The sequence below is a fragment of the Kogia breviceps genome, chromosome X (genome assembly GCF_026419965.1).
Source record: "Kogia breviceps isolate mKogBre1 chromosome X, mKogBre1 haplotype 1, whole genome shotgun sequence".
Taxonomy (NCBI): Eukaryota; Metazoa; Chordata; class Mammalia; order Artiodactyla; family Physeteridae; genus Kogia; species Kogia breviceps.
Window position 1 is genome coordinate 64913833 of NC_081330.1, and position 72089 is coordinate 64985921.

Genomic DNA, 72089 nt, shown 5'->3' on the forward strand with positions numbered 1-72089 from the left:
TTCCATGCAGAAACAACAGAATACACATTTTTCTCAAGTGCTCATGGAACATTCTCCAGGATAGATCATATCTTGGGTAACAAATCTAGCCTAGGTACATTAAAGAATTGAAATCGTATCAAGTATCTTTTCCGACCACAACACTCTGAGACTATATATCAATTACAGGAAAAGACATGTTAAAAAATACAAACACATGGAGGCTAAACAATACACTACTTAAAGCGAAGTGATCACTGAAGAAATCAAGTAGGAAATGAAAAAAAAAACTTAGAAACAAATGACGATGGAAACACGACGACCGAAAACCTATGGGATGCAGCAAAAGCAGTTCTACAAGGGTAGTTTATAGCAATACAATACTACCTGAAGAAACAGGAAACATCTCAAATAAACAACCTAACTTTGCACCTAAAGCAATTAGAGAAAGAAGAACAAAAAAACCCCAAATTTAGCAGAAGAAAAGAAATCATAAAGATCAGATCAGAAATAAAGGAAAAAGAAATGAAGGAAACAATAGCAAAGGTCAATAAAACAAAAGGCTGGTTCTTTGAGAAGATAAATAAAATTGATAAACCATTAGCCAGACTGATCAAGAAAAAAAGGGAGAAGACTAAAATCAACAGAATTAGAAATGAAAAAGGCGATGTAACAACTGACACAGCAAAAATACAAGAGATTATTAGAGATTACTACAAGCAACTGTATGCCAATAAAATGGACAAACTGGAAGAAATGGACAAATTCTTAGAAATGCACTAGCTGCCAAGACTGACCCAGGAAGAAATAGAAAATATGAGCAGACCAATTCCAAGCACTGAAATTGAAACTGTGATTAAAATCTTCCAACAAACAAAAGACCAGGACCAGCTGGCTTCACCGGTGAATTCTATCAAAGTTAGAGAAGAGCTAACACCTATCCTCAAACTCTTGCAAAAGATAGCAGAGAGAGGAACACTCCCAAGCTCATTCTATGAGGCCACTATAACCCTGATACCAAAACCTGAAAAAGACATCACAAAGAAAGAAAATTACAGGCCAATAACACTGATGAACATAGAGACAAAAAACCTCAACAGAATACTAGCAAACAGAATCCAACCACACATTCAAAGGATCATACACCATGATCAAGTGGGGTTTATTCCAGAAATGCAAGCATTCTTCAATATATGTAAATTGATCAACGTGATACACCATATCAACACACTGAAGGAGAAAAACCATATGATCAACTCAATAGATGCAGAGAAAGCTTTTGACAAAATTCAACACCCATTTATGATAAAAACCCTGAAAAAAGTAGGCATAGTTCGAACTCTCCTCAACATAATAAAGGCCATATATGACAAACCCACAGCCAGCATCGTTCTCATTGGTGAAAATCTAAAATCATTTCCACTAAGATCAGGAGGAAGACAAGGTTGCCCACTCTCACCACTCTTATTCAACATAGTTTTGGAAGTTCTACCACTGCAATCAGAGAAGCAAAAGAAATAAAAGGAATCCAAATCAGAAAAGAAGTAAAGCTCTCACTGTTTACAGATGACATGATACTATACAGAGAGAATCCTAAGGATGCTAGCAGAAAACTACTAGAGCTAATCAGTGAATTTGGTAAAGTAGCAGGATACAAAATTAATGCACAGAAATCTCTGGCATTCTTATACACTAATGATGAAAAATCTGAGAGTGAAATTAAGAAAACACTCCCATTTACCACTGCAACAAAAAGAATAAAATATCTAGGAATAAACCTACATAAGAAAACAAAAGACCTGTATGCAGAAATTTATAAGACACTGATGGAATAAATTAAAGAAGATACAAATAGATGGAGAGATATACCATGTCCTTGGATGGGAAGAATCAACAATGTGAAAATGACTGTACTACACAAAGCAATCTACAGATTCAATGTAATCCCTATCAAACTACCACTGGCATTTTTTACAGAACTAGAAAAACAATCTCACAATTTGTATGGAAACACAAAAGGCCCTGAATAGCCAAAGCAATCTTGAGAACGAAAAATGGAGCTGGAGAAAGCAGGCTCCATGACTTCAGACTATACTACAAGGCTACAGTAATCCAGACAGTATGGTACTGGCACAAAACCAGAAATATAGATCAATGGAAAAGGCTAGAAAGCCCAGAGATAAACCCAGACACATATGGTCACCTTATCATTGATAAAGGAGGCAAGAATATACAGTGGAGAAAAGATAGCCTCTCCAATAAGTTGTGCTCAGAACACTGGATAGGTACATGTAAAAGTAAGAAACTAGAGCACTGCCTAACACCATACACAAAAACAAACCCCAAATTGGTTAAAGACCTAAATGTAAGGCCAGACATTATAAAACTCTTAGAGGAAAACATAGGCAGAACACTCTATGCGTAAATCACAGCAAGATCCTTTTTGACCCACCTCTTAGAGAAATAGAAATAAAAACAAAAATAAATGGGACCTGATGAAACTTAAAAGCTTTTACACAGCAAAGGATACCATAAACAAGAACAAAAGACAACCCTCCAAATGGGAGAAAATATTTGCAAATGAAGCAACTGACAGAGGATTAATATCCAAAATTTATAAGCAACTCATGCAGCTCAATAACAAAAAAAACAACCCAATCCAAAAATGGGCAGAAGACCTAAATAGACATTTCTCCAAAGAAGATATACAGATTGCCAACAAACACATGATAGAATGCTCAATATCATTAATCATTAGAGAAATGCAAATCAAAACTACAATGAGATATCTTCTCACACCAGTCAGAATGGTGATCATCAAAAACTCTAGAAACAATAAATGCTGGAGAGGGTGTGGAGAAAAGGGAACACTCTTGCACTGCTGGTGGGAATGTAAATTGATTCAGCCACTATGGAGAACAGTATGGAGGTTCCTTAAAAAACTACAAATAGAACTACCATACGACAGTGCAATCCCACTACTGGGCATATACCCTGAAAAAATCATAATTCAAAAAGAGTCATGTACCAAAATGTTCATTGCAGCTCTATTTACAATAGCCAGGACATAGAAGCAACCTAAGTGTCCATCAACAGATGAAGATAAAGAAGATGTGGCACTTATATACAATGGAATATTACTCAGCCATAAAAAGAAATGAAATTGAGTGATTTGTAGTGAGGTGGATGGACCGGTAATCTGTCATACAGAGTGAAGTAAGTCAGAAGGAGAAAAACAAATACCATATGCTAACACATATATATGGAATCTAAGAAAAAAAATGTCATGAAGAGACTAGGGGTAGGACGGGAATAAAACACAGACCTACTGGAGCATGGACTTGAGGATATGGGGAGGGGGAATGGTAAGCTGTGACGAAGTGAGAGAGTGGCATGGACATATATACACTACTGAACGTAGGGTAGATAGCTAGTGGGAAGCAGCCTCATGGCACAGGGAGATCACCTCTGTGCTTTGTGACCACCTAGAGGGGTGGGATACGGAGGGTGTGAGGGAGAGAGATGCAAGAGGGAAGAGATATGGGAACATATGTATATGTATAACTGATTCACTTTGTTGTAAAGCAGAAACTAACACACCATTGTGAAGAAATTATACTCCAATAAAGATGTCAAAAAAAAAAAAAAACTCAACAGGAAGAACATTTTAAAAAATTGAACAAAAGATCTGAACAGATACTTCACTGGAGAAGATATACATTTGGCACAGAAGCAATGAAAATATAACACCATATCATTTGGGATTTGCAAATTAAAACAGTGAGATATCGCTACACACCAAGTAGAATGGCACGATCCTAAAACACTGACAACAACAAATGATGGCCCTGATGTGAAGCTACAGGAAACGTGCATTCATTGCTCATGGGAATGCAAAATGGTACATCCACTTTGGGAGACAGATTGGCAGTTTCTTAAAAAAAAAGAGAAACATATTCTCACCAAACAATCCAGAAAACCTGCTCCTTAGTATTTAATCAAAAGTTTGTTCACTCAATGCCCTTCACACAGATATTTATAGCAGCTTTATTCATAACTGCCAAAACTTGAATGTATAAACTGTGGCACATGCAGACAATGGAATATAATTCAATGTTAAAAAAGAAATGAGCTATCAAGCCATGAAAAGACATGGAGGAAACTTAAATACATATGACTAAGTGAAAGAAGCCAATCTGAAAAGGTTACATACTGTAGGATTCTAAGTATACACCATTTTGGAAAAGGTAAAACTAGGGACAGTTAGATCAGTGGTTGCTAGAGTATAGGGGGAGGGAGGGATAAATAGGCCGAGTACAGAGGATTTTCAGGGCCACCAAGCTATTCTTTATGATACAATAATGGTGGGAACATGTCTTTTAAATTAGTCCAAATCCATAGAATGTACATCATCAAGGTTGAACTCTAATATAAACTATAACTTTGGCTGGTAATGTCAATGTAGGTTCATTGATTTTAATAAATGTATCACTCTGGTTCAGATGTTAACAGCAGGGGAGGCTGGGCATGTGTACAGGCAGCGGATATGTGGAAGTTCTCTGCACTTTCCACTCAATTTTTCAGTGAATCTAAAAATTCTCTTAAAGATTGTCTATTTTTAAAAAAGCCACAAACTTATGTTTTTACTAAGATTCAGCCATTTTTCTCTCTGTGTTGCTGTAAGCCTCTGGATAATTTCAAGAGTTCTGAAAAGGTTAATTCCAACAATCTTTGCATTCTTAATTGCTTTTATCAATAATTTAATATTTGGAAGTCCTTACTCCACCATTTTTACTGACTTCACCCTGGACATTTTTTATAAGTAAAGAAATGTTAAAAGAATTAACATGACAGGAGATGATACCATGGGCCATTAATATTTTTATGGAAGTGTCTATTAAGTGCAGCCTATGGAGGGGAAATCACATCAGGATGTACATATGTATGAGCTGGGTGAAGTGTGGAGGGGAGTGCTAGGGTACAGATTCAAATGCATAGGGTCTTGAGTCTTTGGAAGGGAGTGATAAAACCATGCTTAACAATTACCCTGAGGACATCCCCAATGGGGATGTTCAAAGTTATTTCACTTAGGCATTGGGATGGATGAAGGAAGTCACCAATGCAGAGATAGTGATATTTGAATTAGTTTTGCAAGAAGATACCCAGACATGCTCAAACAAGTGTTGTTCAGGCGATTTTGAATCTCCTTTAGAATCTACAAAGGTATCAGAAACCTACAAGAATATGATAATTAATTTCCCATAGAACTACACTTAGGGGATTTCCCTGGTTTCATTTCTCTCTCTTTTTTTTAAACAATTTTCTATAATATTAGTTGGTAATGCCTCTCAGTTCAGCCACTGTCTTATCCCTATCTCTGTGTGCCTAGAAAAAAATGATCAGTTTCAACTAAATATTTTAATTATAAAATAAGACCATTATCATATATAGCAGTTTTCAGTCTCCCTTTGAAACTGAAGAGGTGATTTTCCTCCATGACATGTATATCAAAAGTACCTACTACATTTTCATATCCTTCTTTGTGTGGATGTGGGGGAAGGGAGTCTGTAATATAGCTAAAAGAAATGTGGAGCCCATTCACAGATATATGTATACTCTACAGGAGGTCAAATTTGCTGTTTGATCACATTATTCAAATTATGTTTTAATGTTGTAATTATTTCCATGACAACTAATTGTGATTTTAGAAATGGAAATTCTGTAATAACACAGGAAATGAGAGATGAATATGGAAGCAGCTGGGAAGGACAACATGTAACATGAGCAGCAATGGGTAATATACTGTTACTCATCATCTTTTTATGCCTTTACAATTTTATTTTTAAATATGTGAAAACATGGTTAAAGTTTTAAGAAAAAATGAACAAAGTATACCTTTGAAGAAATCATGCAAGTAGATAATTTTAGATATTCCTACTAAGGACCAGACCTGATTTAGGTGGGTATGAGAGCAGATAGAACAATAGTGTGTCTCCACTTTGTTTTACTATTGGAAATAATGGTAGAGGACAAGTACAGCAATCACCAAGTCCAATAAGAAATTTTGTAATATGTATGTAATTTAATGGTATCACTGTCAGGGATCTCAAAGTAAATGAATCTCACTTCTACCATTCTCATTTCTATGTTTAATAATGTATAGGTCTTCTGCCCATTTTTGGATTGGGTTGTTCAGAGCTGCATGAGCTGCTTGTAAATTTTGGAGATTAATCCTTTGTCACTTGCTTCATTTGCAAATATTTTCTCCCATTCTGAGGGTTGTCTTTTGGTCTTGTTTATGGTTTCCTTTGCTGTGCAAAAGCTTTTAAGTTTCATTAGGTCCCATTTGTTTATTTTTGTTTTTATTTCCATTTCTCTAGGATGTGCGTCAAAAAGGGTCTTGCTGTGATTTATGTCATAGAGTGTTCTGCCTATGTTTTCTTCTAAGAGTTCAATAGTGTCTGGCCTTACATTTAGGTCTTTAACCCATTTTGAGTTTATTTTTGTGTATGGTGTTAGGGAGTGTTCTAATTTCATACTTTTACATGTACCTGTCCAGTTTTTTGAGCACCACTGATTGAAGAGGCTGTCTTTTCTCCACAGTATATTTTTGCCTCCTTTAATCAAAGATAAGGTGACCATATGTGCGTGAGGTTATCTCTGGTCTTTCTATCCTGTTCCATTGATCTATATTTCTGTTTTGGTGCCAGTACAATACTGTCTTGATGACTGTAGCTTTGTAGTATAGTCTGAAGTCAGGGAGCCTGATTCCTCCAGCTCCATTTTTCTTTCTCAAGATTGCTTTGGCTATTCGGGGTCTTTTGTGTTTCCTTACAAATTGTGAATTTTTTTGTTCTAGTTCTGTAAAAAATGCCAGTGGTAATTTGATAGGGATTGCATTGAATCTGTAGATTGCTGTGGGTAGTAGAGTCATTTTCACAATATTGATTCTGCCAATCCAAGAACATGGAACATCTCTCCATCTCTTTGAATCATCTTTAATTTCTTTCATCAGTGTCTTATAATTTTCTGTATACAGTTCTTTTGTCTCCTTCGTTAGGTTTATTCCTAGTAGTGGGATTGCTGGGTCGTATGGTAGTTCTATTTGTAGTTTTTTAAGGAACCTCCATACTGTTCTCCATAGTGGCTGAATCAATTTACATTCCCACTAGCAGTGCAAGAGGGTTCCCTTTTCTCCACACCCTCTCCAGCATTTATTGTTTCCTGATTTTTTGATGATGGCCATTCTGAACGGTGTGAGATGATATCTCATTGTAGTTTTGATTTACATTTCTCTAATGATTAATGATGTTGAGCAGTCTTTCATGTGTTTGCTGGCAATCTGTATATCTTCTTTGGAGAAATGTCTATTTAGGTCTTCTGCCCATTTTTGGATTGGGTTGTTTTTTTTGTTATTGAGCTGCATGAGTTGCTTATAAATTTTGGATATTAATCCTTTGTCAGTTGCTTCATTTGAAAATATTTTCTCCCATTTGGAGGGTTGTCTTTTGTTCTTGTTTATGGTATCCTTTGCTGTGCAAAAGCTTTTAAGTTTCAATAGGTCACATTTATTTATTTATTCATTTATTTTTTTGTTTTGTTTTGTGGTACATGGGCCTCACTGTTGTGGCCTCTCCCATTGCGGAGCACAGGCTCTGGACGCGCAGGCTCAGCGGCCAGGGCTCATGGGCCCAGCCATTCTGCGGCATGTGGGATCTTCCCAGACTGGAGCATGAGCCCGTGTCCCCTGCATCGGCAGGCGGATTCTCAACCACTGCGCCACCTGGGAAGCCTAGTTTTGTTTTTATTTTCATTTCTCTAAGAGGTGGGTCAAAAAGGATCTTGCTGTGATTTACGCATAGAGTGTTCTGCCTATGTTTTCCTCTAAGAATTTTATAGTGTCTGGCCTTACATTTAGGTCTTTAACCGATTTGGGGTTTGTTTTTGTGTATGGTGTTAGGCAGTGCTCTAGTTTCTTAATTTTACATGTACCTATCCAGTGTTCTGAGCACAACTTATTGAAGAGGCTGTCTTTTCGCCACTGTATATTCTTGCCTCCTTTATCAATGATAAGGTGACCATATGTATCTGGGTTTATCTCTGGGCTTTCTAGCCTCTTCCATTGATCTATATTTCTGTTTTTGTGCCAGTACCATACTGTCTGGATTACTGTAGCTTTGTAGTATAGTCTGAAGTCATGGAGCCTGCTTTCTCCAGCTCCATTTTTCGTTCTCAAGATTGCTTTGGCTATTCAGGGCCTTTTGTGTTTCCATACAAATTGTGAGATTGTTTTTCTAGTTCTGTAAAAAATGCCAGTGGTAGTTTGATAGGGATTACATTGAATCTGTAGATTGCTTTGTGTAGTACAGTCATTTTCACAATGTTGATTCTTCCCATTCAAGGACATGGTATATCTCTCCATCTATTTGTATCTTCTTTAATTTATTCCATCAGTGTCTTATAAATTTCTGCATACAGGTCTTTTGTTTTCTTATGTAGGTTTATTCCTAGATATTTTATTCTTTTTGTTGCAGTGGTAAATGGGAGTGTTTTCTTAATTTCACTCTCAGATTTTTCATCATTAGTGTATAAGAATGCCAGAGATTTCTGTGCATTAATTTTGTATCCTGCTACTTTACCAAATTCACTGATTAGCTCTAGTAGTTTTCTGCTAGCATCCTTAGGATTCTCTCTGTATAGTATCATGTCATCTGTAAACAGTGACAGCTTTGCTTCTTCTTTTTTGATCTGGATTCCTTTTATTTCTCCATCCAAAAATGGGCAGAAGAGATAAATAGACATTTCTCCAAAAAGACATACAGATTGCCACTAAAACATGAAAGAATGCTCAACATCATTAATCATTAGGAAATGCAAATCAAAACTGCAATGAGATATCATCTCACACCGGTGAGAATGGCCATCATCTAATAATCTAGAAACAATAAATGCTGGAGAGGGTGTGGAGAAAAGGGAACACTCTTGCACTGTTGGTGGGAATGTAAATTGATACAGCCACTATGGAGAACAATATGGAGGTTCCTTAAAAAACTACCAACAGAACTATCCTAAAACCCAGCAATCCCACTACTGGGCATATACCCCGAGACAACCATAATTCAAAAAGTGTCATGTACCAAAATGTTCATTGAAGCTCTGTTTACAATAGACAGGACATGGAAGCAACCTAAGTGTTCATCAACAGATGAATGGATAAAGAAGATGTGGCACATATATAAAATGGAATATTACTCAGCCATTAAAAGAAATGAAACTGAGTTTTATTGTAGTGAGGTGGATCGACCTGGAGTCTGTCATACAGAGTGAAGTAAGTCAGAAGGAGAAAAACAAATACCATATGCTAACACATTTATATGGAGTCTAAGAAAAGAAAATGTCATGAAGAGCCTAGTGGTACGACGGGAATAAAGACACACACTTACTAGAGCATGGACTTGTGGATATGGGGAGGGGGAAGGGTGAGCTGTGACAAAGTGAGAGAGTGGCATGGACATACATACACTACCAAAAGTAGGATGGATAGCTAGTGGCAAGCAGCCATATGGCACAGGGAGATCAGCTAAGTGGTTTGTGTTCACCTAGAGGGGTGGAATAGGGAGGGTGGGAGGGAGGGAGATGCAAGAGGGAAGAGATATGGGAACATATGTATATGTATAACTGATTCACTTTGTTGTAAAGCAGAAACTAACACACCATTGTAAAGCAATTATACTCCAAGAAAGATGTGAAAAAAACAGCATGGAACCCCCTTTCTATAGTAATTAAATTCTTTCCATCTATCCTTCCTGTTATTTGTAAAGATGCAAAGACAGATTCTAGGATTGCATTTAATAAAATAATAATGATGGTATAGTGTTATAGTGCTTGGTAAAATATATTATGTTAATATAATGGTGGCTGTTATCATCCATGATTTAACTGGCACATTTACAAGCAAAACACTGTGGGAGAAAAATAGGAATATTTTTGGCTTGCATTTGTTTTTTGCCACTGTTTGTTACCAAATTTAAAATTGGCTATTTTTTTGTGTGTATAGTATATATGCTTTCTGGTAAAGTTTGAAGTACCAGAGAAGGCACAACTTATCCTTGCATATTAAAGGATTAAAAGCTGTCTTGTGTCAGTGGGTCATTTTGTTATTTCCTTGTAATCATTTATTTTAGTTTAAGGTTTAGTCATCTGATAACCTACATTGTGTAGAGAAAATATGTGATTTTTAGCATAAGGGTATTTACTGATATCTTGCTTCGTATTTCACACAAGATACTTAATACTCTAGAGATACTAGGCTGTTGCTAAAGCTGTAGAAACTTTAAGCAAACCATATCAAGTGGAATTTCATATCTCTGATCATTTTTACCACAGTTCTTTATTCTTCTAATACATGTTGTATTCTAACCTATTTGTCACTCCAATGAGTGATCACTAAGATTATTGTTTGGATATGTGGTCAGCATACAGAGGTGAATTGAGGTACTATCTGGCTCAGCTAACTCTATGGTGCTGATGTGTGTGTGTGTGGCGGGGGAGGAGGATTCAATACAATGTCATATCTTTTGACTCATTTCCTTGAGTAATACTGCCATTTTATTCACTTCACCACTAATTATGTTCTTATCCAATGTATTGTAGGTACCGTCTATTTGAGAGGGAGGAGAGGATAAGTACATTTTACCAATGTAAACTGAAATGAAGTTTCAGAAATGAATGAATACACACTTTTATATAATTAAGCTATGCAAATGGGATTATCTGTCAGTTAATCTATTATAAATGTTAAAGTCAATTATATAGACCATAATACACTGAAGGTCAGTCCCTTCACATTATTTATAGGAATTCTGTACAAATTCCAGGGAAAAGTTCATTTCTAAGTACTTTTTTGAACACACTGCAAACAATTAATTTGGTGGTATATGAAATAATAGGCATTTACCCATTTTGCAGTTGGTATATCACTGCATGTTTCACAGTGATTTTATTTCAAAAATTCATTTAATCTAATAACAATCTCTACAGTGCTTTTTCAACAAACTGTACAAAAGCACAAGATGAAGCAAATGAAACAGGTATAAGAGCTACTAAGTAAATAATGAGATACAATTATCATGGTATAATTCATTTAAAAATAGTTTCTACCAAAAAACCCCTGCACTGTTTATATAACATTAACTTTTTGTCAACAGTAAAATACATTTTCCAAAATAGCATATACATGTCTCATTTAGAACTATATAATGAGAAATAACATGGTTAAAAAAACTAATCTGAGTTAACATTAATTGGAGATAACATATAGTCAACATGAAAGCAAAGATGCACATTTTGATGGGTTAAGAAGTCACCTAGAGAGAAGCTTCAAGATGGCGGAAGAGTAAGACGTGGAGATCAACTTCCTCACCACAAATATATCAGAAATACATCTACATGTGGAAGAACTCCTACAGAATACCTACTGAGCACTGGCAGAAGAATTCAGACCTTCCATAAAACAAGAAACTCCCCACGTACCTGGATAGGGCAAAAGAAAAAAGAAATAAACAGAGACAAAAGAATAGGGATGGGACCTGCACCTCTGGGAGGGAGCCGTGAAGGAGGAAATATTTCCACACACTAGAAGCCCCTTCACGGGTGGAGACGGCAGGTGGCAGAGGGGGGAAGCTTTGGAGCCAAGGAGGAGAATACAGCAACAGGGATGCGGAGGGCAAAGTGGAAGGATTCCCGCACAGAGGATCAGTGCCAACCAGCACCCACCAGAACGAGAGGCTTGTCAGCTCACCCGCCGGGGTGGGCTGGGGTTGGGAGCTGAGGCTCGGGCTTCAGAGGTCAGATCCCAGGGAGCAGACTGTGGTTTGTGGCATGAACACAGCCTCAAGGGGTTAGTGCACAACAGCTAGCCAGGAGGGAGTCTGGAAAAAAGTCTGGAACTGCCTGAGAGGCAATAGACTATTTTTTGCCACTTTGTTTCCTGGTGCACGAGGAGAGGGGTTAAGAGTGCCACTTAAATGAGCTCCAGAGATGGGTGTGAGGTGTGGCTATCAGAGTGGGCCCCAGGGACGGGCATGAGATGCTAAGGCTGCTGCTATAGCCACCAAGAAGCCTTTGAGCAAGCAAAGGTCAATAAACACACCTCGCCTCCCAGGAGCCTGTGCAGCCCACCACTGCTAGGGCGCCGTGATCCAGGGAGAACTCCCCCAGGAGAACACATGGCGCACCTCACGCTGGTGCAACATCACACCAGCCTCTGCTGCTGCAGGCTCGCCCTGCACTCTGTACCCCTCCCTCCCACAGACCTGAGTGAGCCAGAGCCTCCGAAGTAGCTGCTCCTTTAACCCCGCCCTGCCTGAGTGGGGAACAGACACCATCAGGGGACCTAAACACAGAGGTGGGGCCAAATTCAAAGCTAAACACCGGGAGCTGTGCAAACAAAGAAGAGAAAGGGAAATCTCTCCAAGCAGCCTCAGGAGCAGCGGATTAAATCTCCACAATCGAGAGGCGAGAAGATGGCAGAAGAGTAAGACGTGGAGATCACCTTCCTCCTCACAGATACATCAGAAATACATCAACACGTGGAACTTCTCCTATAGAACACCCACCGAACGCTGGCAGAAGACCTCAGACCTCCCAAAAGGCAAGAAACTCCCCACATACCTGGGTAGGGCAAAAGAAAAAAGAATAAACAGAGACAAAGAATAGGGACGGGACCTACACCAGTGGAAGGGAGCCATGAAGGAGGAAAGGTTTCCACACACTAGAAGCCCCTTCACAGGCAGAGACTGCGGGTGGCGGAGGGGGAAGCTCTGGAGCTGTGGAGGAGAGCGCAGCAACAGGGTACAGAGGGCAAAGTGGAGAGATTCCCGCAGAGGATCGGTGCCGACCGGCACTCACCAGCCGGAGAGGCTTGTCTGCTCACCGGCCGGGGCGGGCGGGGGCCGGGAGCTGAGGCTCATGCTTCAGTCCGATCCTAGGGAAAGGTCTGGAGTTGGCAGAGTGAAAACAGCCTGAAGGGGTTAGTGCACCACATCTATCCAGGAGGGAGTCCTGTTGAAGTCTGGAGCTGCTGAAGAGGCAAGAGACCTTTTCTTCCCTCTTTGCTTCCTGGTGCGCGAGGAGAGGGGTTTAAGCATGCTGCTTAAGGGAGCTCCAGAAACGAGCATGGAGCTGCTGAAGAGACAAGAGACTTCTTCTTGCCTCTTTGTCTCCTGGTGCGAGAGGAGAGGGGATTAAGCGCACCTCATAAAGGAGCTTCAGAAACAGGTGTGGAGCTGCTGAAGAGCCAGGAGACATTTTCTTGCTTCTTTGCTTCCTCGGGCGCGAGGAGAAGGGATTAAGGGCACCACGTAAAGGAGCTCCAGAAACGGGCGCGAGCTGCGGCTGTTGGCACGGACAGTAGAGACGGGTGTGGAACACTAGGGTTGCTGCTGCCACCACAAAGAGGCCTGTGTGCAAGCACAAGTCACACTACACACCGCCCCTTCTGGGAGCCCACGCAGCCCGCCACTACCGGGGTCCTGGGATCCAGGGACAGCTTCCACGGGAGAACGCATGGTGTGCCTCGGGCCAGTGCAGCATCACGCCAGACTCTGCCACTGCGGGCTTGCCCCGCATCTGTGCCCCTCCCTCCCCCCGGCCTGTGCCAGAGCCCCCGAATCAGCTGCTCCTTTAACCGCGTCCTGTCTGAGCGAAGGGCATATGCCCTCAGATGACCTACACGCAGAGGCGGGGCCAAGACCAAAGTTGAACCCCAGGAGCTGTGCGAACAAAGAGGAGAGGGGGAGGTCTCTCCCAGAAGCCTCAGAAGCAGTGGATTAAAGCTCCACAATCAACTTGAAGTGCCTTGCATCTGTGGAAAACCTGAATAGACAGCGAAATATCCCAAGTTGAGGATGTGGACTTTGGGAGGAAGATATACTATTATTTTCCCCTTTTTTCTTTTTGTGAGTGTGTATGTGTGTGCTGCTGTGTGAGATTTGTCTGTATCGCTTTGCTTGCACCATTTATCTTAAGGTTAGACTGACACTTTTTTTTATAGAAATTTTTCTTCTTAATAATTATTTTTTATTTTAACAACTATATTTTATCCTACTTTATTTTGTCTTCTCCCTTTCTTTCTTCCTTTCTTCCTCCCTTCCTTCCTCTCTTCCTTCCGCCCTATCTTCCTCTCCTCCTTCCTTCCTTCCTTTCTTGCTTTCTTTGTCCCTTCATTTCTTCCTTCCTTCCTTTCTTCCTTCCTACCTTCCTTTCTTGCATCCTCCCTTCCTTTCTTTCTTCCTTCCCTCCCTCCCTCCTTCCTTCCTTCCTTGTTTTCTTTCCTTTCTACTTTTTCTCCCTTTTATTTTGAGCCACGTAGATGAAAGGCTCTTGGCGTTCCAGCCAGGCATCAGAGCTGTGTCTCTGAAGTGGGAGAACCAACCTCAGGACACTGGTCCACAAGAGACCACCCAGCTCCATGCAATATCAAATGGCAAACACGTCCCAGAGATCTCCATCTCAACACCAAGACCCAGCTCGACTCAAAGACCAGCAACGAACAGTGCTGGACACCCTATGCCCAAAAAAGAGCAAGACAGGTCTACCGCCCCATCCATTAGCAGAGAGGCTGCCTAAAATCATAATAAGGCTACCAACATCCCCAAACACAACACCAGACGTGGACCTGCCCACCAGAAAGACAAGATCCAGCCTCATCCACCAGAACAGAGGCACTAGTCCCCCCAACCAGGAAACCTACTCAACCCACTGAACGAACATTAGCCACTGGGGACAACCACCAAAAAAAATGCGAACTACAAATGTGCAGCCTGCAAAAAGGAGACCCCAAACACAGTAAGATAAGCAAAATGAGAAGACAGAAAAACACAAAGCAGATGAAGGAGCAAGATAAAAACACACCAGACATAACAAATGAAGAGGAAATAGGCAGTCTACCTGAAAAAGAATTCAGAATAATGATAGTAAAGATGACTCAAAATCTTGGAAATAGAATAGACAAATTGCAAGAAACATTTAACAAGGACCTAGAAGAAATAAAGAGGAAGCAAGCAATGATGAACAATACAATAAATGAAATGAAAAATTCTCTAGATGGGATCAATAGCAGAATAACTGAGGCAGAAGGACTGAGAAGTGACCTGGAATATAAAATAGTGGAAATAACTACTGAAGAACAGAATAAAGAAAAAAGAATGAAAGGAACTGAGGACAGTCTCAGAGACCTCTGGGACAACATTAAATGTACCAACATTCGAATTATAGAAGTCCCAGAAGAAGAAGAGAAAAAGAAAGGGACTGATAAAATATTTGAAGAGATTATAGTTGAAAACTTCCCTAATATAGGAAAGGAAATAGTCAATCAAGTCCAGGAAGCACAGAGAGTCCCATACAGGATAATTCCAAGGATAAACACGCCAAGACACATAATGATCAAACTGCCAAAAATTAAGTACAAAGAAAACATATTAAAAGCAGCAAGGGATAAACAACAAATAACACACAAAGGAATCCCCATAGTGTTAACATTTGATCTTTCAGCAGAAACTCTACAAGCCCGAAGGGAGTGGCAGGACATATTTAATGTGATGAAGGAAAAAACCCACAACCAAGATTACTCTACCCAGCAAGGATCTCATTCAGATTTGATGGAGAAATTAAAACTTTACAGACAAACAAAAGCTGAGAGAGTTCAGCACCACCAAACCAGCTTTACAACAAATGCTATAGGAGCTTCTCTAGGCAAGAAACACAAAAGAAAGAAAAGACTTACAAGAACAACCCAAAACAATTAAGTAAATGGTAATAGGAACATACATATCGATAATTACCTTAAATGCAAATGGATTAAATGCTCCCACCAAAAGACACAGACTGGCTGAATGGATACAAAAACAAGACCCATATATATGCTGTCTACAAGAGACCCACTTCAAACCTAGGGACACATACAGACTGAAAGTGAGGAGATGGAAAAAGATATTCCATGAAAATGGAAATCAGATGAAAGCTGGAGTAGCAATTCTCATATCAGACAAAATAGACTTTAAAATAAAAACCATTACAAGAAACAAAGAAGGACACTACATAATGATCAAGGGATCGACCCATGAAGAAGATATAACAATTGTAAATATGTATGCACCCAACATAGGAGCACCTCAATACATAAGGCAAATACTAACAGCCATAAAAGGGGAAATCAACAGTAACACAATTATAATGGGGGACTTTAACATCCCACTTTCACCAATGGACAGATCATCCAAAATGAAAATAAATATGGAAACACAAGCTTTAAATGATACATTACACAAGATGGACTTAATTGATACTTATAGGATATTCCATCCAAAAACAACAGAATAAACATTTTTCTCAAGTGCTCATGGTACATTCTCCAGGATAGATCATATCTTGGGTCACAAATCTAGCCTTGACAAATGTAAGAAAATTGAAATCGTATCAAGTATCTTTTGTGACCACAACACTATGAGACTAGATGTCAATTACAGGAAAAGATCTGTAAAAAATACAAACACATGGAGGCTAAACAATACAGTATTTAATAACGAAGTGATCACTGAAGAAATCAAAGAGGAAATAAAAAAATACTTAGAAACAAAAGACAATGGAGACATAATGACTGAAAACCTATAGGATACAGCAAAAGCAGTTCTAAGAGGGAAGTTTACAGCAATACAATCCTACCTTAAGAAACAGGAAATATCTCGAATAAACAACCTAACTTTGCACCTGAAGCAATTAGAGAAAGAAGAACAAAATCACCCCAAATTTAGCAGATGGAAAGAAATCATACAGATCAGATCAGAAATAAATGCGAAAGAAATGAAGGAAACAATAGCAAAGATCAATAAAAATAAAACTTTGTTCTTTGAGAAAATAAACATAATTGATGAAACATTAGCCAGATACATCAAGAGAAAAGGGGAGAACACTGAAATCAATAGAATTAGAAATGAAAAAGGAGAAGTAACAACTGACACTGCAGAAATAGAAAGGATTATAAGATTACTATAAGCAAATATATGCCAATAAAATGGACAACCTGGAAGAAATGGACACATTCTTTGAAATGCACAACCTTCTGATACTGAACCAGGAAGAAATAGAAAATATGAGCAGACCAATTCCAAGCACTGAAATTGAAACTGTGATTAAAAATCTTCCAACAAACAAAAGCCCAGGACAATATGGCTTCACGGGGGAAATTCTATTAAATACTTAATGAAGAGCTAACACCTATGTTTCTCAAACTCTTCCAAAATATAGTAGAGGGAGGACACTCCCAATCTCATTTTATGGGGCCACCATCACCCTGATATCAAAACCAAACAAAGATGTCACAAAGAAAGAAAACTACAGGCCAATATCACTGATGAACATAGATGCAAAAGTCCTCAACAAAATACTAGCAAACAGAATCCAGCAGCATATTAAGAGGATCATACACCATGATCAAGTGGAATTTTTCCCAGGAATGCAAGGATTCTTCAAAATACACAAATCAGTCAATGTGATACACTATATTAACAAATTGAAGGAGAAAAACCATATGATCATCTCAATAGATACAGAGAAACTTTTGACAAAATTCAACACCCACTGATGATAAAAACCCTTCAGAAAGTAGGCATAGAGGAAACTTACCTCAACATAATACAGGCCATGTATGAAAAATACACAGCCAACATAGTCATCAATCATGAAAAACTGAAACCATTTCCACTAAGATCAGAAACAAGACAAGGTTTCCCACTCTCACCACTCTTATTCAACATAGTTTTGGAAGTTTTAGCCACAACAATCAGAGAAGCAAAAGAAATAATAGGAATCCAAATTGGAAAAGAAGTGGTAAATCTGTCACTCTTTGCAGATGACATGACATGATACATGGAGAATCCTAAAGATGCTACCAGAAAGCTACTACAGCTAATCAAAGAATTTGGTAAAGTAGCAGGATACAAAATTAATGCACAGAAATCACTTGCATTCCTATACACAAATGATGAAAAATCTGAAAATGAATTTAAGAAAACACTACCATTTATCCTTGCAACAAAAGAAAAAATACCTAGGAATAAACTAACCAAGGGAGACAAAAGACCTGTATGCAGAAAATTATGACACTGATGAAAGAAATTAAAGATGATTCAAATAGATGGTGAGATATACCCTGTTCTTGGATTGGAAGAATCTACATTGTGAAAATGAATATACACCCAAAGCATCTGCAGATTCAATTCAATCCCTATCAAATTACCAATGGCATATTTCACAGAACTAGAACAAAAATTTTCACAATTTGTATGGAAACACAGAAGATCCCGAATAGCCAAAGCAATCTTGAGAACAAAAAATGGAGCTGGAGGAATCAGGCTCTCTGACTTCAGACTATACTACAAAGCTACAGTAATCAACAGAGTATGCTACTGGCAGAAAAACAGAAATATAGATCAATGGAACAGGATAGAAAGCCCAGATATAAACCCAAGCACTTATGGTCACCTTATCTTTGATAAAGGAGGCAAGAATATACAATGGAAAAAAGACAGTCTCTTCAATAAGTGGAGGTGGTAAAACTGGAGAGCTATATGTAAAAGAATGAAATTAGAACACCCCCTAACACCATACACAAAAATAAACTCAAAATGGGTTAAAGACCTAAATGTAAGAACAGACACTATCAAACTCTTAGAGGAAAACACAGGCAGAACAGTCTATGACATAAATCACAGCAAGATCCTTTTTGACCCACCTCCTAGAGAAATGGAAATAAAAACAAAAATAAACAAATGGGTCCTAATGAAACTTAAAAGATTTTGCAAAGCAAAGAATACCATAAACAAGAATAAAAGACAACCCTCAGAATGGAAGAAAATATTTGCAAATGAAGCAACTGACAGAGGATTAATATCCAAAATTTATAAGCAACTCATGCAGCTCAATAACAAAAAAACAAACAACCCAATCCAAAAATGGGCAGAACTAAATAGACATTTCTCCAAAGAAGGTATACAGATTGCCAAGAAACACATGATAGAATGCTCAATATCATTAATCATTAGAGAAATGCAAATCAAAACTACAATGAGATATCTTCTCACACCAGTCAGAATGGCCATCATCAAAAACTCTAGAAACAATAAATGCTGGAGAGGCTGTGGAGAAAAGGGAACCCTCTTGCACTGCTTGTGGGAATGTAAATTGATACAGCCACTATGGAGAACAGTATGGAGGTTCCTTAAAAAACTACAAATAGAACTACCATACGACCCTGCAATCCCACTAGTGGGCATATACCCTGAGAAAACCATAATTCAAAAAGAGTCATGTACCAAAATATCCATTGCAGCTCTATTTACAATAGCCAGGACATGGAAGCAACCTAAGTGTCCATCAACAGATGAATGGATAAAGAAGATGTGGCACATATATAAAATGGAATATTAGTCAGCCATAAAAAGAAATGAAATTGAGTTACTTGTAGTGAGGTGGATGGAAGTAGAATCTGACATACACAGTGAAGTGAATCAGAAAGAGAAAAACAAATACCATATGCTAACACATATATATGGAATCTAAAAAAAAAAAGTTCATGAAGAACCTTGGGGCAAGACAGGAATAAAGATGCAGACCTACTGAAGAATGGACTTGAGGACATGTCGAGGGGAAGAGTCAGCTGGGACAAAGTGACAGAGTGGCATGGGCATATATACACTATCAAATGTAAAACTGATAGCTAGTGGACAGCATCCATATAGCATAGGGAGATCAGCTCGGTGATTTGTGACCACCTAGAGGGGTGGGTTAGGGAGTGTGGGAGGGAGGGATACACAAGAGGGAAGAGATATGGGAATATACGTATGTGTATAACTGATTCACTTTCTTATAAAGCAGAAACTAATACACCATTGTAAAGCAATTATATTCCAATAAAGTTTTTAAAAATGCACAATTTCACTCAGTTCTGGACATTTCAGTCATCTCTTAGACACTCCATTAATACTCTTGAAATTTTCATTTACAGAAACACAGTAAGTTCATAAGAACACTTTGCAGTAATAGATTAAAATTGGTGGTGTGAACCATAATCCTAAAAAGGTATTTAAAACATTTGTATTAAGGCTAAACTTATATTCACTGCTTTCCTAAAATGCTGAAATATTTAATGTTAAAATGTAGGTCTGTCTTGAAGTAGTGTAGGAAATCATATCAGTAATTTTCCTGGGTGCTGTGTAATTACATTTTGATGTTTCTATTTCATTTCCCACTCAGTGATTACAAGTCTTTTCACTGATATTTTCTTTAATGCTAAACAATTGGATTTGAATTAGCTGAAACCTGAAACATCTTTAAGATAAATGCTTATATATTCAATTTGTTTGCTAATCTTTCAAAGCTTTCTTTTAATTCTAAATTTATTCTTTATTGGATGAATTGTTTTACATCTAGTGAAATTATATTGCAGCACTTTTTCGTATCTAATATTTATTTTTGGTGTGGTCTATATGGGATAATTGCAGTTTTTGAATGACTTGGATCATAAAAATTTAGGTTCACTTTTCCTTGTTCAGTACTTAATGTTATGTTTCTGGTCTGAATTATCTTGGTAATTACCTAAATTCTTTGTTTTGTAGGATGAAACACTCATTTAACATCCAGAAGAATGTTAAAGATAAAGCTTTCTTCTTGCTCATGCTTTCCAACTAGAAGAAAGTTACTATTACCGATTTCACTCAATCTAAACAGGGACTAAGTGAGATGAAACAATTAGTCACAACTTGTCAAAGACAACTTTATTTTTCAATTAAATCTAGTAGCAGTGTGTGGGTTAATGTAGATTTATGTATTAAAGTACATATATGGGATTGGTTTTAAAATGGCAGAATATATTTATTTAAAGAGCAAGTAAGAGTTTGCTATATTTTAGCATGTCATTTGTAAACTGAGAACTTAAAGACAAATTGGAAAAGATAGTCACAGGACAATACTATCAAATCATGATGGATTGAAACCTGGGAAATGAAGATAATCCAACAGGTTATTTCCAATATTTATTGGAAAATGCTTAAGATTTTTGAGTGAAATACATAAAATACACTAAAATTTTTCAATAAATGTGATACTGCATTGTAATTAATGAAGGTGAATCATCTTAATAGTTTTATATTTTAACACAACATTAATTCTATAGGAATTTAAAAATTTTGTAAGTTTGTATACTTTTAAATATAATTTTATGCATTAAATCTAAATTGATATGGGTTTTTTGATTTTAAAACAGTTTAATTGGTTTGACTTAAAATTTTTACATGTACTAATTTAAATGCAACTTCTCATCTAACTTTAAAAAGTTCCCAAGAATTATACAAGAGCACATAACAGTATTTAAAATAATCTTGACTATTTCTTACTAAAAAAGTTAGTTTATAGTTTATTCCAGTCTGAACTCTGAATGATACAGTAAGCCATTTAAGTGATTTCTTCACATTTAGTTGCTTAGAATTCCAGGGTTCTTAAAGAACTGAAAAGTCTGTGTTTATCTCTAGAATCATGGCCTTTTAATCCAAGTGTTGTTAGTATATCCTAGTTAAGAGACATCTTGAAAAATCAGAGATCCTATCATTGGATTCTACACAAAGCACATATGAAAACTTTATTCTCTAGAATGGGACCATCTACCATCACAATCCTACCTGAGTCAATAATTCTGATATTTCCAGGCTCTCCTCTCACTAAGAACTAAACTTGGAACAGTGCCATTTTATCTTTTGGTAATATAAACAGTAATAAATTGCCCCTAGACTTAATTTTTTTGCATCTTATCACTGTGAGCACAGAAAGAAGTCATTTTTATAAACGAGGAAAAGTTAGAAGAAAAACTGCAGGAATTAAAAACTTGTTGGGAAATGTGCCCCCTTTTGTAAACTGTCAGGATTATAATTTGTATATCTCTTATTCAGAGGTATACTCCTTGACTAAGTAAACAGTTGCTGAATTTCATATGAGTCTATTGCAGCATATTAAATATAGTTCTCTACATTTCTAAAGCACATAACCTCCCTGCCATGGTTTCTATTTCAGTACATATATTCTTTACCTAGAAGATGATGCCTTTTATTTTAAAAATGTATTTTGGTGATTTTAAAAGTAGCAGATTTTTCACCTTAAAAACTGTTAATTTACATTTTTTACCTACTGACACTATCTGAAAGAATTTTACCTGATAATAAATCTGGAGGAATTGCAATGAGACAATAGTTATTTGGCGTTCACTGCCTGAGCAACCATTGCTTTTTGGAGGCATTTAATCCTAAGTGTACCAAAGCTACCCTAGAAAACTTACAAAACAGTTACGAAAATCATTTTTGTAAAAATCATTTTGTTCAAGGTCACTTGTAAGGCTTAAAGAACATTATTTTCAATCCTCTTTATTCAAATATTCACTAATATATGTTTGGGTTTACTATTCAATTTTATTGGGGGAAGGTGAACATTTGTAAAATATTTTTAAGCAGAAATTTTAAACCTCAATGGCTAATACTAGTTTTTATTTTAAATAAACATTTTAGAAGTGACTACTACAAATATATGGAATTCCCTTTTTAACTCTAGTTTTACTAGGTGAAGATATTACAATATCATTATTTTTTCATTTGGGATTGAAGCCACATTCTATATAGAAAAGTGTTTGTTTTAAATGTTGTCCTACGATAAAAGTAAAATTGCCAAATAAGATAGTAGTCTGAACCTCATACCACTCTCTACTGTCATTTTCATGGTGACCAAGTCTCCCCTACTGATTCTCCAGGGCTGCACCAGTGCTGAAACAGGATTCAATCTTAGGCTTCTGGGTTCTCTATTTGAGCCAAAGGACCAAGTGTGACTTGGTCATACTTTATTTATAAGGAAAATGGACTACTTATTAGAATTTTAAAGAATGGTTCAAATACTATCACCAGTCTAGAATGTATAAAATGTAAATTTTCATAAATCATCATGGAACTACTTGAGTTGGATTTAACAGGGTTAGTCAATCCATCACTTTTAACTAGGAGTCATGAGAGAGAATTTTGCCAAGAGGGCCCTCTCAAGAGGAAAGCAGCTTGGGAAAGCTGCTTATGCCTTTATAGGGGTTAACATCTTGGCCATAAAGTACTGAGAGGCATATCAATATAGTATTCTTTTTCTAGAATAGGGAGTTTGATTTGTTTTTATTTTGAAGGGTCATAAAAAGCACATGTATTGGGTTGGCCAAAAAGTTCGTTCGGGTTTTTCATACGATGGTACCAAAAACCCGAGCGAACTTTTTGGCCAACCCAATACAACAGTCATTTATAAATTTTCTATTGCTCTTTTAAGGGCTAAATCTAAACAGAAAGGGTTTCTGTTGCTGTTTCAAACACTAATACAATCCATGTAGACATAACTGTGTGAAAAATAACCTTACAGTTCCCCATATTAAAGCAAAGCAAAACAAAAAGTACAATGAGTTGAGCTTAAAGATCACCTGTTACATGTTAAATTGGTTTCCAGATAGCATATATTCAAAATAGTATATTTTGCTCAAACTCAAAAAATTCAAGGAAAACTGTTTCCTTAAGAAAGTACTTAAGAGCTGATGTTCCAACAAATTAGCTGTCTCCAATTACACATGCTGAAAATATGTTCATAAATGAAGCAGTGGATTAGCAATACAATTTCCTATACTTATTACATAAATTTTATCATTAAAACGTATAAAATAGAACCACTAAAATAATAGCAGAACTGAAAACAAAACATTAATGTATTTCTTTTATAATGGTAAAGCAAATGAATCCCAAAGCAGGTTAAAATGTTGGGTTTTATGCCTTGCCAAAATGGACTTCATAAGAATGTTTACCAAACTGTAGTCCCACATATCTCCCAATCCTGTTGTAATGTTAATTTACAGTTACTTATTAAAAAAAAATCTTCTATAAATGGAACTGCTGTATTCATATATTGATATAATTTTGAAAAGCATTACAATCTTTAAATTTCAAAAATGTTCTCAATTATACACTTTAATTTATATTTTTAAAATTAGGTGAATATTTTCAGATAATAGATCCATCAAATGAAAGGAGTTTTAATCAGATCTCAGGCGTTTTGCATATTGATATCTTTATCAATGTCTAAAACAAAAAGGTGGCTAAAGGCAAATTTTAAAATTGCTTCAATTTGGAGGTATTTTAATAGAGCCTTTTTGAGATAATATTAAAAATTGAATTTGGGGCCAGGAGCTTTCCCAATTTTTAAAAGATATTCACAACTTTTCTAGCTCTGATATTTTGTCTTTAATTTAGCTGGGCTCTCACTTAAAACAATACTTAATTCTTCTCTTCAATTTTCTTTGACTAAACTGGACATCAGTCACTATTAGATTAACTCTGAATTTAAAAGTTACAAATACTCTAGTAGTAAAACTTTGATAATAATGTGAATATTTGTGAAATGCAAGAATATTTTAGTTTTTAAAAATATGTACCAATAACTACCACCAAATATGTCCCACTGATATGAATGCTAGAAGTATATCAAAATGTTTTTCTTTTTTTGGTTTTGGTTAGGTTTCTGGAGGGAAACAAAACAAAACAAAAGTCCTGAGCCAAGACTCAGTTTTGAATTGTATAAAATAAAATAAGAAAAGACAGCATCACTTATCTCTTGTAATGGGATGACATGCTGTAGAGTTATATATCTATATTATCTATCTATCCATCTATCTATCTATCTATCTATCTATCTATCTATCTATCTATCTATCTATATATATATATATATATATATATATATATATATATAGTGTATGTGTGTGTGTGTGGTACGTGGGCTTCTCACTGTTGTGGCCTCTCCTGTTGCAGAGCACAGGCTCCAGGCTCCGGACGCGCAGGCCCAGAGGCCATGGCTCACGGGCCCAGCCGCTTCACGGCATGTGGGATCTTCCCAGACTGGGGCACGAACCCGTGTCCCCTGCATCAGCAGGCGAACCCTCAACCACTGCGCCACCAGGGAAGCCCCTAGAGTTATATTTTTAACTAACTTCTATTAGCTCCTTTAGGCCAAGAGGCTAGCACTCATTTCCTTATTAAAAAAAAAAACAAAAAACTTTTCCCTTTATTATCCTAATGAACAGAATGAGATAATACTGCTTCTCAACCCAACTTATCTAATCTTGGAGAGATACTCATACACTATTGATGATAAATATTTTTCTGCTTGAGTTGGGAGCAAGAGGACAGCCTAGCTTGATGATGGTATCGACAGAAAGAAAGCCATGATAGATACAGCTATAGCTTTCTCTTCAGTGATACCATTCCCTTCAACAAGTTTGGATTCTCTCTCTTGAGAAAAATCTTAACTTTTAAAATGCCAATTCTGAGCTTCTTTGTTATAATGGAAACACATGCTTGACATGGTAGGAGGAAGCATATAGCTTTCAGGCCATTTTCCCAGCAGGAGAATACCATAGGGGATTTGCTTTTTAGGGAAGGAGTTCAAATTCTCAAAAGGACCAAAGGAAACTAAGGAAGCACATGGGTGATAAGATGTTTCCAAATAGCTTCAAAATTCTGCTATTCAGCATAAAATGCTACTCTGGAAAATACTGAACTTTTACCCCTGACTCATCACTATCATAGTTCTTTTATTCTTAAATACTTTTCCTATATCTTTTGTAATTTTTTTGGTACTGTTAATATAGCGTAAAATCCTTCAGTTTTATGTAGAAGCACTCTCATTGATATGGGGATATATGTATATGTATACTTGATTCACTTTGTTATACAGCAGAAACTAACACACCATTGTAAAGCAATTATACTCCAATAAACATGTTAAAAAAAAGATGCACTCTCATTAACTGAAAACTAAACAGTATACTTAGGGCAGAAAGATCAATCATTTTTAGCCTATAAATTATGCAGATAGATGACTGAATTTTCTCTTTAATATAGCATGTTTAAATTATTTATTTGTCCCAAGCAAGGAAGTGAATCCATACAATGTTTTAAAGCTTCACGGTTATGATAAATAAATAGTATATATATATATATATATATATTTATATTCATATAGTGATGGCCAGTGATACTGTGGTATAAAACATTTCATAAATATTGGTTATTTGAAAATGCCATCTTTGGTGTACTTCTTTTGTCCAATACTGTAATATAGAGAAGACAGATTAAGCACAGTCTATATAAGTGACAAATTCTCAGAATATGCCTGTTGGATCATGTTGTGATGGAAAACCTTGTGACAGTCAATGAAAACTGAGATGGAAACTCATAAAAAATCAGAAGCAAGTAAAAATGGTGAAGTTATCTGATGGTCTTATCTATATTCATTCAGGACAGCTCCTCCCCCTCTGTCATCCCAGGCAATATTGGTCATGGATTATTTTCTTCATTACAGGAAGAAAATACAGTTTTAATCCCACTGGAAGATTTGCTAGCTGCATATCTGATGTAGTGAGTAGATATTCAGATACATGATGAACATATACAATTGTTGAATAAATTATAGGGTTATACAAAATCTCACATGAGGAGGCACTTGAGTGTCGTGTTAGAAACTGATCTTTGGTAAAGGCAAGATGGAAAAAAGCCTCATTTAGTAATAATGAAAATATTTTCACTTACTAACACTGAACGTCTCCACATATTAAGATGTTGGTCAAGTCGGTCATAAAAATGGTAAATGCAATAGCTAAAAACCTCTGCCTGCTTTTTGCTATTTGACATGTAGAGTCTCTTTGACAGATGATGATAGAAAACTTTCACATTCAGAGTTGGTCATTTTCATTCTTCTCAACTTGTTTGGGGGAAAATGAAGAAATCTGTATAAGTGGTCACAGAATTGGCTGTCCAGCTGGATGGTACTATTCTTCAGATCCACAAGTCAACTTATTTGATAGTTGATAAATTACTAATGGCCAGTGTTTTCCAGAATCATTTTTTCAGTGTTCCTTCAAACTATAGTAGGATTTTGTATCTAACCCAATTCAACTGAGAAACAAAATATATGCTTGCAAAGTCCAGGGTTTTAATATCTTCTGAATCTGTTGTCTTTGAAATTAGGCATTTTTGTTAGGTATTAAAAATTCATTGATGGTAATATTCACTAGCAAAAAATGAAGTGAAGGTAACAAAGGAATTGACTGAATACAAAAATGTTTGCACCGGTCTTTACTGTACATCTGGATTTTAAAATATGAGTCTGTTCTTTTATATTTTAATCAAAGATGCAGGCATCTCTAATGTATTTGTCATAGAAAATCTGAAAGTCATAAGTAGTCAGACTTGAAAATCATTTTAAGTGGTCCACAACATTTGAAAGTTGTTATATCTAATTGATAACATTTGAAAATCATTTAAAGAGGTCATTTCACAGATGATATTGTATTTACTGTGATGGTTTAAGCTATAATTGATGAAAAATAGTTGGTAACTGCATAAAAATAAAAATAGTGCTTAAACTTTATGGAATTTGGAAACTTGCTTTTAAGAGGTGTTTAATTAAAGCAAAGTTTCTACTGTGTTGTGTTTTTTTAAGCCATACCATTTGGCACATGAAAGTGTAGTGGGTGGTATGGCTGAAACAATGTAGGTGGTAGTACAGATGTTACATAATACATAGGGGACCCTCCCCCAGCAGCAAAATATGGAGCAGGCAGATAAAAGCAAGTTACCTTGTCTGTATTAGGTAGGATATTCTGTTCTCCAAGTACTTTTGAAGCCATAAGCATGATCATATTGAGGGTCTGTCTTCTTTCATGACCCATGAGGCAAACAGTGCTTTCATTCACAACTCCATGCAAGGTCATGAGGTAGTCATACTTGCTCTTTTCTTCACCTATGAAATGGTTGTGGAGGTATGATTCAATCTTCTTTCGCTGTTCTGCTACATCAGGAAAATCAATGAAGAATCTAGAACACATATAACGTTCTAGGGTCTTCATTTCTGCTTCACAAACTGGCTTAAAGTTATGAACCAGCAAGTTACTGTATTTCAGAAGGCCACCACCTCTAATTTCTTCAGGTTTTCTGGTAGATATAAGCTTGTGCTCCAAGTGTGTCATTGCTTCTTGGAAGTCTCCATACATGCTTTCAGCTACCACAACAGGATATAATTCTTTGGTTAGCTTACCACTTTTGTCACTGTAGAAATCTAACATGGGATCCAAGACAATTTGAAAGGAATCTACACTAAATTCAAATTGTCGTCTGAGTGAATTCACAAATTTTAGCTCTACATTCTTCCCAGTGTTATTTGAAAGAGAGATGAGACTCCAACGATCATGCTTATTGCAAACTTTGACCATCTTCTGCACATAAGCCTCTTTCATAATCTTTAGGGTAATCTTTTCCTTTTTTACACCTTTTGGTAAAAAGTCGAGTAGGCAACCTAGAACTACATCCTTAACAAGCTGAAATTCTTGATCACTTGGTAGTTCAATACCAAAAATAACATCCAGATCCTTATAGCTCATGTCATTGTGGCTTGCAAGTATGCAACTTGCTGTGGAACCATTCAATCGGGTATCTTTAACAATAATTCCTTGCTTTATCAGTTTATCTTTCACAACATGAATGATATCTTTTGGTTTTACCTCCAATGTGGGGAAATTCCCCCTTCCATGAATTGGAATTACTTCATCTAACACTTGATGCAGTGTTATAACTTGATCCCAAGTAAGATTGCTGAATCTGATTTCAGACATTATGAAGTCAGTAGGTCAACTAGAAAGTAAGCAAAATAATGAGAAGAAATTTAGCATCTTGAAATCAGTGTTATAGCTAAGGCATATGAAAAGTAAAATATAGACTTACCTGCAACATAAATCAAACTAATACTAAGCTGTAAATTATCAATGTATCTAATTGTGTTCAAATCTATAAGTGAAATAAAAGCCACTATGATTATATCAAAATTGTTAGATTGATTGGTGCATGTAAACAGACATTCTCAGGGATTTGTTAGAGTTGGAATTATTTTTGATGTGAAACAGTGGCCTTTCTCAATCTTTCCTCATGTAAATACTATAACAATTATATTTGTTTGGTGGTATAAATTTTGTTCATGAGATAATCAGAGCACATAATTGAGGTTAACTGTGATGAATATAAAGTGAGATCAGATAGAATGTCTGTGTGTGGTAGATCCAATTGACTGAACAGCATAATGTTTAAAAGCAATATATAGCATCTTTAATCCAAAAGCATCAGAGCATTCTATTATTAAATTTCATATATATTACTGCTCTCATTTTAAAGAATGTTACTGAAGTCCATTATTAGATTATCAATTCCTTGAATTGCTTGAGGATAAGGAGAGTACCTAATTCAACACCTTCTCTATGCTCCTGGTAGCCCCTAAAGAAATGTTGGTTAAAGGAAATAATGAATGTCATTTTAAAATAAAAAACAAATAGTATTACTAAATTTGTCTCCAAAATGAGAGCAAGAATATACAAAAGCATAAGATTCCTGATTTTAAAAAAAATGTTTTCTGCAGATGTGTAATACGACATGCTCAGAAAATTTTACAGTTGGGGAAATATCAGGAAGCTAAAATTATAGACACTATAAATATAATTAAATATAATTATACTATTATATAATTAGGTGCAATTACAGTTATTACATGGATCTTCAAATACTCTTAAGCTATTTAAGCAATAAATCTAGTAAATAAAGTTCATTATGGATGTAGCTTTGGGTGTAGGCACTCTTTCCTGAACTCCAGAAATAAAAATTATACAAAGCTTAAGACAGATTTGTATAGATAGTATTCATATTTTGCTTATCTAGAGAGCCATTAGAACAGAATCTAAATATTTAGAATTTGGTGTTGTATATTTCTATATTTCCCCAGTAGAACTAAAGCAAAGAGAATCATCTTGTTTCACATCTGTAGAACTAACTTTGACAGCCCAAGCATTTTGCAAAAGGCCAATTAAGCAATGGCAGATCTGTCAGTGAGAAGGCTAAACCTAAATCCCCATGTATATGAATTAGAGTATTTATTTTTATTATGTGATGAAATGGCCCACATAATGTGCTGTGTGTTTCATTTTAAGCCACATTAATTGCCAATGTTCATACAGTTTTATCAGCTATGTCAATATCCAAATCAATCCTTAAAGATGAATGAACTGAACTGACTACACATCAGGTTGTTGAATTTTGGTCATTCATCCGTCAAGTGAAATTATCTTTAGAGTGTCTTTAGGACAATGGAAAGAACAAAATGCTACATGAAGGATAGAATATGCAATAAGAACTGGTATGCTTATTTTCTAGTTAATTTTCCTGGAATTATCACTGAATTATTTGAAGCTAACAAAGTTTGTTATCCTCAAATTCTCTATCTGGAAAAGTAATAGCTAATAACATTGGCTGGCTTCATGTAAGACTTTAGGAAGTTCAATAATTTACCTAATAAATATTTTAGAAATATCACATATAAACTATGCAATTTTAATTGATACAGAAAAAAGTTCCCAAATTCCTTTTTAATATGTAAATTTCTTTTGCAAATGGCAATTTTCTTTTCCTTAATGGCAAACTTCCTGTGTCAATATTAGCTAAAAGTTAAAAATTCAATGACCTAGGGAATTCCCTGGTGGTCCAGTGGTTAGGACTCTATGCTCTCACTGCCAAGGGCATGGGTTCAACCACTGGTTGGGGAACTAAGATCCCACAAGCCACGTGGTGTGGCCATAAAACAAAAAAAAAATTTCAATGGCCTAATCCCAGGCCTACAATCCCCATTTAATCTATACTTCTAATCATCAATGATCTGAAAATAAAGGAGATCATTTACATTGGCATACTGACATTACTGAAGTTACCAAATTCTTTTCCACACAGAAGTCTCTAGGACCTTTATGTGCAAATAAACCATCTAAAGATATGAATAATTTAACTATCTAATTGCCAGAATGCAGGGGTCCTTTATTAAAAAGGTACCTTTCAAATCAAGAAATCAGAAGCCTTGTTTTATATGTTGAATCTTCTCATAGATATTAGAGGAAAGGAAGGGACATAATTTTGTTTCCTGGATAGAATCACAGTAAGATCTTGCAAAGATGAGAAAGAGGTCCAGTTTCTCCAAAGAAGATATACAAATGGCCAAAAGGCACATGAAAAGATGTTCAGCATCACTAATTATTAGAGAAATACAAATCAAGATTACAACAAGGTATCACCTCATACTGATCAGAACAGCCATGATGAAAAAGTCTACAAACAATAAATGCTGGAGAAGTTGCAGAGAAAAGGGAACCATCCTACACTGTTGGTGGGAATGTAAACTAGTACAACCACTATGAAGAACAGTATGGATGTTCCTTAAAAAACTAAAAATAGAACTACCATACAATTCAGCAACCCCACTCCTGGGCATATATCTGGAGAAAACCATAATTTGAAAAGATACATGCACCCTAATGTCCACTGCAACACTGTTTACAATAGCAAAGACATGGAAGCCACCTAAATGTCCATCAACAGAGGAATGGATAAAGATGTTGTACATATATACAATGGAATTTTACTCAGCCATAAAAATGAATGAAATAATGCCATTTGCAGCAACATGGATGGACCTAGAGATTATCATACTAAGTGAAGTAAGTCAGAGAGAAAGACAAATATCATATGATATCATTCGTATGTGGAATCTAATTTAAAAAACGATACAAATGAACTTATTTACAAAAGAGAAACAGACTTACAGGTATCAAAAACAAACTTATAGTTACTAAAGGGGAAATGTGGTGGAGAAGGATAAATCATGAGCTTGGAATGAACATGCACATACTACTATATATACGATAGATAACCAACAAGGACCTACTGTATAGCACAGGGAACTCTACTAAATACTGTGTAGTAACCTATATGAGAAAAGAATCTGAAAATGAATAAATATATGTATATGTGTAACTGAATCACTTTGCTGTACACCTGAAACTAATACAACATTGTAAATCAACTATACTCCAGTAAGATTAAAATAAAAAAGAAAGAGGTCCAAAGTTTAACTTCACTTTATAATAGGAAAGTGGTGTAGGAAAACTGATCATAATTGTGGAACTATCTAGTTGATGCTTAATTACCTATGTTAATGATACCCAAACTTTATGGTCTTCAAAATTATCTAGAGAGCTTTAAAAAATACACATATAGAATATTTCAGGCCTAGTATTTCTTGTTAAAAAAGGTAACAGTGAAGCCAACTTGCTAGGATGTGGGAAACAGGTCCCATATTGAGCAATATATTACTTAATTGTTCAAAATCAGGGCTTTAAAAACCAGTTAGTATTTTAACCTTTCTTTATCTACAACTACACACAATTATTTTTTTAAATCAAGCTTATTTTTCTATTGAATTAATACCTCATTAGCAACCAAAGATTTCTGAGCCACCATCTCACTGAACACCTCTACAGCTTCATGCACAGGAAATGCAAATTAGAATTTTTAAAAATAGCCTTAGGAAAATTATACAAATACATCTATGATACACACATTATTATCTATGGTAATAAATCTGTAATACACACACAAACACAGATACACATATAGACATATATGAGCACACAAAATATAATGAAATATATGTCAGAATGGAGTAAATATGTCACTTATATTGATCTGAAATCTATACACACTTCCACTAATGCTCACTTCTATTAACATGGATAATCAAGATTTGAGAGTAATGTTATGCTTCTTTGGCACATCTACTCTTCATTTTCACATAATGTACAATATCAATTAATGCTTTAAGTACAAATTTCAAATATAACATTAAAATAATGATTTATCTTTCATGTGTAGATTATGGCTCAGCATTTAACTGTCGCACTCGTATAGCAGAATCAAATACTTTATATCAAAGACAAAAAAGTAACAAAACTTGTCGGGAAATTTGATTTGATTTGATGAACCAGAAAGCATGACTAAATATAGAATTTGGATGACTATAATATTAGAAGTTTGAAAACTCCAACAAAGCCATCAATATTGCTTATGTTTCTGTCTTGGGTACAGTACAATTCTTAGTTATTGAAAGTGTATTTATTGAGCATGAGGTATATTTATTTTCATGGACTAATAACTCAAATTCAAGGCAGAAATTCTTCAATAATTTGCCACATAAGCCCATACAGAAGCACAAAATCTGAAATTCCTAATTATTCTCCAAATATGAAGATCAGCAGTAGTTCACTATTTTAACAGAGCATATAAATCTTGTTCTGACTCTCTGCCTTCTCGCAATTTACTTATCCTTAAAGCTACCACTTTTTACATCTAGCTTAACTAATATTAGTGTATCCAACTTTAATAAACACTGAATTCAAAACAAAGTGGTTTCCATTATTCAGTGGGTTAAATTCACCTGGTAATGCAAGGCAAAATGAGTGAGTTGCCAAGATTTCACAAAGGACTGTGAATAGATACTCATATAATAAAATATAATTGTTCCCCCTACCACTACTGTATGGGAAATGAAGAAGAACTTAGCCATCATTTTCATATTTGTATTAATATTAGAATGTTATTTTCAAAGAGAAAAAGACTTAAGATTTACTTTGGAAGGAATATTTTCAAGGAAGCACTACAGTTGAATTGATATGATGATTCAGTGGATGCTTCAGTGAAGATAAGAATTTTCATCTTATCACTAAATAAAGCCATGAATCAACCAGGAATGCAGGGAGAAAAAAGCAAGTAATAATAGAGTCATTTAATAATGTTATATCCAAGTAATCTGATGACTCCTGGACAGTAGTCCTACAAATTATATATATATATATATATATATATATATATATATATATATATATATATATACACACACACACACACACATACATATATCACACGCACACACACACTTAGGATACATCAGGATTACATGGAGGATCTGTAAACATAGAATTCTGGGTCCCAACTCCAGTTTTTCTTTGGGTTGGAGGTAGGGCCTGAATATTTGCATTTCTACCAACTTCCCAGGTGATGTCGATGCTGTTGGTAAGAAAACCACACTTAATAATCATTAATCTAAAAGAAACTCAGAAAGAAGGGTAAAGGAACAGTAGTCCCAATAGCAATAACCAGTCCCTCATAGAATTTGGCTATTTCTATTTAATTTAAAGCATTACATTGAATAATGTAGATAATTCTGATCAAAGTGAATGTTCTTTTAAACATCTAGACTTCCTATTTTTACTTTGTAACAGTCCAATATTAGTTTTTCAAATAAACATTAAAGGTAATAGAAAATCTTTTAAAACTTTGTATTACAATTCTAAAATATAAGTCTAACTTGTACCACTATCTATCGTAAATGATGATATATAGAAACGGACTCCTGTGCTTTAGGAACAGTTAAGACATATACACATATGCCTACAAATAGATAAACAGACAAAGCGTTTTTCATCATATATATTTTACCAGTCCAAAGAAGTATTATTTGCTGACTGGAAAAAGGTGTTGGATATTTTATCTAGTATACTGTATTTGGAATGTTAATGTCTGTGAGAAATGGTAAGAAATTACAATGTAGTATTTAATTAAGCAATGGTTCACTCACAAACAGCCATTATCCCTTTAAAAATACAGATACCTATTTCAGAAAAAAGTAGTATTTTTGTATATCAAGAAGAAAACATTATGATTAAAAATGATATTACTTTGATGTTTCCATGTGGTATTCAATAAGATGGTAGAATACCCTAGCCAACATTCATAGTATAATGCACTAAATTAAAAGAAAATCTATGAGACAAGCATTAATCACCTCACAGAAATGTCTCACATTATTTTCACCCTGTCTAAAGAAAAGAGTGAAGTATTACATTAACCTAAGAGAAAACCCTTATTGATATCCGACTCATTCAAATCTGAGAGAAAATTTAATAAAATACTGACTGGGATAACAATGAACCTATAAGCCATCATGGTCAATACTTTGTGTCTGGCTCTGTGATTTTAAAAATGTAAGATGTCTACTGTTTTGTACTTTTGCCTTTCACAAATATAGTGACGTCAATCGAGTTGTTGGCTACTCAAACCATATTCTTTTGATTTAATAATTGCTGGGGAGTACAGGAGTAATTGTATAAGGAATAAAGTATTGCAATAGCTATGTATAAATAAATAAAATAAACCTTTTAACCAAAGTATCTTATTTCAGGTTTGATGTTTTAAAAAAATTCCCGACTTAAAAAAAAAGAATTCCCAGCAGAAAACATTTTTTCTTTCTTGTTTGTGGTGTTAACCCAAAGCACATCATACCAGTCAGAGATAATAAAAGCAGTGAAAGGCAAAGTAAGTGAGTTGCTTCAAATGGGATAAAAGTGATCTCTGTAACAATAGAGAGCTCCAGTGATTTCGTTGCCTGATTACAGAGAATGCAAATTAAAAGTGGAAGTCTATTTTTAATAGTCATAATATCAATAGGACTGAGATTTAAAATTAATATACTTTTAACTCACTTTCCCTTGAAAGATGAGTATTTTTCAGTTATCACTACATACCAACAATTTATCTATATATCTCAGCTATCTTGAGTCCATAGTACTTATGCATATTTCCTTTTCTGAATGCCTACTACATCTACCTATATAATCTTAAGGCAATGCTTAGAATGGCCACCAAATCCAAACAGATATCCCTTCACAGAGACAGAGATAACTCTATAGAATAATTCAGATTACAGGCACTCTTCAGAGACATTGAGGGTTTGGTTCCAGACCACCACAATAGAGTGAATATCGGGAATTCCCTGGTGGTCCAGTGGTTAGGACTCCGTGCTCTCACTGCCAAGGGCCTGGGTTCAATCCCTGGTCGGGGAACTAAGATCCCAAAAGCTGAGTGGTGTGGCCAAAAAAAAAAAAAAAAGGCGGGGGGTCGTGAAGAAGCCACTCCTCCTTCACACTGAGGTCTTAGTGTTAGAACAGAGACAACCATCGGGGAGAAATAAATAAAGATTTCAAGTCAAATGAGAAGCTAGGTCTGTTTTATTAAAATAAATAGATAAATAAATAAATAAATAAAGTGAATATTGCAATAAAGTGAGTCACATAATTTTTTGGTTTCCCAGTGCATGTAAAATTTGTGTTTACACTAGTCTGTAGTATATTAAGGTGTACAAGAGCATTGTCTAAAAAAATGTACATACATTAAGTTAAAATACTTTATTGCTAAACAATGCTAACCATCACCTGAGCCTACAGTGAATCATAATCTTTTTGCTGGTGGGGGATTTTGCCTCAGTGTTGATGGCTGCTGACTGAAAAGAGTGGTGACTGCTGAAAGTTGGAGTGCTTGTGGCAATTTCTTAAGACAGTGAAGTTTGCCACATCAATTGATTCTTCCTTTCATGAATGATTTCTCTGTAGCATGCAATGTTGATAGCATTTTACCCACTGCAGAACTTCGTTCAAAATTGGAGTCAATCCTCTGAAACCCGGCTACTGCTTTATCAACCAAGTTTACGTAATATTCTAAATCCTTTGTTGTCATTTCAACAACCTTCACAGTATCTTCCTCAGGAGTAGATTCCATCTCAAGAAATCACGTTCTTTGTTTTATCATGAGATTGCAGCAATTCAATCACATCTCTAGAATCCACTTCTAATTCAAATTATCTTGCTATTTCCATCACATCTGAAGTTACTTCCTTCACTGAAATACTGAATCCCTCAAAGTCATCCAGGAGGGGGGATTATTCCAAACTCCTGTTAAATATTAATATTGTGACCTTTTCCCATGAATCACTAATGTCTTTAATAGCATCTAGAATGGTGAGTCCTTTCCACAAGGTTTTCTATTTAATTTGACCAGATCCATCAGAGGAACCACTATCTATGGCAGCTACATCCTTACAAAATGTATTTCTTAAATAACAAGACATGAAAGTCAAAATAAGTTCATGGGCTGCAGAAAGGATGTTGTGTTAACAGGCATGAAAATAACATTAATCTTGTACATCTCCATCAGAGCTCTTTGGTGACCAGGTGCATTGTAAATGAGTAGTAATATTTTGAAAAGTAACTTTTTTTCTGAATGGTAGGTCTAAACAGTGGTCTTAAGATATTCAGTAAACCATGTTGTAAACAGATGTGCTGTCATCCAGGCTTTGTTGTTCCATTTACAGAGTGCAAGCAGATAGATTTAGCATAATTTTAAGGGTCCAAGGATTTTCAGAATGGTAAATGAGCATTGGCTTCAACTTAAAGTCACCATCTGCATTAGCCCCTAACAAGAGAGTCACCTTGTCCCTTGAACCTTTGAAGCCAGGCACTGACTTCTCTCTAGCTACCCTAGATGGCATCTTCTTCCATTAGAAAGCCTGTTTCATCTACATTGAAAATCTGTTGTTTAATGTATTCAAACCACTAAAACTTTCTCCATATCAGCAATAAGGCTGTTTTGCTTTCTTATCATTCACTGGGGCAGCATTTTACATTTCAATAACTTTCCCTTTGCATTCACAAATTGGTTGTTTAGTGTAAGAAGCCTAGCTTTCAACCTGTCTGGGCTTTCTACCTGCCTTCCTCACTAAGCTTACTCATTTCTAGCTTTTGATTTAAAGTCAGAGATGTGTGACTCTTTTATTTGAACAGTTAGAGGCTATTGTAGGGTTATTAATTGGCCTAATTTCAATATTGTTGTGTCTCAGGGAATAGGAAGGCCCGAGGACAGGGAGAGATATGGGGAAAAGGCGGATCTGTAGAGCAGTCAGAACACATGCAACATTTATCAATTAAGTTCACAACCTTATATGGGCATGGTTCTTGGTGCCACAAGACAATTACAATAGTAACATCAAAGATCACCAATCACGGCTCTCCAAAACAAATATAATAATGAAAAAGTTTGAAATATTGTGAGAATTACCAAAATGTGACAGGGATCCAAAGTGAGAAACTGCTGTTGGAAAAATGATGCCAATAAACATGCTTGAAGCACGGTTGCCATAAACCTTCAATTTGTAATAAAACACAGCATCTTTGAAGTGCAATAAAGCAAAATGCAACAAAATGAGATATGCCTGTATATGACAGGTGGAATTACTATTGGGATGTGAGAAAAATAGGTAGATATACTTAAAGTTGACCTCATGTAGTCTAATCTATCTTTAAATAAAAATTCTTAGTTGCAACACCTTGAGGTGGACACTTTCTCTATGACTGTCATAACAATTTTTATGCCTGTGATAACTGAAGTTTTTAAAATGTGATGGCCGAAGTTTTAAAAATGTGTATAAAGTAAAACTGAAGTTAAACAATTCTAAAGAACCCTCTTTTCCTTTCAATGAGATTCATTAGCTATTTGTTCCACTAAAATTGGAGTAGGTTTTGCTTATAAGGAAAAATAGAAATAAGCTTGTGTTTTGAGTCTAACTATAGATGAATAACATTTTAAAGGAAATTCATTCTCTATAAAAACTAGTATTGACATTAAGCTCTGTGGACAACCTATGAAATTCTTTTTATAAGCACCATACTCACAATGTGTTTATCAGTTGTTCTAAATAGGCAGTCATTTTATAATCTGTTCAAAATAAGTATCTTAACTAAAAGTTGTTGATTATAATAAAGTATTTTTCCTCCTTGCGGACTTTTCTGTGAGCCAATTACACTAAAAAGATTAATTACAATGCAATCTTAAAACATATTTCAGGTTAAAATATGGCAATGGATGTATGTTTTAAGTGAAAAAGTTTAAACATTTAAAAGGGAAGCTGCACATTTCCAAGTTTTTAATATAGATAAAATTTCCATATTTATGATTGTTGAATTTATAATTTTAATATTGAACTGTGCTATTGTAACAGATTTGAGAAATCATGAGGAAGTGATAGTAAGATTAAGCTATGTAAATGCCTATATGTTTTTATTATTGTGTCCATGTAATTTTTATGTGATTGACCTCAGTGCTTGAGTCCTACAACACTGTATCATTTATGCCATAATACATTATTGATGTTACACGTTTATAGCATTTAAAGATTCAGGAGTGAGTTCTCAATACCAGTTCACTTTTAGCATTAATAATTTTCAAATTTGGTTCTGAAGAATGAGTCACATTATTCCTGATGCTAAAACAGTTATTACATTTCAGGTCAATTCACAGAACTATCACATCTGCAAAGGTTCACTTTCATTTTCCAAATTTATAACCTCTTACAAATGCACCTCAGATGATTATGAATCTTGAGAAAAACGTTTTGTAATTTTCTTAGTTAAAAAAATAACATTTTAAATCATTTAAAAATGTGTGTAATAACTTAATTTTCAACTACTAGAAGTGACAGAGTGCTCAGAGATGTTGTTGCATTTATAATAGGCTTGGCCCACGGAGGGAGAGAAAAGAGAACATCAATTTCTCCTGTACCAAAAGATGGTGGAAGTGTTCAAGGTTTCTAGCTTTCATTCAGACCCACAACAAGGTATTCATATAGTTTCCATTTTAGTATTATTCATATCCTGATCTGTCATTCTCTCCAGTTTATGACCATCTCTTTTCAAATATTATGCTTATTTCCATTTCCCATTCTAAAAGTCAATGCTCTTACTGACTGAGAATTTACATGAATTCTCAGTTTCCTGCCATTGATGAATAGGGAAATAACTTGTTCGTGAAATTCTTATATATGGGTAGTACCATGCTAAAAGAATGTCTTTTGAGTGGAAAAGCTCAGGTGAAAAGTGCATTGGGACAATAAAGATAAACATGCCAGGCACCTAGAGAAAAGAACACAAAGGTCCCAACTAGGAGCAGCTCTGAATTTAAAGGTATGATGCTCAGAAGCTTAAAAGGAACTGCCTTCCCACCAACAGTGCAAGACTGTTCCCTTTTCTCCACACCCTCTCCAGCATTTATTGTTTCTAGGTTTTTTGATGATGGCCACTGATACAGCCACCATGGAGAACAGTATGGAGGTTCCTTGAAAAACTAAAAATAGAACTGCCATACGACCCAGCAATCCCACTACTGGGCATATACCCTGAGAAAACCATAATTCAAAAAGAGTCATGTACCAAAATGTTCATTGCAGCTCTATTTACAATAGCCAGGACATGGAAGCAATTTAAGTGTCCATCAACAGGTGAATGTATAAAGAAGTGTGGCACATATATACAATGGAATATTACTCAACCATAAAAAGAAACGAAATTGAGTTATTTGTAGTGAGGTGGATGGACCTAGAGTCTGTCATACAGAGTGAAGTAAGTCAGAAAGAGAAAAACAAATACCATATGCTAACACATATATATGGAATCTAAGAGAAAAAAGAAAAAAAAAGGTCATGAAGAACCTAGGGGTAAGATGGGAATAAAGACACAGACCTACTAGAGAATGGACTTGAGGATATGGGGAAGTGGAAGGGTAAGCTGTGACAAAGTGAGAGAGTGGCATGGACATATATACACTACCAAATGTAAAATAGATAGCTAGTGGGAAGCAGCTGCATAGTACAGGGAGATCAGCTTGGTGGTTTGTGACTACCTAGAGGGGTGGGATAGGGAGGGTGGGAGGGAGAGAGACGCAAGAGGGAAGAGATATGGGAACATGTGTATATGTATAAATGATTCACTTTGTTATAAAGCAGAAAATAACACACCATTGAAAAGCAATTATACTCCAATAAAGATGTATAAAAAAAGGAACTGCCTTCCCCCAGTTAAACCTCTGCCCCTAATTCCTTAGAAATCTTATCACTTTCTTTCCCTCTGCCCCAATCCACAGCATACACTTTCTTGTGTTTGTTTTAATTTTTTTGTGTTGTTGTGGATATTGTTTGTTGCTCTTAAGTGTTAAAAGTGTGCACTGTTCTAAGGAAATCATCTCCCAACTCTTTTCAGTTTTAGCGCCAATCCATTACAGTGGGAAGTGTGAGGCCTTGCAGCAGCACTGCCTCCTTCCTCATTCTCCTAGTTTCTTACATGGTTGGTGGAGATTGATAGCTATGCAAATTGAACAACCACCAAATCAGGCTTCTTTTGCTTCTGATGTACCTAACGAAAAGACTTGCTGCCTCTCTAAACTGCCGTTAATCTCAGTGAGGGGAGCTGACCAGAGAGAACTCCAGTTCCTTTTGGAGAGAGTGACTGAGTGGGGATATCACTGAGAAGACTCTAAAGTGCAACAGGCTTCTGGGCAAGCTGTGAGCTAAAACTACCTAGTGAGATCAAAGCACCATCCCTTCTGCACTGGACCCTGTTCAGCTCCTCATGACTCTCAGAATAACCCAGTAACCAGGTTAAGTACTCCCTGAGTCATTCCATATCTCTTACCCCTTTGTGGATAACCCTGTCAACACTCAAGGGATCAAGGGTTCTCTGGAGACTGAAGGGGACTTCTGAATTAGAGCCAACATCATATACACCTTCCACATGACTCAGGAACACTATCTGAAGAAACAGGAAAGTAGGAATGCTCAAGGAAAAAGCCTCAGCTTTTAATTAATTTATTTATTTAATCTCTCTTAGCATCTCTCCCCCTCTCCCCTCACCGAACCCTCTGGCAGGCTGTAAGAACTCACTTCACCAACTGCTTCTCTCTTGAAATTCATCCAGGCAAGGAGCAACTAAAGAGGGGGAAGTTATGTGCTGCTATAGTGAGGCTTTGGAGGGGGCCTGCTGGTAAGCACAGAGGAGAAGGGGAAGGGTGGCAAATAGAGAAATATTAAAATGCAGAAATTAAAATAAAAAGAAAGAAAGAAAGGTGGAAGGGAAAAAGAAAAAGAAGGAAGAAAGGAAAGAGAACGCAGAGAGCAAGCACTTGCAACAGCTTCCACGGCTGCTGAACTGCTGCTGTTCAAAGGCAACTGGGTGCTGAAATGGCTTCCCCCAATACACTTCTCTAGTCCCACTCATCCACTCCACAGACTTCCCTTCCTCCCAGGCTTAACCCGCCCTGTAGTTTAAAACCATTTCCATGGTAACCTGTCATCACACGATTTAAGGTGGTCTGTAGTACTGAGTCATGAGTTCCACTTTCCCCAGGCTGGCGATCTCTCCACTACTTTCCTTTTTCCTCTAGTGCTGAACTTTCTCCAGTGGAATAATACTACCTTTTCTCCCTTCCTGCAAAGGGAAGGGAGATTTCTTCTCATTCCCACAAATAGTGTCTTGACTGTGTCTTTCCTACCTTCCACTCATCCACTTCCCCCGCACTAACAAATGAGTAACTCCTCCCCCACCTCTTCAATCATTGCCAACATAAACACAAACTTAAATTTGGAATGCAGTTTTTCCGAAACAAGTGGCTTTTTCTCTAGTGTCTTTTTTCCTTAACTCTCTTTATCATGAGGAGTTCCCTCCCTTATTTTAATACCTTCTGTTCTCTGTTTTGCTAGAAATATTTAGGTCCTTATGATATTTCCCATATCTATAGCCACTTCTCATAAGTGAAAACAGGTGGATGGCATTCCTTAAAAATACAGTTTCAAAATGCAGTCTTTGATCGTTTAAAATACAATTACTTTAATGAAATCTACTAAGTTTATGATTAGTAATATTAAATGTATTAATCTGATTATTATTTCTAAACTTTATTTGCATTAAATTGTTCTACTAGCATAAAATAGAGTTCACTTTTAAGGTACTCAAAGACTGTATTAAAAAAAAAAAAGATAACTAATGAGTGCTTTATAGGAAGAAAAAAAATCTCAAAAAGAAGTTCAGGATTAAAGAAAAAATACACACATATATATATATACATATATATGTAAACATACTTGATTATCTGGTTATAACTTTCATTCACTGATATGTAGTAGTTAAACATACTTGATATCTAAAAAAAGAGGTACAGACCTTTAATACTTCATTTTAGAAGTGTCTGAAGTTAAATTTTGAAAATCATTCACTATCAGGCTATTTATTGAGATGTCAATGTGTTAGTCAATTAATCTAGGAGATTTTGTATTTCCCTTACCTTGGAGTTGCAAATAAACATACTTCTTGATACTACATCAACATATCAGTTATATTACATCTCCCATTTATCATTGTTGACTCCGCACAGAAAATAAAATATTAAAATAATTACTGATGCTTTCTTCAGCACATTAACTAAGTTCAACTTTATCACAGCCATATAGACACAATAACTTATTAATAAAAGAGCTAATTTTCTAAGAAAGTCAATACATACATTTTAGTCAAATAAAATCAGTTTCTGAATAAAATGTAATTTCAAAGTCTACTCATAGTTAAAACTGAAAGGAAAAGTAATAAAATTCCTTTTCTATAGGATTTCTCACCGTTTCTTTTGCTAGCACACTTTGTTGAATTTAACACCACCTACTCTGAAGATTAACTTCCCTCTCCATGAGTTCCCCATCAATTGATCTCCCCACATTCTCTGCACCTTGCTTACCACAACCACATGGATACCGTTGCCAGGAGACCAAGAATATTTCTGTTGCATCTTTAATGCTCTTATAGTTAAGAGTATTTTCAAATGAACAATTTATATGGGGCAATTCTGAATCCCAAATCTCAAGTAAAACAATGCTATATTGGACATATTAAGGATTAAAAACATTCCTCAAGTTACTTTGACTTTAATAAAACATAGTAGAGGTAAATAAAAAACCCATACAGATGTATGCAAATAGCCAAATACTTTAGTTTGATTGTAACTATCTATATGTGAAATCAAAATTAAGCTGTAATTTTTGAAATACAGACTTTGGGGAAATATTTTCTATTTAATTATTATCCCCCAAATGAACAGTGTTTCAAAAATCTTCAAACAGTTTAAAAAATTATGGTTGTTGATAAGCATTTGATAACTGTATTGAATACCAAAGATTAATACAAAACCATTTTAAAAGACAAAGTTTTTCCCAACATAGTGTCTTGTTACAATATGTCCAGTTTATAGAAATCATCCTATAACTGTTTTCAATAAAAATATAAAAATTGAAAAGATAGGAAAGCAAATAGATATAGGAAGCAAATACGTTGTCAAAGCCAATGATCCATAGGATATGTTTTGGAGAGCCCATGTATGTCATTTTGCAGTATAATAGAGAGAAGAGACTAAGTACGTTTTAGAAGGACCAAGATAAAACAAGATACCTGCTTGTTTTTTTGTTTTTTGTTTTTTTTTCTGGTACTATAACACATGTAAAAAAAGAAGAGACAATTTTTGAATTAGATCTAAGAGTATAAACCATGTATATAAAATAATGTTAAATCAGAGCTTAATTTGAAAAGAAAAATATACCTGTAGATTTTCTAAGGGAAAAATATAGAAATTGCATGACATTTCGTGATATGTAATACTGAATATAGATTTTTAAACTTTAACGTATTAAGTGTATAATTTTTAAATATGTATTTAAATGGTAACAATAACTAAAAATTATATAATACTTATAGTGTGTCAGGTACTAAGTGTTTTAATTAACTCATTTAATTCTCACTCAAAAGAATGTAAAGAAAATCAGAAGGGCCCAAGATTCATGTGAAAAAAAAATAGAGAACAAGTTATAAATTAATGAGTAGAATAATAGACAAAATAGTCCAGGATTCAGGAATAAAGATGCAGACGTAGATAATGGGCTTGAGGACACAGGGAGGGGGAAGGGTAAGCTGGGACGAAGTGAGAGAGTAGCATTGACAAATATACACTACCAAATGTAAAATAGATAGCTAGTGGGAAGCAGCTGCATCGCACAGAGATATCAGCTTGGTGATTTGTGACCACCTAGAGGGGTGGGATAGGGAAGGAGACGCAAGAGGGAGAGGATATGGGGATATATGTATACGTGTGGCTGATTCACTTTGCTGTGCAGCAGAGACTGGCACAGCATTGTGGGGCAATTATACTCCAATAAAGATGTTAAAAAAAAAAGAAGTCCAGGTTTAACTAAAAGACAGGAAGGCACAGCATGAGGGAGGGGTTTTTTAAGTAAAATTTTAAAAGTTAAAACAATACAGTAACAAAATAAAGAGAGTACATGTAATAGTGAGGAAGAAGATGGGAAAGAGTCTTAGAATTAAAACAAAACAAAACAAAACAAAACAGAAGTCAAATGACAACTATCACTAAGTAGCTGTTTAGAGATCCAAATGTCTAATTTCAGTTCCGTTCACTCAAAACGTCAAGATTCTCGATTTGAACAATGGTGCCATTTCTCTTTTGACTTTGATATATATATTTTTAAATCATTAAAAATTCTTTTTTTTCAAACAAGAAAGATCTTAAAAACTACTGACTGAATTATCAGATTTTAGGGTAAAACACTCAATTCCTTCCCTGAGCTCCCGAGAAAAGTAGTAGAGGAATTGTTCTCTGAAGATCCAGGAGGGTAGAAATTAGGATAATGGACTTTGAATATGGTGTATACAGTGCAAAAGCATCCTTGAATGGGATTCTGAAAATAAGCTGATAGTAATGAGAAAAACGCAATATTTGAAGTACATAGATGGATACATTCTTGACCAATGTCATCTATCTTAACTGAAAACTATTTGTCATCAGCTATGAGCTAGTCAAAGGGCACCAACATCTATTTCTTGATGGGCTTATCAGAATGAAGAATAGTTTGCCTAGGATTTTTCACTTCACCGTATTTTACCAGTAAAATGTTACTATAGTTTAAAAACTATACTAAAAATCTTACTATAGTTTAAAAACTATACTATATTTTGGAGTAACAAGTTCAGCACGATTTTAATATATATTTTAGACTTTCTGTTTCACTGATTCAGATTGACTGGTCCTTAAAAACAGATACTCTCTAGAGTAAATTCAAAGATTACATTTGGTCAACAAATTCAGTATAAAAACTCCAGATGCCAATATCCATTTAACATCACTTTGGCAAAATAAATGAGTAAGAACAAACTGAAGGTACCAAAACATCTTGGGTAAAAAATTAGATCATTTTAAACAACGTAAAATTATTGTGATACAGTACAAAGCTTCATCCTTACCTTCTAATATTTCTTTGTATACCAAATAGTCCCTGGATTTTTAAAACAGCTACTTATGCACTGCAAGTGTAGAGAAAATGGGGGCTATTTACATGCTACTACAGTCCCTTATCTGAAACACTTGGAAGGGGGTGTCAGAGCAGATATGTTTTGAATTTCAGAATTTTTCAGATTTTAAAAAAGCAAAATGGGGGCATATAGTACATGTTATATAACACCTCCATTGGGATCTGGAGTATCACCCTGAAATCAAACACACTAATATTTCTGCAGTAAAACATATGGTCATTTATACTAAATGGGATAAATAAACATAATAATTAGCACCTCACATACCTAGGTTTTGCTATTAAACCTGTTTAAGTTAGTGAGGTTTTGCCATTAAAATTAATTATGAAAAAAATTTAGGCTTTCAGAGATTTTTTTTCTCAATGTGGATAAGGGACTGCAGATCTGTATATAAAGACTGATTTTGCATTGGGAGTGTCTCTAGCTAAGGAAAAACATTTAAGAAAGTAAAAAAAAAATCGACTCCTATTTATACACCTATTAACCAAAGCCAGAGTTTTGCTTACTATCTCCACGTGTTTAAATCTATAAATGTTCAAGAATAAATAGTTAATGGAATTTTTAAATTACATTTGAATTTCATTAATGGGACCCATGTACAGTGAACATTTTTATGTTGAAATATTACCTGAAACTATAATCAATCACTCAAACTAGCTTATCTTAATTACAATTCCTCATTTCAACAACACTTTGGTGCTTATAAACTATGTTTAAATACATTATCTCAAGTCTGAAAGGTAGGCAGGGCAGATGCTATGGTGTCCTTTCATAGATGAGGAAATAGATTCATAAGGATAAATGGCTGGTATTTATCCACTGCCCACTGTTGTCTTATCATGGTCTTTTTGTAGGGCATGACCAATATATTTGATTAGTGGTGAACACAGATTGTACAGAAAAACATAAAATATTGTGGGTAGGTCAAAGTGTTAGAAAGCTGTGAAGGAATGTTTAAGGGATGCTCACCCATGTGCTTTGTGCTTTCAGACCCAATGCATGGCCTCTCAGAGAAGGCTTCCTCTACTTACAGACACAGCTTTGTTCCTGGCTTTTAATACACAGTTTATACAACTCATAGAAAAATGTTATAAGAACCCTGCTTTATTAATTTGTTAATTAGTCTTGCCAGTACAAACATACAAGGCAGTACTATTTATTACACTGCTTCTCATTATTAAAGAATACAGTGCTCTTCATCATGCTTTAATTTTGCAACAAGTCATGTCGCATTGCTGAATTTCATGTCCAAAACCAAACTGCACTCAGAAATAAAAGTGAAAGATTATTAATCATAGGATCTAAGAGTTATAAAGGGCCTAAAAGGCCAACCACTCCAATCATCCACCCAATTGTTAAATTCTCCATGTAACAGGCCTGCCTAACATGCAGTCACAAATCCAACCTTAAATATCCCCAATGACATGTAACACATTCTAAAGCAGCCCATTACAGCTTTGGATAGCTCTGTCAGAAAGTTCTTACACTGAAATGAAATTAGTCTTTCTGTTACTTTTACCAACTGGCTCTAGTTCTACAGCTTAGGTAGGTAGAGAAGAAGTTATCCTTCATTACTATAAATACTCTTCAAATATTTGAAGACAGCACTCAGGTCTCCCAGGAGCTCTTTTCTCCAGGCAAATAATTAGCTATTTCCTCCAATAATTATTTATAGTGTATGGTTTTGAATATCTTTAACATCTTGATCATGATATTCTGAGCATGATCAAGTTCTCCTGCTTATATATTCAACAGATTTTACTAAGTATCTCTCATATGTCTAGAGTTTTCATTAAAACAGAGAACATATTACAGGGATGCCTATTTAAAATGAAATATTTCACCAAACATAATGACTTTGTTGGTAACCACTGTCTTCTATTCTTAAGAAAAAGCTGCTAATAGAATATGTAAACAAATAGAATGACACATTTTAGGTGCTAATTTATAAGGTAAAACAAGTTACATTTTTGAGTGCTGTGACTTAATTCAATTTTACAATTTAAAACTCCTAATTGCCAAAAAGCTCAACTCTGTAACAGTTTGTGAGGGATTTACACAATGTTACAAATTGATAAAGATATTAAAAATATATCAGATAGCCAGTCTAAACAGCTTAATAGGCAGAAGTGTGAAGGAAATTAAAGTGTTTATTTTGCAAAGAGGGGTAAAGAAGAAAACATTGATCTCTCACTGGCATAAGAAGTGTATTTTAAGAGAAAAAACACAGAAAGAAAATTTAAAAATCTGGGGCTGGTAAATCTGGAAATCCAGCTAAAACCTGGCTGAGGGGTATTTAATGACCGATTAAGATTAACATAAAAGAAAAGGTGGTAAGTGAAACATAAACAATTATGAAAGAAAATTAATTGATTTCTTTGTAACAAGGTGCACTAAAATATAGCTAATGAAGTAGACCAGCAATACTCAAAACACTTTGGCCTTAGGATGTTTTTGCACTCTTAAGAATTGAGGAACTGAAAAGCTTTTCTTTATGTGGATTATATTTATTCAGATTTACCCATCAGAAATGAAAACTGAGTTCCACAAAAAGACTATTAGAACTAATAAATGAATTCAGCAAGATGGCAAAATACAAGATGAATATATGGAAATCTGTTGCATTTCTTTACACTAACAATGAAATATCAGAAAGAGAAAGTAAAAAAAAAAGTCCCATTTAAAATCACTTAAAAAATACCTAGGAATAAACTTAAACAAGCAGGTGAAAGATGCATATGCTGAAAACTATAAAACATTGATAAAGGAAATTGAAGGTAATTCAAAGAAATGGAAAGATATCCCATGCTCTTGGATTGGAAGAATTAATATTGTTAAAATAGCCATACTAGAGTAAGCAATTTACAGATTTAATACAATTCTTATCAAAATATTTATGACATTTTTCACAGATCTAGAATAAATAATCCAAAAATTTATATGGAATCACAAAAGACCCAGAATTGTGAAAGTAAACCTGAGGAAAAAGAATAGAGCTGGAGGCATAAACCTTCCAGACTTCAGAATATAGTACAAAGCTACAGTAATCAAAACAACATGATAATTTGTATGGAAACACAAAAGACTCTGAATAGCAAAAGCAACCTTGAGAAAGAAAAACAGAGCTGGAGGAATCAGGCTCCCTGACTTCAGACTATACTACAAAGCTAGAGTCATCAAGACAGTATGGTAATGGCACAAAAACAGAAATATAGATCAATGGGACAGGATAGAAAGCTCAGAGATAAACCCACGCACATATGGTGACCTTATCTTTGATAAAGGAGGCAAGAATATACAGTGGAGAAAAGACAGCCTCTTCAATAAGTGGTGCTTGGAAAAGTGGACAGCTACATTCAAAAGAATGAAATTGGGGGCTTCCCTGGTGGCGCAGTGGTTGAGAGTCCATCTGCTGATGCAGGGGACACGGGTTCGTGCCCTGGTCCAGGAAGATCCCACATGCCGTGGAGCGGCTAGGCCCGTGAGCCATGGCCGCTGAGCCTGCACGTCTGGAGCCTGTGCTCCACAACGGGAGAGGCCACAACAGTGAGAAGCCCGCATACTGCACACACACACACAAAAAGAATGAAATTGGAACACTCCCTAACACCATACACAAAAATAAATTCAAAACTCAAAATGGATTAAAGACCTAAATGTAAGACCAGACACCATAAAACTTTTAGAGGAAAACAGGCAGAACGTTCTATGACATAAGTCACAGCAATATCCTTTTTGACTCACCTCCTAGAGAAATGGAAATAAAACCAAAAATAAACAAATGGGATCTAATGAAACTTAAAAGCTTTTGCACAGCAAAGGATACCATAAACAAGACCAAAAGACAACCCTCAGAATGGGAGAAAATATTTGCAAATGAAGCAATTGACAAAGGATTAATCTAAAAAATTTACAAGCAGCTCAATATCAAAAAACAAACAACCCAATCAAAAAATGGGCAGAAGACCTACATAGATATTTCTCCAAAGAAGATATACAGATTGCCAACAAACACATGAAAGAGTGCTCAACATCATTAATCTTTAGAGAAATGCAAATAAAAACTACAATGAGATATCATCTCACACCGGTCAGAATGGCCATCATCAAAAACTCTAGAAACAATAAATGCTGGAGTGGGTATAGAGAAAAGGGAACACTCTTGCACTGTTGGTGGGAATGTAAATTGATACAGCCACTATGGAGAACAGTATGGAGGTTCCTTAGAAAACTAAAAATAGAACTACCATATGACCCAGCAATCCCACTACTGGGCATATACTCTGAGAAAACCATAATTCAAAAAGAGTCATGAATCTGGAGCCCTGGCCCGAACGTGTGAGAAGTGGTGGTGCAGCGTGGTGTGGTGCAGCTCTAGCTCCACTTTCCCCCTTGCAGGGAGAGAGGTGTCTATGGGGCACCTGCTGCCGCTGCTGGGTGCTGTCTCTATGGTGAGGAGGAGAAGGAGGAGCGTGAGCTCAGCGACACAATTGTGTGAAAAACGGAAGCGCATCTGGAATTTCCCTTCTCAAGAATCAAAATGTTGGTACATAAATAAAGTATAAAGTATTTTATGAAACAAATCTTCAATCAAGTAAAACATTTTGATGCTTAGTAGCTAGACTCCTTGTGCCCTCACTATGCCAGCAGCAACTGTAGATGCTAGCCAAAGAATATGTGAAGTTTGGGCTTGCAACCTGGATGAAGAGATGAAGAAAATTCATCAAGTTATCCAAAAATGTAATTACGTTGCTATGGACACCGAGTTCCCAGGTGTGGTTGCAAGACCCACTGGAGAATTCAGGAGCAATGCTGACTATCAGTATTAACTATTGCGGTGTAATGTGGACTTGTTAAAGATAATTCAGCTAGGACTGACATTTATGAATGAGCAAGGAGAATACCCTCCAGGAACTTCAACTTGGCAGTTTAATTTTAAATTTAATTTGACGGAGGACATGTATGCCCAAGACTCTATAGAGCTACTAAAAACATCTGGTATCCAGTTTAAAAAACATGAGGAGGAAGGAATTGAGACCCAGTACTTTGCAGAACTTCTTAAGACATCAGGAGTAGTCCTCTGTGAAGGGGTCAAATGGTTATCATTTCATAGTGGTTATGACTTTGGCTACTTAATCAATATCCTGACCAATTCTAACTTGCCTGAAGAAGAACTTGACTTCTTTGAGATCCTTCAATTGTTTTTTCCTGTCATTTATGATGTGAAGTACCTCATGAAGAGCTGCAAAATTCTCAAAGGTGGTTTACAGGAAGTTACTGAACAGTTGGAGCTGGAATGGATAGGACCACAACATCAGGCAGGATCTGACTCATTGTTCACATGAATGGCCTTTTTCAAAATGAGAGAAATGTTCTTTGAAGATCATATTGATGATGCCAAATATTGTGGTCATTTGTATGGCCTTGGTTCTGGTTCATCCTATGTACAGAATGGCACAGGAAATGCATATGAAGAGGAAGCCAACAAGCAGTCATGACATGAAATAGTTCTTTTTTTTTTTTTTTTTTTTTTTTGCGGTAAGCGGGCCTCTCACTGTTGTGGCCTCTCCCGTTGCGGAGCACAGGCTCCGGACGCGCAGGCTCAGCGGCCACAGCTCATGGGCCCAGCCGCTCCGCCGCATGTGGGATCTTCCCCGACCGGGGCACGAACCCGTGTCCCCTGCATCGGCAGGCGGATTCTCAACCACTGCGCCACCAGGGAAGCCCGAAATAGTTCTTTTATTTTTATTTTATTTGAGCTACACACATGCTTGTATATAGGTTTTATCTCTGGTTGAATCTCTTGAACAATAGACATTACTTTTTTTTTCTTTCATAGCTCATTTTATTTTCTGCCTTTCAGTACTAAGTATGACCATTCCTATTTCAGATCTTAATAAATAGAAAATCATTCAGGTTAAATCTGGCCTTAACTTAATATACTTGTTACTAGGTGTGTGTGACAGAGAGTGGGGAAAGCTATTCAGTACATCATATTGAATACTTCGATAAATGTTACTTACTTGAGCTTGGTTTGTTTTTTCCCTTTCCTAAATTAACTAGCACTGACTGTAATTTATTTCCCTGTTTCATGTCTCCCTTCCATTCTTCAGAAGTTTTAGCTATTTGAGACTGTGGACCATCAATTTTGCACTTTAGAGAGTGATTCTGACTCAAATCCTCTGTTTTATCAGCAGTTTTGGCTTTTCTTGCTCTTAGCTGGAAAAATGACCATCTGCCAACTTTATACAGTATTTACTTGCTTTTGACCCAAAGAATATAGAACATGCATTGTGCAAATAGTTGATTCAGCAAGACTACAAAATAAAAGACAAAAAAAACTACTGAGGAGCTTAGTAACTACTGTTTCTGTACGTAGTACTTAATCTCCCAAGCACATCTAGTGTCTGTCAGTTTCTAATTGGCATGTGTAGGCTGCTCTGTGACTGAAGAATTTTTCAAACCAGCTTTACACCCTTCATGAAAAATCCTTTGTGAGTGGATGTTTAGTGTCTGCCTGGAAACTGGTATCCAGGATGTTGAAGATGCAGTTATTTTATGATAGCACACTTCCCTTGATCTGCTTCATTTTATTCCATCACTATTTACCCTTATTTTTAATTTTTTAAAATGTTATAGCCATACTTATGATGCTCTTGATTTGTTGATTACACAAATCAATTTCATTAAAGCCCAAAGACTGCAAGTCTTTAGGTATATTTTGTACCAGATTAAATTAGAAGACAAAAAATTTGTGCTTTCATAGTTGCTACAAAGATGAATAATGGAGAAATTTGGTGCAAAACAACAAAATACAAAAAAATATAAATTTATCAGCTATATACAGTGTAGCTAATAAAATTACCTGAGGAGTGTACTGCTTGTTTATTTTTTTGTGTATATCTTTGCAATCTATTTTATATATATTGACAAAAGAGACTGTGAAATATTTAGCCATGCAGAATATGTGACCAGATCAGAGCATGTGTAGGAAGACACATTGGTAATCATTAACTCTGCCCTGAAATGATGGACTACAAGTTATGATGTGTGTTATATGCACTTCAATCAGTAGTATGAGCAAATCTCCAAATGTTAGCCACATTGATTTGTTTCCCTTGTACATTCTTTATTCATGATACTTCAATGCTATAACTGGGTGGTCCTTTTTAAACAAAACATTTGTGAAACAGAGGGATTATTTCTTTTTAAGCTTTTGTAAATAAAGGCTTCAGAAATGTTTTCTTAAAGAAAAGAAAAAAAGAGTCATGTACCAAAATGTTCATTGCAGCTCTATTTACAACAGCCAGGACATGGAAGCAACCTAAGTGTCCATCAACAGATGAATGGATAAAGAAGATGTGGCACGTATTTACAATGGAATATTACTCAGCCATAAAAAGAAATGAAATTGAGTTATATGTAGTGAGGTGGATGGACCTAGAGTCTGTCATACAGAGTGAAGTAAGACAGAAAGAGAAAAACAAATACCATATGCTAACACATATATATGGAATCTAATATATATATATATATATATATATATATATATATATATATATATATATATAAAATCATGATCATGAAGAACCTAGGGACAGGATGGGAATAAAGAGACACAGACCTACTAGAGAATGGACTTGAGGATATGGGAAGGGGGAAGGGTAAGCTGGGACAAAGTGAGAGAGTGGCATGGACATATATACACTACTAAACATAAAATAGATAGCTAGTGGGAAGCAGCCACATAGCACAGGGAGATCAGCTCGGTGCTTTTTGACCACCTAGAGGAGTGGGATATGGAGGGTGGGAGGGAGGGAGATGCAAGAGGGAAGATATATGGGGACATATGTATATGTATAACTGATTCACTTTGTTGTAAAGTAGAAACTAACACACCATTGTAAAGCAATTATACTCCAATAAAGATGTTAAAAAATATGATATTGGCACAAGAATAGATATATAGATCAATGGAACAGAATAGAGACCCCAGAAATAAACCTGCACACGTACAGTCAATCTACAACAAAGGAGGCAAGAATATACAGTGGAGAAAAGACAGTCTCTTCAATAAGTTGTGTTGGGGGGAGACCTTCAAGATGGCAGAGGAGTAAGATGTGATCACCTTCCTCCTCACAAATACATCAGAAATCCATCTACATGTGGAACAACTCCTACAGAACACCTAAAGAACGCTGGCAGAAGACCTCAGACTTCCCAAAAGGCAAGAAACTCCCCCACATAACTGGGTAGGGCAAAAGAAAAAAGAAGTAACAGAGACGAAAGAATAGGGACGGGACCTGCATCTCTGGGAGGGAGCTGTGAAGGAGGAAAATTTTCCATACAATAGGAAGCCCCTTTGCAGGCTGAGACAGCGCGTGGCAGAGGGGGGAAGCTTCAGAGCCAAGGAGGATAGTGCAGCAACAAGGGTGTGGAGGGCAAAGTGGAGAGATTCCTGAACAGAGGATCAGTGCCGACCAGCACTCACCAGCCTGAGAGGTTTGTCTGCTCACCCACTGGGATGGATGGGGGGTAGCAGCTGAGGCTTGGGCTTCAGAGATTCCAGGGAGAGGACTGGGGTTGGCTCTGTGAACACAGCCTGAAGCGGGCTAGTGTACCATAACTAGGCAGGAGGGAGGCTGGGAAAAAGTCTGGACCTGCCTAAGAGGCAAGAGATCATTGTTTCAGGGTGCATGAAGAGAGGGGATTCAGAGCACCGCCTAAAGGATCTCCAGAGATGGGTGCAACCTGTGGCTATCAGTGCGGACACCAGAGATGGGCATGAAACATTAAGGCTGCTATTGCAGCCACCAAGAAGCCTGTGTGCAAGCACAGGTCACTATCCATACCTCCTCTCTCAGGAGCCTATGCAGCCCACCACAGCCAGGAATAACATCCCCGGGAGAACACATGGCATGGCATGCCTCAGGCTGTTGCAACCTCACTACGATCTATGCTGCTGCAGGTTAGCCCTGAATTATGTACCCCACCCTCCCCTCCAGCCTAAGTGAGCCAGAGCCGCCTAATTAGCTCCTCCTTTAACCCTGTACTGTCTGAGTGAAGAACAGACACCCTCAGGCGACCTACATGCAGAGGCGGGGCCAAATCCAAAGCTGCACCCCAGTAGCTGTCTGAACAAAGAGAAAATGAAATTTCTCCCAGCAGCCTCAGGAGCAGTGGATTAAATCTCCACAATCAACTTGACATACCCTGCATGTGTGGAATACCTGAATAGACAACGATTCATCCCAAAATTGAGGTGATGGACGTTGGGAGCAACTGTAGCCTTGGGGTTGGCTTTCTGCATCTAATTTCTTTCTGTTTTTTTGTTTATCTTAGTTTATTATTTAGAGTTTATTATCATTGGTAGATTTGTTTATTGATTTGGTAGCTCTCTTTCTCCTTTTATATGTATGTATATATATATTTCCTTTTTCTCTTTTTGTTAATGTGTATATATATGTTTCCTTCTGGGATTTTGTCTATATAGCTTTGCTTTTACCATTTGTGCTAGGGTTCTGCTTGCCCATTTCTTTTTGTTTGTTTATTTTTTGTATTTAGTATAGTTTTTAGAGCTTGTTATCATTGGTGGATTTGTTTTATGGTTTGGTTGCTCTCTGCTTTGTTTTTTCCTTTTTTATTATTTTACATTTTTTAATATTTATTTTTAAATTTAAATTATTTTATTTTATTTTATTTTTTCTTCCTTTCTTTCCTTTTCTCTCCCTTTTCTTCTGAGCCATGTGGCTGAAAGGGTCTTGATGCTCTGGTCAGATGGCAGGCCTGTGCCTCTGAGGTGTGAGAGCCAGTTCAGGACACTAGTCCACCAGAAACCTCCCAGGTCCATGGAATATCAAATGGTGAAAGCTATCCCAGAGATCTCCATCTCAAGGCTAAGACCCAGCTCAACTCAACAACCAGCAAGCTACAGTACTGGACACCCTGTGCCAAACAACAAGCAAGACAGGAACACAACACCATCCATTAGCATGGAGGTGGCCTAAAGTCATAAAAAGGTCCCAGACACTCCAAAACACACCACAAGATGCGGTCGTGCCTACTAGAAAGACAAGACCAAGCTTCATCCACCAGAACACAGGCACTAGTCCCCTCCACCGGGAAGCCTTCAAAACCTACTGAACCAACCTTACCCATTGGGGCAGACACCAAAAACAATGGGAACTACGAATCTGCAGCCTGCAAAAAGGAGATCCCAAACACATTAAGTTAAGCAAAATGAGAAGACAGAGAAACACACAGCAGATGAAGAAGGTAAAAACCCACAAGAACAAACAAATCAAGAGGAAATAAGCAGTCTACCTAAAAATGAATTCAGAGTAATGATAGTAAAGATATCCAAAATCTTGGAGACAGAATGGAGAAAACACAATAAACGTTTAACAAGGACGTAGAAAAACTAAAGAGCAAACAAACAATGAACAACACAGTAAATGAAGTTAAAAATTCTCTAGAAGGAATCAATAGCAGAATAACTGAGGCAGAAGAATGGATAAGTGATGTAGAAGATAAAATAATGGAAGTAACTACTGCAGAGCAGAATAAAGAAAAAAGAATGAAAAAAATTGGGGACACTCTCAGAGACCTCTGGGACAACATTAAATGAACCAACATTCGAATTATAAAAGAGCCCCAGAAGAAGAAGAGAAAAAGAAAGGATCTGAGAAAATATTTGAAGAGATTATAGTTGAAAATTTCCCTAATATGGGAAAGGAAATAGTTAATCAAGTCCAGGAAGTGCAGAGAGTCCCATACAGGATAAATCCAAGGAGAAACATGTCAAGACACATATTAATCAAACTATCAAAAATTAAACACAAATAAAAATATTAAAAGCAGCAAGGGAACAACAACAAATAACATACATGAGAATGTCCATAAGATTAACAGCTGATCTTTGAGCAGAAACTCTGCAAGCCAAAAGGGAGTGGAAAGACAAATTTAAAGTGATGAAAGGGAAAAACCTACAACCAAAATTACTCTCCCCAGGAAGGATCTCATTCAGATTTGATGGAGAAATTAAAACCTTTACAGACAAGCAAAAGCTAAGATAACACAGCACCACCAAACCAGCTTAACAAAAAATGCTAAATGAACTTCTCTAGGCAGGAAACACAAGAGAAGGAAAAGATCTACAATAACAAATCCAAGACCATTAAGAAAATGCTAATAGGAATATACATAATGATAATTACCTTAAATGTAAATGGATTAAATGCCCCAACCAAAAGACATAGACTGGATGAATGGATACAAAAACAAGGCCCATGTATATACTATCTACAAGAGACCCACTTCAGATCTAGGGAAATGTACAGACTGAAAGTAAGGGGATGAAGAAAGATATTCAATGAAAATGGAAATCAAAAGAAAGCTGGAGGGTTTCCCTGGTGGCACAGTGGTTGAGAGTCTGCCTGCCAATGCAAGGGACATGGGTTTGTGTGCCAGTCTGGGCAGATCCCACATGCTGCAGAGCAGCTGGGGCCGTGAGCCATGGCCACTGAGCTTGTGTGTCCAGAGCCTGTGCTCCACAATGGGAGAGGCCACAACAGTGAGAGGACTGTGTACCAAAAAAAAAAAAAAAGAGAGAAAGCTGGAGTAGCAATACTCATACCAGACAAAAGAGACTTTAAATTAAGACTATTACATAAATTAAGACTATTACAAGAGACAAAGAAGGACACAACATAATGATCAGGGGAACAATCCAAAAAGAAGATATTACAATTATAAATATTTATGCACCCAAAACAGGGGCACCTCAATACATAAGGCAAACACTAAAACCATAAAAGGGGAAATCAACAGTAACACAATAATAGTGGGGGATTTTAACACCCCACTCTCACAAATGGACAGATCTTCCAAAATGAAAATAAATAAGGAAAAAAAGCTTTAAATCATACATTAAAGAAGATGGACTTCATTGATATTTATAGGACATTCCATCCAAAAACAAAAGAATACACTACTTTCTTCTCAAGTGCTCATGGGACACTCTCCAGGATAGATAATATCTTGGGTCACAAATCAAGCCTTGGTGAATTTAAGAAAATTGAATTTGTATCGAGTATCTTTTCTGACCACAACACTATGAGACTAGATATCAGTTAATCTGTAAAAAAATATAAACATATGGAGTTTAAACAATACACTACTTAATAACCAAGAGATCAATGAAGAAATCAAAATGGAAATCAAAAAATACCTAGAGACAGATGACAATGAAATCACGATGACCCGAAACCTATGGGATGCAGCAAAAGCAGTTCTAAGAGGGAAGTTTATAGCAGTAAAATCCTCCATTAAGAAACAAGAAACGTCTCAAATAAACAACCTAACCTTACACATAAAGAAATTAGAAAAAGAACAAAATATTCCCAAAGTTAGCAGAAGGAAAGAAATCATAAAGATCAGATACGAAATAAATGAAAAAGGAAAGAAGGAAACAATAGCAAAGATCAATAAAACTAAAAGCTGGTTCTTTGAGAAGATAAACAAAATTGATAAACCATTAGCCAGATGCATCAAGAGAAAAAGGGAGAAGACTCAAATCAATAGATATAGAAATGAAAATGGAGAAGAAACAACTGACACTGCAAAATACAAAGGATCATGAGAGATCACTACAAGCAACTATATGCCAATAAAATGGACAACCTAGAAGAAATGGAAAAATTCTTAGAAAAGCACAACCTTCTCAGAAGAACCAGGTACCAAGAAGTCATCAAAAATATAAACAGACCAACCACAAGCACTGAAATTGAAACTGCGATTAAAAATCTTCCAATAAAAAAACAGCCCAGGACAAGATGGCTTCACAAGCGAGTTCTGTCAAACATTTGGGGAAGACCTAACACTTATCCTTCTCAAACTCTTCCAAAATATAGCAGAGGGAGGAACACTCCCAAACTCATTCTACGAGGACATCATCTCCCTGATACCAAAAGCAGACAAACATGTCACAAAGAAAGAAAACTATAGACCAATATCACTGATGAACATAGATGTAAAATCCTCAACAAAATACTAGAAAACAGAATCCAGCACCACATTACAATGATCATACACCATGATCAAGTGGGATTTATCCAAGGAATGCAAGGATTCTTCAATATACACAAATCAATCAATGAGATAAGCCATATTAACAAATTGAAGTAGAAAAAAACATATGAGCTCTCAGTAGATGCAGAAAAGCATTTGACAAATTCTACACCCATTTATGATAAAAACCCTCCAGAAGGTAGGCACAGAGGGAATTTACCTCAACAAAATAAAGGCCATATATGACAAACCCACAGCCAACATTGTTCTCAATGATGAAAAACTGAAACCATTTCCTCTAAGATAAGAAACAGGACAAGGTTGCCCCCTCTCACCACCATTATTCAACACAGTTTTGGAATTATTTGCCACAGCAATTGGAGAAGAAAAAGAAATAAAAAGAATCCAAATCAGAAAAAAGTAAAGCTGTCACTGTTTGCAGATGACATGATATTATACATAGAGGATCCCAAAGATGCTACCAGAAAACTGCTAGAGCTAACCAATGAATTTGGGAAAGTAGCAGGATACAAAATTAATGCACAAAAATCTCTTGTATTCCTATACACTTATGATGAAAACTCTGAAAGAGAAATTAAGGAAACACTCCCATTGACCACTGCAATGAAAATAATAAAATACCTAGGAATAAACCTACCTAAGAAGACAAAAAACCTGTATGCATAAAACTATAAGACACTGATGAAAGAGATTAAAGATGATACAAACAGATGGAGAGATATACAATGTTCTTGGACTGGAAGAATCAACATTGTGAAAATGACTCTATTACCCAAAGCAATCTACAGATTCAATGCAATCCCTATTTAACTACCAATGGCATTTTTCACAGAACTAGACGAAAAAATTTCACAACTTGTATGGAAACACAAAAGACCCCAAATAGCCAAAGCAATATTGAGGAAGAAAAACAGAGCTGCAGGGATCAGGCTCCTGGACTTTAGACTAACCTGCAAAGCTACAGTAATAAAGACAGTATGGTACTGGCACAAATACAGAAATATAGATCATTGGAACAGGATGGAAAGCCCAGAGATAAACCCACACACATATGGTCACCTTATTTTTGATAAAGGAGGCAAGAATATACAATTGAGAAAAGACAGCCTCTTTAGTAAGTGGTGCTGGGAAAACTGGACAGCTACATGTAAAAGAATGAAATTAGAACACTCCCTAACACCATAAACAAAAATAAACTCAGAATGGATTAAAGACCTAAATGTAAGACCACACACTATAAAATTCTTAGAGGAAAACATAGGCAGAATGCTCTATGACCTAAATCACAGCAAGATTCTTTTTGACCCACCTCCTAGAGAAATGGACTTAAAAACAAAAATAAACAAATGGGACCTAATGAAACTTAAAAGCTTTTGCACAGCAAAGGAAATCATAAACAAGACTAAGCCAAAACCCTCATAATGGGACAAAATATTTGCAAATGAAGCAACTGACAAAAATTAATCTCCAAAATTTACAAGTAGCTCATGCAGGTCAATATAAAAAAAAAAAAAAACACAAAAAACACCAAATCCAAAAATGGGCAGAAGACCTAAATAGACATTCCTCCAAAGAAGATATACATATTGCTAACAAACACATGAAAGAATACTCAACATCACTCATCGTTAGACAAATGCAAATCGAAACTATAATGAGGTATCACCTTACACCAGGCAGAATGGCCATCATCAAAAAATCTACAAACAATAAATGCTGGAGAGGTTATGGAGAAAAGGGAACCCTCTTGTGCTTTTGGTTGGAATGTAAATTGATAAGGCCACTATGGAGAACAGTAGGGAGGTTCCTTTAAAAACTAAAAATAGAACTACCATATGACCCAGAAATCCCACTACTGGGCATATACCTTGAGAATACCATAACTCAAAAAGAGTCACGTTACACAATGTTCATTGCTGCTCTATTTACAATAGCCAGGACATGGAAGCAACCTAAGTGTCCATCGACAGATGAATGGATAAAGATGATGTGCACATACATAAAATGGAATATTACTCAGCCATAAAAAGAAACAAAATTGAGGACATTGGGTGGGAGATGGGTAAGCTGGGACAAAGTGATAGAGTGGCATGGACTTATATAAATTACCAAATATAAAATAGATAGCTGTGGGAAGTAGCCACATAGCACAGGGAGATTAGCTTGGTGCTGTGTAACCACCTAGAGGGGTGGGATACGGAGGGTGGGAGGGAGACACAAGAGGGAGGAGATATGTGTATATATGTATATGTATAGCTGATTTACCCTGTTGTAAAGCAGAAACTACCACACCATTTTAAAGCAATTTTACTCCAATAAAGATGTTAGAAAAAAAAAAGTTGTGTTGGGAAAGCCAGACAGCTACATGTAAATCATTGAAATTAGAACACTTCCTCACACGATATACCAAAATAAACTCACAATGTTTTAAAGACCTAAATATGAGACATGAAATAGACAAAACTTTCTAAAACATATATTGTAGCAATATTTTCTTAGATCAATCTCCCAGGGCAAAATAAATAGAAGCAAAAATAAACAAGTGGGACCTAATCAAACATGAAAGCTTTTGCACAGCAAAGGAAACCATCAACAAAATGAAAAGACAGCCTATGGTATGGGAGAAAATATTTAAATGATGCGGCTGATGAGGGGTATATCCAAGATATACAAATGGCTTATACAACTCAATATCAAAAATTCAAGCAACCCAATAAAAAAGTGGCAGAAGATCTAAATAGACATTTCTCAAAGAAGACATAGATGGCCAACAAGCACATGAAAAGATGCTCAACACTTCTAATTCTTAGGGAAGTGCATATCAAAACCACAATGAGGTATCACCTCACACCGGTCACAGTGGCTATCATCAAAAAGTCTGCAAGTGATAAATGTTGGACAGGTTGTGGACAAAAGAGAACCACTGTGCACTTTTAGTGAGAATGTGAATTGGTGCAGCCACTATGGAAAACAGTATGGAGGTTCCTTAAAAAACTAAAACTAGAGCTACCATATGATCCAGAAATCCCAATCCTGGGCATTTATCCAAAAAATATAAAAACTTTAATTTAAAAGCTATATGCACCGCAATGCTCATAGTTGTACTATTTACAATAGCCAAGACATGTAAACAGCCCAAGTGCCCATCAACAGATGATTGGTTTAAGAAGATGTGGTATATATATACAATGGAATATTATTCAGCCATAAAAGGAATGAAAGATTGTCATTTACAGCAACATGGATGTACCTAGAGAATATCGTACTAAGTGAAGAAAGTCAGATAGAGAAAGACAAATATTATATGATATTACTTATATGTAGAATCTAAAAATAATGCAAATGAATGTATATACAAAACAGAATCACAGACATAGAAAACAAACTTGTGGTTACCAAAGGGGAAAAGGAGGGGAAAGGGATAATTTAGGAGTATGGGATTAACAGATAACAACTACTTTATATAAAATAGATAAGCAACAAAGATTCACCATATAGCACAGGGAACTACATTCAATATCTTGTAATAACCTACAACAAAAATAATCTGAAAAACATATGTATAACGGAATTGCTTTGCTGTACACCTTGAAACTAATATAATATTGTAAATCTGAAAACTGAGAATTATTTTTTAATTCCAAAATTTCAATTTTCACTTGAAAACTTACATTTTGGCATTGCTAATGAATACCATCAGTTGTCTTCTTTGAAGTGAAAGCCTCAAGTCATTCATTTTTGAAACAAATATCTGTCAAATAACCAAATCTGAATAACCATAGTTTGTCACTAGTTCTTTCAATTAAAAATGGTATTCCACGAAAAAAGCAGCTAGGAAAGTTTGACAATGCAAACAATCTTGTAAGTGCTTTATATGGAGACAACCACCATACTTGGTGTGAGGAAGAAGTGCTTTCTGCCTACTTTCCATTCTGTTGTACAATTAAAGAGATATATATTCAAGGGTCTAGATCAAATAAAATTAATAGTTTTTACTGCTTAATCAAAGACATTAAGTGAAACTGGCTTCTTTTCCCCCTCTGAATGCATTGCAATGAATACAAATTACTACTACTATAGTTTAGTACCAGTGCTTTGATTCGTGCTAAGGCAATAGTAGTTTTAGTTGTTGTATTTGTACCATTGTGAAAATGTCAACATAGTGCATAATGAAAATAATGTTTTAGTAGTATGAAAACAGTTTGACTTCATGGATCTCCAGTAAGATCTTGGGGCCTCTTAGGGGTCCTTGGACTACACTTTGAGAGCTACTCAAAAGGACGATCTAAAAGCATGAGTTTCCCATTGATTTTTGTTTGCACCCAAAGCTTAATTTAGGTTACTGTATGCTTTACATAATGAAATTTTAAATATTTTATTGAACAGGAAGACTTTTGTTGTTGTTCCTATGGGAAAAGAGTAACTACAATCTAATAGCTATTTTCTCTTCTCCAATTCATCTATATGCCAGCGCTATATAACTCTCTACTGCCACTTGGATGCGTAAACACATTACAAGGGAGGGAAAAATGAACAGAAAATATTTAGTAAATGTAAAATCATAGTTCACTGTGTACAGTGGTAATTCAAAATGAAATAAACAAACAGAAAGAAAAACTGTATAAAACTCATAAATGATAACTGTAAATAACTTTTATGTTTAAGATAGAAAATAAAGCTTCATAAGAACCCCTTTGCTTTAACATTATTCCAAACGTTCACTATAGTAATAAAACTTCTAGCAAATTAATACAAATCCATTACATAGAACACCATGATTTCTTTGATGAAAAGGATGTTTTATGTCTGGCAGAAATAAAAAATAGAACATGACTTTAATCAAGAACAATCCAATATGTTTTATATCATCATTTCTTGCTATTTCCAAAACATACTTTTAAGTTTTTTTTATCTCCAGTAATTTGTTCCTCAACACTTCCCTTAAACTATGCCTATAAAAACCCTTCTCTACCCTCTACTCTTCATAAACCTGCCTAACAGCCATCCTTTAGGCACATTTCAAGACCCATTTTGTCCTTGAAGCCTTTCCTGATCTCTCTTACCTTTGGCATTTGCTTGTATCTTTCTTATGGCTTTTAGCATATTCTCCTTTCTATTAATTTTAATATATTTATTTTAGTTCTGTTACTAATATGCTTCTTGAAGGAGCAGACTAGGCTTTCCCATATTCGTATTCTCTTCAAGGCCTAGTATAATGCTTTTCTCTATAAGAATAGGTTGATTTAAATCTATAAACATTTACTGAAGTCATATAGTGCATAAGGTACAAGGCTAGGTTATGTATATATGAAGTAGATGACCATTCTTGACTTCTGAGCTCTTATAATCTACTGGGGGAAAATAAAGCATGAAAACAGCAAGATATATGATAGTAAATTAAAAGTATAATGATTCATACAGTAAGGTCAGAGGAAGATTTGGGGCAAGAGCTTATTAATTATTTATGGCTGATTAGAGTCAGTGAGATAAAATCCCATAAATTTTCTTCAATTATTAAAGCTGTGGAAAAAATGAATAGTTCCTCTAAAGTGTCGTTATCACACGGTCCTCAACGAGGAGTAATTTTGCCCCCCAGAGTATATCTGGCAATGTCTGGAGATATATTTTGTTGTCACAACAGTGGACAGGGTATTGTTACTGACACATAGAGACTAGGTAGAGACTAGGGATGTTCTAAACATCCTACAAAGCACAGGGCAGCTTCTCACAATAAAGAATTATCCAACCTAAATTTTAGTAGTGCCAAGGTTGAGAATCCTGTGCTATTAGGAAGTACACAGACATTTACTTAAATTCAATGAGAAGTATTGCTAGTAACAGATACTAAGGTCTCTGAAACATAAGACTCCATTTTGTAAAACTGTCAGAAATTCCTGGTTTAAGAAAGGAAAATAATAGCATATTAGTAGGTAATTAACAGTGTATTAAATGGATTTCACATTGTTATCTTGCTGATTTTTGCAGTAGACTCAATTTTTAAACTCTAAGAAGTAATCAGACAGTTTAATTTTTACTCAAAATGCATTTAATTGATTTTTTAAAGCACATTGACTTCATTTTAGTAAAAATGATACATGTTCACTTAAAAATATTTAAGCAACAGTAAAAGTTGCAAATAGGATAGAAACAAATTATCTTGAATCCTACCAGTGCTAAAATTTGAGAAAACACACTCTGAAGCACTTTGTTCTCTCTGTGCATATATCATATGGAAAGTTAGAAACAAATGATTTTACTACAAAAGGAGATTATAATATTATTTATAATAAAATATTAAATCAATTTTAATTTAGTATACAGCAATGTAGACTATCTTTTAAGATTCCTCTAAAGTAAAACAACTCTACTACATTGACATTAAAATATTTTTGTATTTTTAACTACTTATTTTAACTTTATTGGAATTTATTGATTCCATGCTATGAAAGATAATGAAATTAGCATACTGAAATTTCATCTCACTCATGATTGTTATTAGCTATGCCATCATTTTTATATCACTAAGGCTCAAAGCATTTATACTTTATAACAAAAACTGTCTTAATTTCTCTATCTTCTTTTCCTTTTAATTTCCTAATAACTGTCCAAATGTGCTCTACTATAGCTATGTTTGCTCTACGTCCTGTGATTTTTACATTCTTTCCACAACTTTTACATATTGCTAGATCTTATTATTCTAACAAAAACATTGTAGGGGTTATTTTGGTTTCCACTTGGTATGCAGAAAATTGGAAAGAATCATTCCACTGTAACAATAAGATAAACTGTATAATATACACAATTATAAATTTCTATGAACCTATCAGAGAGTCAAGGTCATAGGGCAACAAGCAGGCCTGAAATCTAAGGAAAGACAGGTGCTTCCAAGAATGGAACATGAGCACTGGCTAATTTGCAGAAGTACATGGGAGGGTAATAGGCTGCCATACAAGAAGGAAAAAGTTCAGATATATTTTTTTAACAAATTGCTGAAGGCTGTATGTGAGCTAGCATGAAAGTATAGAACCCTTGAGATCTATAGACTATGGAGAGTTCTAACCCAACTTGCAGGTTTTTCTCCACAAACCTCTCTGGCTTCCCATACAAAACAACAGCAATAAACAAGAACAAAACAAAACATTGAGGGCAGGGCAGAAGACCAGAGAAAGCCTACCTCATGGTATAGACCTAGGGGAAAGGAGCAGTTACCAATGTGGGAAAAACATGAATCTCTGCCCAGAACACTCTACCTTCTGGAACAAAAGCCTAAGTTGCTAGGGGAAGGATAGCAAACCTTGTCATCCCTAGGGCACAGTTGAAGACCCACTGTGGCTAGAGGAAAGTAATAGAAAACAAAACAAAACATAAACAGCCTCTACCACTGGGAAAAGGGCAAGATCACTGAGAAAGCCCTCTTCAGGAGAACCAGGGGCACAGGGCCTATGGAGGACAGAACCTAAAACAAGATAATAGAGAATATCCTCACCTGCCCCCATCAGCAGAGTCATGTTTCAAGTAAAAATGTGGAGAAATAACTTCTCTGAAGCACAGGACCACACAGAAAGGCTAAAGCTGAAGGTGTGATATGAACACTGGAAAAATCCTCCAGCAATGTAGCACTCACCCTAAGCACAAGGGAGCTAGAGGAATTTGAAGCAGGTGGTACACTGAGAATAATCACAGCAAGACCAAATTTCACACCCACTTCAATTCCTGATTAGATTATCTCAAATTCCCAACACTAACGGCCTAACCAAAGAGACATGCTCATTTCCAGGCATAAATATGACTTACTCTAGCCTGTCTGTCCTATACATTCTGTTCAATTATAAAGCAAATAATTATGAGTTACAAAAAAGGAAAGAGAAAACAATAGAACAGAAAGAGATTCAAATATAAATAATATATATCTATGAAAAGAATCAGTGAACTTGGAGACAGATGAATAGAAATTATCTAAACTAAAACACAGTGGGGTGAAGGGAAGGGAGGACAAAAAGAGGGGAATAAGGATGAGGAGAGGGAGAAAGAATATGATAGAGAATGGTGCATTCAAAAGCTGTGGGACAGACATTCAGTTGATGGTTGGCTGCAGTGGCAGTTGAGGGCTTCCCAGTATGGGTAGAGTTGGCAGGGCTCAGCAAGCAGCCTCGCCTGGAATTCCAATCAGAACTTGGACCAGAGCTTCTCCTGGGGATGCTGAAGCACCACTTTCTTTGGACTGTGAATTTCTTCAAAAGTGGAACCAAGAAGAGGACTAATAAATACACTGAATTCCAAAAAGAAGCCATGGCCATTTAAGATGATGGAATAGGAGGATGCAGAATTCATCTCTCCTCACAAGTACATTAAGAATACATTTACAAATGGAACAGTTCTCACAGAGCACCTGCTGAACATTAGTGGAAGACTTCAGACATGTAAAAGGACAAGAAAAATCCCCTCACAACTGGGTAAGATGAAAGAAAGAAAAAAAGAAAAGAGGAATCAAAAAAGGGACCAGTAACTCTGGCAGGAAGCTGAAGGTGAAGAGAGGTTCCCGCACTCAGAAAACCCCCCACATGGTAGAGAAAGTAGCTGGGACAGAGAGACCTTCAGGGGATCAAAGGGGAATGCAGCAGACAGTCTGTAGAAGGCAGATCAAGGTAAGAACTGTGCTCATGGTCTGTGTCACAGCCCTGTGCACCCCAGCCAGAGTCATGTGTCTCCTGTTGCAGAGGGGGGATGGGTGCTGGAAAGTGGGGTTCGGAGCATGGACCCAGGGAGGGGACAGCTGTTGGCTGTGAAAAGACAGCCCAAAGGGACAGGAGTAAGGTGCTCCATGACTGGGAAAGTTGACGGAAGAAGCCCGGGACACCATAGAAACAAGGCGTCATTGTTGAGTGGTGTGCAAGGGGTGGAACCATCACTGCAACCCCCTTCACCACCCGCTGGCTTCAGCCTCTGTGGGTACTGGGAGGGGCACCCATCTGAGCAGGCTCATCCACCCATCAAGCCAAAGCCTCCTCTGCCCGTCTAGGCTCCAAGGTCCTGAGTGCTGCCCATCACAAAGCCTCCTCCAGAATCAGCCCTGGGTGCCCCTGCTTGAGATGGGAATCTGCCAATGTTGGCAGGGGCTGAGTGCTAAAGTGTGGGGTTAAGAGAGTGGAAGCAACTGGAATGTCCACTGACAGATGAATGGATAAAGAAGATGTGGCAAATATATACAATGGAATATTACTCAGCCATGAAAATAAATGAGATTGAGTTATTTATAGTGAGGTGGGTGGACCTAGAGTCTGTCAAACAGAGTGAAGTACGTCAGAAAGAGAAAAACAAATACCATATGCTAACACATATATATGGAATCTAATAACAAATGGTTCTGATGAACCTAGTGGCAGGACAGGAATAAAGATGCAGATGTACAGAATGGACTTGAGGACATGGGGGTGGTGGGGAAGGGGAAGCTGGGATGAAATGAGACAGTAGCATTGACATATATACACTATCAAATGTAAAATAGATATCTAGTGGAAAGCAGCTGCATAGCACAGGGAGATCATCTCAGTGGTTTGTGTCCACCTAGATGGGTGGGATAGGGAGGGTGGGAGGGAGGCTCAAGAGGGAGGGGATATGGGGATATATGTATACATATAGCGGATTCATTTTGTTATACAGCAGAAACTAACACAACATTGTAAAGTAATTATATTCCAATAAAGATATAAAAAAAAGAGAGAGAGAGAAAGAGAGCAGATCTGGGGAGAGGACCACTATTGGCTGCACAGATACAACAGAGGGAACAGGAGTGAGGGGCTCCATGGCCGGGAATGCCCTAGAGGAAACATGGACTGCCTAGGAAACGAGGTGTCATTGTTGAGTGGTGCATAAGAGGTGGGGCCGCTACAGCTCCCACACACCAGTCCATGCCTTTGCAAGCACTGGGAGGGACTCCCACCAGAGTGAGCATGCCCCTGTCTGTTGCAACTGTCTGCTGGTCACTGCTGCTGCAGGCACTTTGTGCACACCCCAGTTGTGGCCAACGTACCCCTCTCTGGCCTGAGTAAGTGTGCTCCAATCAGCCACCGCTTTCACTCACTCTCGCCTGGGCAGGGAACAGATGCCTAAGGGTGGCAAACATGCAGATTTGGGGCCAAAACCAAAGCTGAGCCCCAGGGGTGGTGCGACTAAGGAAGAGGAACCGAAATATCTCTGTGCAGCTGCATAGCCACAGATTAAATCAACATGATCGGCTTGGTAAATCTTACATCTCTGAAATACCTGAATAGACAACAAGTGTTCCTAAAACTAAGACCAGTCTAACATTAAAAGCAGTGGACTTTGGGGGCAAGTACATGCGAGAGTTGGGCCAGGTCAGATTATGAGCTGGCCCCACAGTGCCCACAGCAGGTCCAAAGATCTACCTAGAGGTATTATAGGGCCCCCTGGGGAGGTGGAGAATGGCTGTGGCTCACTGTGGGAGCAAGGACGCTGACAGAGGAGGCCCCAGGAAAACATTCTTATTACTATTATTCCTTTGTTGTTTGTTTCATTTTGTTCAGTGGATGTTTTTATTATTATTTTTATTTCTTTAAATATATTTTTTCTATTTTTATTTACTTTGTTGTTTTGTGTTTTTTCTTGTCTTTGTTCTTTTTAACTTGTTTCTATGTGTTTTATTTCTTTATTATTAAAAAAATAAATTTATTTATTTATTTTTAAAATTTTTGGCTGCCTAGAGTCTTTGTTGCTGCATGCAGGCTTTTTTCTCTAGTTGCAGCAAGTGAGGGCTACTCTTCATCGTGGTGCACGGGTTTCTCATTGGGTAGCTTCTCTTGTTTCAGAGCACAGGCTCTAGGTGCGCAGGCTTCAGTACTTGTGGCTTGCAGGCTCAGTACTTGTGGCTCATGGGCTCTAGAGCACAGGCTTAGTAGGTGTGGCACATGGGCTTAGTTGCTCTGCAGCATGTGGGATCTTCCAGGAGCAGGGCTTGAACCCGTGTCCCCTGCATTGGCAAGCAGATTCTTAACCACTGCGCCACTAGGGAAGCCCTGTTTTATGGGGTTTTTCACCTTTTTAGTCCATTTATTTGTTTCTGTTTGTTTGGTTTTCTTTTTATCACTTATCTTGGGTTTGGTTTGCCTGTTTTCTTTCTTCCTTTTTATTGTGTTGTTGCTGCCATTTGTTTTTGATTTTGCTACTTGTCTTGCATTTTGGTTGTTTCATTCTTTTCCCTTTGTTTTTCTTTCTTCTATGGCTGCACTGTGCAGCTTGCAGGTTCTTGGTTCCCCAGCCAGGGGCCAACCCTGTGCCTCCAGGGTGGAAGCACTGAATCCAGGATGCTGTATCACCAGAGAATTCCCAGACCCAGGGAATATTAATTGGCATGTGCTCTCCTGGAGTATCCATCTCAACACCAAGACCCGGCTCCACCCAACTGCCTGCAGGCACCAGTTCTGAACACTTCATGCCAAACTACCAGCAAGACAGGAATACAGCCCCACCCATAAGCAGACAGGCTGCCTAAAGTCGTACTAAGCTCACAGACAGCCCAAAACACACCACATGACGAGATCCTGCCCAGCAGAGGGAAAAGACTAAGTTCCACCCACAGGAGTGCAGGAACCAGTCCCTCCTCCCAGGAAGCCTACAAAAAATCCTGGACCAGCCTCATCCACCAGGGACCAGAAAGCAGAAGCAAGAGGAGCTATGACCCTGCAGCCTGTAGAAAGGAGACCAGAAATGCAGAAAGTTAGACAAAATGAGACAACAGAGAAATACATTGTAGATGAAGGGGCAATGTAAAAACCCACAAGACCAAATAAATGAAGAGTAAATAGGTAATCTACCTAAAAAAGAATTCACAGTAATGATAGTAAAGATGATTCAAGATCTAGGGAACAGAATAGAGGCATGGATCGAGAAGATATAAGAAATGTTTAAAAAGGACCTAGAAGAATTAAGAACAAGCAATCAGTGATGAATAGCACATTAAATGAAATGAAAAATACACTAGAAGGAATCCATAGCAGAATAACTGAGGCAGCAAAACAGATAAGTGAGCTGGAAGATAGAAGGGTGGAAATAACTGCCATGGAGGAGAATAAGGAAAATAATGAGACAAAATGAGGACAGTCTCAGAGACCTCTGGGACAACATTAAATGCACCAACATTCAAATAACAGGGATCACAGAAGAAGAAGAGAAAGGATCTGAGAAATATTTGAAGAGATTATAGTTGAAAACTTCCCTAACAGGGGAAAGGAAATAGTCACCCAAGTCCAGGAAGCACAGAGAGTCCCATACAGATTAAACCCAAGGAGAAACATGCTGAGACATATATTAATCAAGCTAACAAAATTTAAATTCAAAGAAAAAATATTAAAAGCAGCAAGGGAAAAGCCAAAAATAATATACAAAGGAATCCCCATAAGGATATCAGCTGATTTTTCAACAGAAATTCTGCAGGTCAGAAGGGAATGGTAGGATATATTTAAAGTGATGAAAGGGAAAAACCTAGAGCCAAAATTACTCTACCCAGCAAGGCATTCATTTGGATTTGATGGAGAAATCAAAAGCTATACAGACAAGCCAAAGCTTAGAGAATTCGGCACCACCAACCCAGCTTTACAACAAATGCTTAAGGAACTTCTCTAGGCGGGAAACACAAGAAAAGAAAAAGACCTACAGAAACAAACCCAAAACAATTAAGAAAATGGCAAAAGGAATATATGCATTGATAATTCCCTTAAATGTAAATGGGTTAAATGCTCCAACCAAAAGACACAGACTGGCAGAATGGATACAAAAACAAGACCCATATACATGCTGTCTACAAGAGACGTGCTTCAGACCTAGGGACACATACAGACTGAAAGTGAGAGGATGGAAAAAGATATACCATGCAAATTGAAATCAAAAGAAA

At 36.4% G+C, this 72089-nt stretch overlaps 1 protein-coding gene and 1 pseudogene across 1 annotated transcript; one reads left to right on the plus strand and one right to left on the minus strand.

Annotated features, from left to right (window-relative positions):
• Window positions 1-27589: 27589 nt before the first annotated feature.
• On the minus strand, window positions 27590-28762 carry TENT5D (terminal nucleotidyltransferase 5D). Its single transcript, XM_059050753.1, has one exon. The coding sequence runs from the start codon at window positions 28760-28762 to the stop codon at window positions 27590-27592; it is 1173 nt and encodes a 390-aa protein (XP_058906736.1).
• Window positions 28763-50733: 21971 nt separating this feature from the next.
• Window positions 50734-51587, plus strand: LOC131748603 (CCR4-NOT transcription complex subunit 7 pseudogene; annotated as a pseudogene).
• The last annotated feature ends 20502 nt before the right edge of the window (window positions 51588-72089 follow it).

What these genes read in the sequence shown, in the direction of transcription:
- TENT5D (XM_059050753.1), bottom strand. Translation starts at nt 28,762, where the DNA reads ATGTCTGAAATCAGATTCAGCAATCTTACTTGGGATCAAGTTATAACA.